Here is a 71,083-nt window from a genome sequence, read left to right on the forward strand (position 1 = left end):
ATCAACAATGATCTCTACAAAACCATATGACGTGATGGTATCATTGAACTTTAGATACCATTGTCTAGAAGCTTGTTTTAGTCCATATATTGACTTTCTCGGCTTACATATCAGATGTTCTTTTCCTGTGGCCACAAACCCTTCAAGTTGGTCCATATATATTTCTTCCTCAAGCTCTCCATTCAGAAAGGCGGTTTTCTCATCCATTTGGTGAAGCTCGAGATCTTACTGAGCCACCAAAGCCAAACAATTCTTAGAGAATCCTTCTTTAAAACTGGAGAGAAGGACTCTTTAAAGTTGATGCCGTCCTTTTGGTTGAAACCTTTAGCAACAAGGCAAGCCTTGTACCTGTCAATGTTACTTTTCGATTCGCGTTTAGTCTTAAAAACCCACTTAGAACCAACAGTCTTGAAAACGTTAGGCAACTCTACTAAGTCTCATACTTTGTTATCATCCATAGGCTTTATTTCTTCTTTCGAAGCAATCAACCACCTTTCAGAATTGTCACTTTCCATGGCTTTTTGGAATGAGTTTGGGTCTTCATCAATGATTAAATGACATTCACTTTCAATACCATATACCACATAGTCATTGAAATGACAGATCTTTTTTTCCTTTCAGATCTCCTTAATGGTTCTTGTGGTGCACTACTCTCTTCTTGAATTGTGACTAGTTCATTAATTGTACTTTCAGCTAGTGGAGTTTGCACATCATCATGTTCTATTGCGCCATTTAACTGTGATGCAATAATATGAACATCTACCTTAGCTGCAATACCGAGAGAAGGGACTTCAACATGTATTTCTTGAATGTCAACCTCTCTTAGTTTACCATTCCCACTAGTTTCACCATTCTCATACTATTGCTAGAACAGTAAAAAGTATACCCCTTTGTTTTTTCAGGATAGCCAATGAAAATCCACTGACGGTCCTAGAATCAAGCTTCTTTTCATGTTGGTTATATAGCCTTACTTCTGCTGGACAACCCTAAACACGTAAATGTCTTAAACTAGGTTTCTTTCCCGTCCATAGTTCGTAAGGGGTCTTAGGAACTGCCTTACTAGGAACCCGGTTAAGAACGTATGTTGCAGTCCTTAATGCATATACCCACAAAGAAAGAGGTAAAGAATAATTACTTAACATGCTCCTAACCATATCCATTAAAGTATGATTCCGCCTCTCAACTATACCATTCTGCTAAGGTGTACAAGGCATTGTATATTGTGCACAAATGCCTTTCTTTTCAAGTAACTTTGGAAATGGACCTGGACATTGTCCACTTTCATCGAATTTTCCATAAAACTCACCACCTCTATCATATCTCACAACTTTTACTTTTCATCTAACTGCATTTCCACTTCATCAATGAACACCTCTAGGACATTCACCGACTTAGAATTTTCATGCAGTAGATATGTATAACCATAACATGAGTAATCATCGATAAAGGTGATAAAATACTTTTCGCCACTACAATAAGGAGCATCAAAAGGGCCACATATATCTGCATGTATTAACTCAAGAAGCTGAGTGATTCTAGTGGCTGGTTTCTTTACAATATTGATGTGGATACAGTGGGCAACACACGTTTTACCCTAGACAAGCTGCAAGTGCACAGAAAACGCAGTAGTACTTAGGGATTGAATCCATAGGGATTTGTGTGTTGAGGACTTCTAACTGATGCTAAAAAAAATCGTAGAGCTAATCTAATAAAAAAGGGTTTTGGTTTGTCACTAAATTAATTATGAAGAGAATTAAAAAGTTGGAAGTAAAAATCGGTTGAAAACTTCTATAAAAAACGGCGCTGGGTTCAAGGTTCATTTTTAGGGTTCATGTTCTAAAACACAAAGAATTTAGGTAAGGATTTTCTGTGACTCTGAAACTAGGATAGACACTTGTAAGATTAGCCAACTCTCGTCACCCAATCACTCATTCATGGCAATTAACTCTCGCTCTCATGCCAGAACAAGATCATGCATTGTAGATCGGAATCCATCTCGGCTTACGTATCCTTTGTAGGTATCTTTCTTCTCCTACGACGGTGACGTCCATAAGATCCAGTTCAGGCAACCCAGATACAACACTCTCGTGGCTCGGATTTAACCTAGGATCAGATTCTGGGTGATCAATCCAGAATTACTGCTTTGAGATTTGGATGAATGGGAGAATCATGTAAAAATCGAAATCCTTTTTCCTAAAAACCTAGATGTCATTTGAACATGGGATCCCTTAGGATTTCTTCTTCACCCAACTAGGTGACTACTCAGACATGGCTGAGATAGACATCATCATCGGTTTAAGAACTAGAAAGAAGAAAAGTAAAGAAACAAAAGTTGCAGAAAAACTTCTCTTATTGAAGACAGAGTGGCGATGAAGAGCTTCTACAGATGCATAAAAATAAAACCTAAAACTACAAATGAGTTCTTTCTCAAAGAGAAGAAAGAGATTCTCTTACAAAAGACCTAAAAATGAGTATTTATAGTGTTTCTACAAGTTTGGGCGTCTAGGGCTTGTAAAATAGGTGCAGGAAATGTCTTGGGCCTTAGTTGGGCTCCTGAGGTTAGGACATAGGTCCACCGGGGGTGAAACCTCTTGAGCTGCGGTGGGAACAAGTCTGGCCACGGGTGAAAGCTCATGTACTTGACTGACTTGTGTTGATTCGCCTTCAGTGCATTGATGATATCTGGAGATCTAATCGTTGGATTTCTTTGATTCGAAGTGTGTTGGAAATTTGGTTGTCTCCTTTATAATTTCTCCAAATTTGGGGATGATCAGACGGTGAGAAGATATTCATTGGTTGCAAAACTTCTGATGTCCTGAATTTATCCAAAAATGTATTTTTGCTCCAAAATGCACTCCAAAACTCCAAGTTTCCTGAAAAGCCTTTTAGAACTCCAAAACATGGAAAAAACTTATAAAACCTTTAAAACTGAGTGAAAAAACCTGCATAAGATACTGAAAGTGATCCATAAAAATGGTCAAAATCAGGTGTTATCAACTCCCCGAAACTAAACTTTTGTTTGTCCTCAAACAAAACCAAAGATCTGAACTTGGAAAAGAGGTTTGAAAATCGTAAGAACTAACAAAATCTTAGAGACCATGCTTCTAAACCAAAGTTAATCATTATACTCAGATCATGAATAGTCTAGAAAATTCTCACCAAAATACAGGCATAACTAGTCCATTGATCCGTCATGCAAAAGTCTAGACACTTAAACCTATCTTCCAGTCAACTAGCTCTTAACATTCATTTATAAGTTCTAGTGGTTCTCACCAAGGGGACTTTAGTAGGGCAATCAAGGCTAGGTATTCAAAATGGCTGTTTAAGGGGTGAGGTTCTTAGTGTTTAGGTTTACCTTTTTCTGGAGAGACAAGACATTATGCAAAACAGCAAGAGAGGGTGGAGTTGTTGATATCCACAGTTTCCAGTCACATTCTTCTTGCCTTAAGATTCTTGATTTCTTTCTTCAGATTTTCTCCATAGCTCCGCTAGACTTAGATTTTTGTCCAGGTTTTAAAACCAATTTCCACAGATGAATACTTGTAGCCCTTGCTTTAAATAATTTCGGCCATCCTAGACTCTTTTAGGCTTTTTTTTTCCTTTCTTTTCACTTTTTCGATTTTTTTCCTGTGACAATGACATAAATTTCACCGTTCACCGACATAAATTTAACACCGTATTAGGCACGCAACACCGTAAAACTTTCAGTTTTTTTTTAATTTTTATAAGGGGAAAATGCCTTTGGATGTAGAGTCTTAGAAGGCACGAAATTTACCTTTGAGTTCAAGATTTTTGAGGCACCATTAAGCTTTGATAGATTCTTGATACTCCACTTTCCCTAATTTCTTCAGTCTTTCTCTTGAGTGACTGAAAACTATGTTGTTCCTCCCTCTCTCGCGTTTTTGCACATATCTGCCAAAAGAACTAGAGAGAGAATGCATGAAGTTTGAAATGATGGTTTGGGTAAAAGGTGTGGTACCAGCTAAAGATGAACTGGCCATCTAGGACAACAAATAGTGGTAACAATAGGGTGAAGATGTCCTAGATGTGTATCATGATGTCTGCTAAAACCAATGATGAGAAAATTAGATGTCAAGATTATGTTCAAGTGTAATGAGCTAGTGTATCTTAGCAGAAAAGATCTCCATGAATAGAAGTCCTCTGGTGGGAGTTCGTAGTGCAAGTACTCTAGCTACCGCCTAGTCTAGTACTAATAAAAAAAGAAACTAGCATGTAAAGCTTAGAAGCACATGGGTCTTACTCATCATAGTTTTGTGTCAAACATTCCTGAAAAATACTCAAGGTCTTTTTAATAAGCATAGAAAATTTAAAAAACAAATTGCAGGAAAAAGATAAGAAACACAGAAAAACAGATTAGTATGGATAAATATCATCCCCCAAACTTAAATCACACTGTCCCCAGTATGAAAAATTTGGTGAGAAGATGGTAAATAAAAATAAAAGAGTCTAAAATGAAAGAAAAAAAATAGTGATAGAACCGTGGGTATGATGAGGTGATGGATGAACGCCTATGTCTCCTAGCTGTCGTCTGTCTCTGTGGCAGAAGAGTCATCATCAAACATGGGGTTCTTCTTCAGTAACCTCTTCATGCGCCTGTTGATCTTTTCTTGCTGGTCGAGCTTCTTCTTCAAAGCTGCAAAGTCTGCATCACTCCTAGTGGATGCTCTAATCTGAGAAGAACTGGCTCAGGATGAAGATGGTGCAGGCTGAAGTCTCCTGCTGTTTGCAGCTACCTCTCTCTTGGCTTTTGCAACCAGAAATTGTTTCATAGTCAGAGGTAATAGTTGCAAAGATGGTAGGAAGTCGCTAGTCTCTGGTTTCCATCCTGGGTCTACTCCATCTCGGAGACGGGGCATTGAATCCGAAGGTAGAAGGACCCTGTACTCGGTGGTATTAGTGCAGAACTTGTAAGCAAATCCAATTGGGTCCATCTTGGCCCTGGTGATAGTCCTGTCTCTAGAGAACTGAGAGAGATCGAACCAATCCTATCTAAGAGGTGTCTCAGCTGAAAAATCAACTCCTGCTGCTACCATAAGCAAAGTAATGATGCTTCCAACAGCTGGTGAATAGTCCTGACACTCAGATGTAAGCATCTCATGCTTAACCTTCACTAGGTTCCTTGCAATGATGCAAGCAAAGCAAGGGATCCTTGGGTAGTTGTAGTTTCACCAATTCTGGCTTGAGGACATTCGCCTGGTTAGCTCGAGAAAACACAGTGTGTGCTAGTAGCTTATGCACATATCGAATAGCAGGGTGAGGAAGCAGTGATGCCTTGGACCTTCCTTTGTCATAAACTCCATAACCCATCAATTTCCAAAGATCCTCATCTGGATCTTTCTCCAATGCAATCTCATCACAATATGGTAACTTCAAAGCATCACACATCTCTAAAATGGTAAGAGAGTAGAGATGACCTCCAATAGAGAAGGAGAGTGTGCCACCTAGAGCTCTAGGAGTAGCTCTCTTCTTGTAGCACAAAGTCGCTGATGCAAGGAACTCCTTGATGTGGCTCTCATGGGTTGGAAAACTCTGCTCCATCAATGATCTCATTCCAAGCCTATCAAGATACCATATCACATCTTCTCTGATTCCAAGCATCTCAAGTGTTGAGTAGTCAATTGCTGGAGTTGGCTTGATCTTCAGCTTCTCAAGCTGTTCCAAGTAGTTGATGTCTGTATCAATGGCTTTACTAACAAACTTCACCTTCGGTCTAGAGGAAGACTTAGCTTTCCGAGGTACAGATATTCGAGTGGAAGCTCTCTCAATCTTTCCTGAAAAGATTCTCCTCTGTGCAGATATGAAGGTGGAAAAGGTTTCATCATCACTCAGCTGTGTCTCGTTTAACGCGTCATATGTCTCATGCGAATGGGGCTTTTTTGCATGAGGGCTCTTCTTGGTTCGAATGAGTCGTACCTTAAAGAGATCCATTACCAGCAAAACGAAATTGTCGAGACAAAGAGTAAATGAAGCTGCTTTTGTATCGATTTTTATGAGCAAGGTGTTTATAGAGCTATCACAAACACATTCACATGACAAACAAGCTGTAAATGCATCAAACATTGCAAAATCTGAGAGTTCCTGGTCAAGTTTGATATATTGATGTTCAACACATGAGATTTCTAAATCATGATGATGTTAATGCTCACTTATATGTAATCTAATCTGGGTATCTATCAACAAGAACCAAACAATCAGATTTGCAAAGCTGAATTAAACAGATCTTCAAATTTTGAATTGCTAAAGGTCTCAAATCTCAGATTTTGGAAAATTTCAAATCTTATGGTCTAAGTGTTTAATCATGCAATTAAACTACCCAGAAGTCTAATCTTAAGTCCAAAGACAATCTCCAATCATCCTAAGATGAATTTCTACTTATGCTAAGAAAACCCTAAATCTGAGTTCTTAAGAAAAAGTGAGAAATTTGGATCCATACCTTGATGAAAGTGTTATGTGATGACAGATTTGGAATCTCCTTTGAAAAAGAGTGAGACAGGTTTGAAAAATTGAAAGAGATTTGTCAAGTTTGAAATCTGATATTTTTCTCAAAATCTCCAAGCTTGTTTGGGAAGATGAAGAGAAAGACTTTTTTGATCTTTTAAATCTTTTTTTTTCTTTTAAAAAGGTGTTTTTCCTTAAACAAAAATATTTTTAAATTTTTAGAAGACTTATCTTGGCGTGTTTAACACGGAAGTTATGTTTCGGGAACTTTCCGGTTCAATCCCGGAATAAATCGGGATTTTGAAGTTCCAGTTCGTGGGAAATCGGGAAAACAAGCCTTGGAGACGAACAGGGGCCGGCCGTGGGCCAGGCACGCGCGAGGAGCATTTGGCCGCGGGCGAGAGATGCGGGCTGCGGTAAATGACGGTCTGGTCACCGCTGAATTGATCGCAGCCGCAGCAAATTCTCCCGGAAACTCTCGGTTTCTCCCGTTCTCCTGTTTCCTCCTCCTATCTTTTTGTATTTTCGGGCTTTTTGAATGTTTCTGGTTTTTCTGGGTTTTATGAAAACCTGAAATGCATAAAAAAAAGATCAAATAGAAAAGAGAAAAGAAAATCATACCAAATGGATTGCCTCCCATCAAACACTTTTTTTTAAAGCCTTTTAGCTAGACTCTTGGTAGGATTAGGATTGAGAAGAAGAGGTAGGATCTCTTGAAGTAAGAGTCCTTGGGATCCTCCTTAGCCTGAAATTTGGATCTACTTCATCTTGAATTACAATCTCCTTTCCTTTCTTAAAGATTTTTGCATCTTTGAAGACATGTTTTGTCTTCTTAACAATTTCTTTAAGGTTTTTCTCATTCTCCTTTCTGATGTCTGGTGGCACTACTATCTTGATCTTTTCAAATTGCCTGGATGCTTTTAGTTTCTTTTCGTGCTCCAACATCTTTTATTTGCTCTTTTCTTTTCGGTTTGGAGCATGATCAGGTGTGGTCTTGTAGAACTTTTTCCTGTCCACATATAAGAAACTAAACAGCGATTTGCATGGTCAATAATAGCACCTACAGTAGCTAAGAATGGGCGACCAAATATCAGGGGTCTCTCTTTGTCTTGGTCCATCTCTAAGACTTGGAAATCGGCTGGGAAAATTTTATTTCCAATGACCAGTGGCAAGTCCTGGATCATTCCTTCTGTCCTTTTTTGAGATGAATCACCAAAGATTATCCTGACTGGAGATGGGACAAATGTTCCTATACCAAATCTCTCAGCAACAGATTTTGACATAACATTCACATTAGCACAAGAATTACATAAACAATTTGAAAATTCAATTCTAGAAATTGAAAAAGTGAAAGAAAAACGCCATGGATCCTTAGACTTTTTGAGTCTTTGGTCAGGCAAGCGTTTTGGTACCTTAACCGGAATGATTGGGCTTCTCTCATGCTCAGTTTTAGAGTCCTTTATGAGAGGTTCAGGTGTCGACTTTTCCTTAGAGTCTGCGACAGGTTCTTCTTCCAAAACTACTGTCATAACACTGCAGAACTTCTTTGGATTATCTTCCACTCTTCCTGGTAAGACTCTTGGTTGTCTCTTCATTGAATCTGCAGTCTGACCTATCTGATGTTCCAACTTCTTGACATGGGTTGCAAGAGATTCAAACTTTCCATTCAAGTCATTGTACATACAATCGATCCTCACTCCCATTTCCCTGATTGACTTTTCATTGCCTTGAGATATATGCATCATAGTTTGTTCAAGCGATTTTACCTGGTTGCTTAGCTGGGAAAGGGTTGATTCTAATGAGCTGGTCTGTGCTTGTTGAGGATTGAAAGGTGGTCTTTGCTGAAAATTTCCTCCTCCATAGTCCCCATTTTGGAACTTGTTTGGAAAATTCCTTTGTTGCTGCGGATAAGGCTGGTTCTAGGAGTTCTCGGCTCCTTGACTCCTGTATGAGAGATTGTTGAAGTTGGCATTCCTGAAATTTTGGTTGAAAGCTGGGTTGAATCGGTTCTGGTATGCTTGAGCTCCCATGAAATTGATTTCTTCTTCTTGGTATATGCCATCATCTTCATATCTTCCATCTTCTTCATTTCCTGCAGTAGTATCACAAGTATGTACATTCTTATTTTGAGATTTAAGAAGTTGACTTACCATGCTTTTTAGCTCAGCAATTTACCTTGATTCATGACTAATGATAATCTTCTTTGATCTGTCATACTCAGGGTTGTTGTTGCTGTTAGCTACAGCTAGATTTTCGATGAGTGCTCTCCCTTGTGGTATAGTTTTTTGAACGGAAATCTCCATTGCTGGCAGTGTCAAGAGAAATTTGATACTTCTGCTGAAGTCCTCTGTAGAAGGTGCTTAGCAGGTTTGCTCCAGAGAAACCATGATGAGGGCAGTCTCTCTCATACTCTTTAAATCGCTCCAAGGCTTCATAGAATGATTTAATTGGGACTTGTTGGAAACTTTGTATCTTGTTTCTCTGCTGGTTCGATCTTGACTTGGTGTAGAAGTGGTTCAGGAAAGCTGACTTGCATTCTTCCCATGAAGTAATAGAACCAGATGGCATATATTTTAACCATCTAAAAGCTTTATCACTTAGAGAGAAAGGGAAAAGCTTACACTTCACATAGTCCACAGTTTCTGGAGTAGTTCTCACCATTCCACATATTTCTTCAAAAAGATCAATGTGGTCCATTGGATGCTCAGTAGAGATTCCATGGAATTAATTTTGCTTCACCAAATAGACAATCTGAGGTTTTATCTCGTGATCTTCTCTTGCTGGAATTGGAACTTGAATAGCTGATCTGTTCTGAAAGTGTTGGTGAGGTGCATCAAAATCGGCAATGAGTCTATTTCGGGGTTGTCTTCTCGCAGGATTGACAAGTTGTATGGGTCGATTGGCTTCTCTACCATTCGGTGGAACAGTGTTTTCATCATTCCTTCTTTCTTCAGAATCGACTTGGTCTTGTCTCCTTCGGTTATCAGCAGCTTAAGCAGCATTTATAGGGACTCGGTTTCCCTCTTCATCGAGTTGTGGATGTCCCTCTCCTTCATGGGCAGCATCTAGGTCATCACCATGAATAGAATCATGGTCATCATCTCCAATGTGATCTTCTTGATCACGGTTTAAAAGATCTTCCCGATGGGCATTCGGATTGGCCATCTTGAGTGTTCTTCGTCTGAGTTTCCTAAGTGCTCTTTCGTGTTTGTCAATCTAGTCTAAGGTTGGTACAATGTTGTCAGGATTTCTCCTAGTTTTCATGCACCTGAGAGCAAAGAAAGCAAAGGTAAAAAGAGAAGTTAGAAAATCTCCAGCAGAACTTGAAAATTTTGAGGTCTAGGATTGAAATTAGATCTAAGAAATCAAGTCGACAGCGACAAATCTCTGGAAACGGCGCGAAAAACTTGATGTGGGTGCAGTGGGCAACACAAGTTTTACCCTAGACAAGCTGCAAGTGCACAGCAAACGCAGTAGTACTTAGGGATCGAATACACAGAGATTTGTGTGTTGAGGACTTCTAACTAATGCTAAAAACAATCGTAGACCTAATCTAATAAAAAGGGGTTTTGATTTGTCACTAAATATAATTATGCAGAGAATTAAAAAGTTGGAAGTAAAAATCGGTTGAAAACTTCTATAAAAAACGGCGCTGGGTTCAAGGTTTATTTTTAGGGTTCATGTTCTAAAACACAAAGAATTTAGGTAAGGATTTTCTGTGACTCTGAAACTAGGATAGACACTTGTAAGATTAGCCAACTCTCGTCACCCAAATCATCTAATCACTTATTCATGGCAATTAACTCTCGCTCTCATGCCATAACAAGATCATGCATTGTAGATCGGAATCTATCTCGGCTTACGTATCATCCGTTGGTAGCTTTTGTCTCCTACAACGATGACGTCCATAAGATCCAGTTCAGGCAACCCAGATACAATACTCTCGTGGCTCGGATTTAACCTAGGATAGGATTCTGGGTGATCAATCCAGAATTGCCGCTTTGAGATTTGGATGAATGGGAGAATCATGTAAAAATCGAAATCCTTTTTCCTAAAAAACTAGATGTCATTTGAACATGGGATCCCTTAGGATTTCCCATTCACCCAACTAGGTGACTACTCAGACATGGTTGAGATAGACATCATCATCGGTTTAAGAACTAGAAAGAAGAAAAGTAAAGAAACAAAAGTTGCAGAAAAACTTCTCTTATTGAAGACAGAGTGGCGATGAAGAGCTTCTACAGATGCATAAAAATAAAACCTAAAACTACAAATGAGTTCTCTCTCAAAGAGAAGAAAGAGATTCTCTTACAAAAGACCTAAAAATGAGTATTTATAGTGTTTCTCCAAGTCTGGGCGTATAGGGCTTGTAAAATAGGTGCAGGAAGTGTCTTGGACCTTAATTGGGCTCCTGAAGTTCGGACATAGGTCCACCGGGGGTGAAACCTCTTGAGCCGAGGTGGGAACAAGTCTGGCCGCGGGTGAAAGCTCCTGTCCTTGACTGGACTTATGCTCATTTGCCTTCAGTGAATTGATGATATCTAGAGATCTAACCGTTGGATTGCTTTGATTTCAATTGTGTTGGAAAGCTGGTTGTCTCTTCTATAATTTCATTAAATTTGGGGATGATCAGACGGTAAGAAGATCTTCATTGGTTGCCAAACTTCTGACGGCCTGAATTTATCCAAAAATGTACTTTTGCTCCAAAATGCACTACAAAGCTCCAAGTTTCCTGAAAAGCCTTTTAAAACTCCAAAGCATGGAAAACACTTATAAAAACTTTAAAACTTAGTGAAAACACATGCATAAGATACTGAAAGTGATCCATAAAAATAGTCAAAATAAGGTGTTATAAAATATGCTTAGTTTTCTTTCCTTTAATGCAATCTATGCATACATTTAGGTAACTGAAATCCAATTGAGGAAGAATGACATTCTTTACCAACCTCATCAGCCTTTTTTTGGGAAATGTGACTTAATCTTTGATGCCACAAGAAAGCATAACTTTCATCAGATGCTCTACGCTTAATTCCTCGACATCCAATATTAAATAGGTATTTAGAGAACTTTGATTCAAGATTGATCTTGTAAAGTGAATCAAACAAAGTACTACTGCCAGAAAAGTAATCATTCCGGTACAATGAGAAAACACCATGTCCAACACTAAAGTCAAAACCTAAAATGTCCAATTTACTTACGAAAACAAGATTTCTAGCACATTCAGATACATAAAGACACCTTTCAAGATCCAAATGACACTTAGTGTCCATAATCAATCTATATGTCCCAATGCCTTATATTCTTGCCTTTATCATGTTTCCAATGAACAATATTGTTCAGGTCCTCTTATGGGCTGGATCGAACTGAATCCATATTCAATATGAGACACATGAGTAGTGGCACCAGAATCTAACCACCAAGTATTATTAGGCACCTCTATAAGGTTCAATTCAGAGCAAACATAAACCTGATGTTTACCTTTCTTATCGAACCATGCCTTTCTTTTCGGACAATCTTTTTTGAAGTGTCCCATTTGCTTGCAAAAGAAACACTTCTTTTCCTTATGGATTTTACTTTCAGGTCCTTTCATGAAAGCCTTTCCTTTGTCCTTTCTACATGGTTTTCCTTTATTGCTGCTGGCACTTCCATGACCTATGAGGTTTGCAACTTGATCCTTCATCTTCTTTAATCTCCCTTCCTCTTGGACAAGCATAGCCTTTAATTCCTGAAAGTTCCATTTATCCTTAATGGTGTTGTAATTCACCTAGAACTGGCTAAACTCAAAAGGTAGAGAGTTGATGATGCATTGGACTAAGAACTGTTCATGGACCTCCATTTCCAAGGTCGTTAACTTTGCTGCCAAGTTAGACATGTTCATCACATGATCATGAATTGGCTGAGACCAGTCAAACTTTCTTGTAGTAAGATCGTTCATTAAGCTTCCTACAATTGTATATTCGTATGTGTGTAACATGATCACATGATCATTATATATTCGTAGATATCAAAATTGTAAATTTAAAAAGTTTCATAATTCTAATATTATGGTTAAGAAAATAAATAAAAAAATAAAAATATATATATTAACAACAACCAAAAAAGCAACATAATATTAAAATCTTCATTATCACTGTTTAAGTTATAAATTTAATTTATTATCTATAAAAGTATATGTTACTTATACAAGTTTAAGTTACTTGAATTTAAGGCTTTTCACGTGGAATTTTAAATAACTAATAATTATAATTTATATTCACCTAAATTTTTTTCACATATGCAAAACATATTTTCACATAATCTCATGTAATATATTATGCAAAAATGATCGAAAAAATACATTTTGAATATTCGACTTGGAATTGTAATATATTAATGTAGAACTTCTTAGTTTTGAGTTGTTCAATTTGTTATTTCATTTTTCTAATTTTGTATGTATTAAATTGTACCGACTTTGCCAACTTAAATTATAATTATAAAAAGTGAGAATCTATATGATGAAACTGAATATAATCATTCAAAAATTATTAGTATAAATAAATATGATATATTCATTGAAATAACAGATATAACGAGAATAAAAATTGACATGATGAAAAACAATTTCATTCTTATTACAAGAGATGATGTATAATCATTGAAAATTTATTTAAAAGTTTACACAACCAATTGACAAAATATATTTAATTCACAAATTTATATCTTAATAATATAATTGATTGCATATAATTTTTATCAACAAAATATTCACGCGTAGTATGGACACAAAATCTAGTTAATTATCAAAATCGAGCAAAAAATGTGATTTTTGATGTGGTGAAAGGTATTTTTTAAATAGGAAAAAATGCGTGGAGTAGTTTTGATTTTTTTTTTCTTTCAAATAGCAGGGTTGTTTTTATAAAAAAAAATCAATTGAGAAACAATATTTTTCTATTTGTTATCTGATTCTTTTTAGACTTATATTACTCTCTCCGTTTTTTAAATTTTCATTTTCTAGATTTTTATATTGTTCTACAAAAATATATTTTTGGGGTACAAATGTATATTTGAGTCTACATTTTATTTGTTAATGGTAATAAATAATAAACTTTAAGAGATATTAAGTGAGAATATTTGAATTTGTTGAGTTATTATTAGTTCATAGTATGGGAAAGTGTTAAGTGAGAAAAAAATAATATATTTATGACTAAATATTAATTTTTGGTTTCTTGATGTATGTGTACAAAATCCACAAAATCAAATTTTCAAAAACAAAAGAGTATTAAAATTTTTTTTTAAATATATATATATATATATATATATTAGTTGATTATTGGTTGGAAAAATTATATAAAATGAGTACAAATGAGATTTTTTAATATGGAGAAAAGATTATCATATGCCAGCAGTATTAAGTTCCAAAAGATAGTATCAAAGGAACACACAGGAACAAGAACAATTTTTCGTTCACCCCTAATTCACCTCTAAGGGTGAATCCTTTCATTCACCCCCTCTTAACTTAATCAATGAAAAAATGCCATGTAATAAAATCAAAAAAGGCAATTTATCAAAACTGCACGTTTTTAAAACTCTTTTTTAGTTGAACAAAACTAAACCTTAATTTGAAAATAGTGAACCCAAGCATAATATTAAATTTTATTTATAATATATTTTGGATAAACATATATTTTTACATAATTATTTGTTCTATTTTTGAAATTTTAAACATTAATCCCTAAAACTTAAACTTTAAACCCTAAACCCTAAACTTTAATATTTGTATAAATCATAATCTGTAAACCTTTAAAAAAAATAAAAATAAAGGTAAACACTAATCCCTGAATCTTAATTTGTAATTCTTACAAAAAATTAGAAGAAATTCTCAACCATAAATTTTAATCCCTAAACCCTAATCTTTAATTTGTTAACCCTAAAAAAAATATTAGTATTTATATACATTATATATATATATTACATTCTTATTGGCTTAAATATATAAATATATATATATATATTAAAGATTTGAGTAAGTGTTTTCATTATTTAATTTTTGTTTTGTATTTTTATTTAAAAATAATATTACATATCACATTCTTATTGGCTTAAATAAGATAGGGTGAATAACCCAATAATTTTTCCACATACAATAAGACATTGTGGAAATTATAGGGCTGACAAAACTAGTAATAATGCATCCATTAGAAATTAAACCTCCAATAGAAACCTTGCTGTTATGTTACTACTTTTAAACTAAATCTCGTAATCAGCTTAAAAGCAAGTATACTCAAGCACACTGTTTATAAATAAATTTTATTCTATACCATCTAGAAATAACGTTCTAAAATTCACAAAACTCTAATGTAACTTCTTTTGATCTATAGCATATTGGAGGTGGGCTTAGCACCCTCCAATTAGTTAGGTCCATCTTGGTAATTAAGGTCCATTGACCAAGTAATAGAGGAGTAAAACTAAAGTCAACGAATCCAGTCAGCATGGCCCCACATAATTGTCATCATCACGGTGCAATCTACAGTGGACAGACCGAACAGGAGCCGACAAGTGTAGGGGCAGTTCGTCCACAGTGACTTATCTGCGCGGATAGCTCGGCGACGACTCATCATCATTTGCCGGAGAGTGGTTTGATTGCGCGGCTCGAGATGCTATACCCGCGGAATACGCTGAAGCTGCCACGTCGCCCTGTTTAGATGAAGAACTGCTTCCCAACCCTCGCTATAAATACTCCCCAAGGATCATTTATGAGCGGATACAAAATTTATTACACACTCTCTCTATTTGTAGCTCTCTCTCTCTAAACCGAGCTCTTTGTAACCAAGTGTTTAGAACGCCGAACTGATCTAAAGACTTAGTTCGAAATTCAAAATGTTTGCTTTATCATTACAGAGGATACGGTCCCCGACCTGCCTGTTTATTCTATCAACCTTCTTGTCATTTCTAATCATTTCTATATTACGAAAAATCTCACCCCCCCCCTTTTATATCCTTATCATCTTTATTACCCCTTAAACATACTTAGTGATCTCTTGGATCAACAATTGGCGCTAGAAGGAAAAAGGGGAGGGCGGGGGGGGGGGGGTTTGAGATTTTCTACACACAAAGAAAATTTTCAAAATGACAGGAGTACCGACCTCAGGAGTACCGACCTCAGGAGTCCCAAAACCATCACCAGTCACCGAGCAACCAGAGACAGCATAGGCCGCAACGCCTGTGATGCCCCATTGTCCGCACCGGCCACAAAACAGAAAGATATCTCCAGACCAAAAGATTTCAGGGCGCCACCTGCCCAGAGCCCGCACTGACCAACAGCTTAACTCACCAGACGCCAGACCTAATGGCACCGGCCTCGTGTCCCCGCGGCAACACTCCTCGTACACTGGAAGTGCAGCATGCTCCAGCGGAGGGAGAGCATGCCCTGACCCCTCCGCTCCACACCTTGCTAGACAGAATGGACGAAATGACCCATCACACCAACCAGCGATTCGCCGAGCTAGCGGTAGAGCAAGGAAACAATCAGAATCATCCGGACAATCCTAGATCCTCGGCCGATCAAAACCAGGAGCAGGCACACATATCAGAGATATTACGCCTACAAAGGAATCTGTTCGGAGTCTCTCCAGCGGAGTCAGAAGTGCCAAGCAGGCGGTTCGTCCAAGCAGCCAACGGATCAGCGGAACACGAGGCACACCCCTAAGATGACAGATCGGAGGCCTTGCGACAGATGGCCACAGAGCGAGAGCGAGACGAGGAGATTGAATCCATCAAAGGAAAGATTCGTGAGATGAACTCTAAGGTCTATCAGGCTACAAGCTTGGCCCCCGAAATAGACCGTGTCTTGCAGGAGACGCAAAACACGCATTTTACCCATGAAATCGTAGACTTCGGCGCATTCGACATCTTCTAATACACCAAACAGGGGGGGCTATTGTTGGAGGTGGGCTTAACACCTCCAATTAGCTAGGCCTATCTTGGTAGTTAAGGTCCATTGACCAAGTCAATAGAGGAGTCTAACTGAAGTCAATGAATCCAGTCAGCATGCCCCCACATAATTGTCATCATCACGGTGCTGATCTATAGTGGGCAGAACTGAACAGGAGCTGACACGTGTAGGGGCAGTTCGCCCACAGTGACCTATCTGCGCGGATAGCTCGGCAACGAGCTCATCATCATTCACTGTGGAGTGGTTCGAATGCGCGACTCGAGATGCCATATCCGCGGAATGCGGTGAAGCTGCCACGTCGCCCCGTTTAGGTGAAGACCTGCTTCCCAACGCTTGCTATAAATACTCCCCAAGGATCATTTATGAGCGGATCCAAAATTTATTACACTCTCTTTCTAATTGTAGCTCTCTCTCTCTAAAACGAGCTCTTTTTGTAACCAAGTGTTTAGAACGCCAACTGACTTCTCTCAAGACTTAGTTCAAAATTCAAAATGTTTGCTTTATCAATACAGAGGATACGGTCTCTGACCTGCCTTTTTATTCTATCAACCTTCTTGTCAGTTCAAATCATTTCTATATTACGAAAATCTCATCCCCATTACATCCTAATCATCTTTATTACGTCTTAAACATATTTAATGATCTCTTGGATCAACATAGCATTGATATGTTCATAATTTGCATCATTTAGGTTGTATATTTCACTCCAAAGCATATCTTATTCCATGCATTTTAGGTCCTTAGGGTTTGTTTTAGGACTTAGAAGATGCATTAGGTCTCAATGAGTCTTTGCATGTTTTGAGTGTTTATCAGGTGCATTTGGAGCTATTTGGAGTTGAAGAGGTGAATCCAGGAAGACAAATGGTGATCAAAGCTTGAAAGGAGGTTCTCGGCCATTCTCGCTGACCAGGAAGGATTTTATCAGCCAAAACACGTACCGCGGGTGGAGCTTATCGGCCAAAACGCGTACCGGCTAAAGGATTTCTCGGCCAAAATCTCCGGGTGCAGATACGTTTCCGAAATCGCCTGTCCGGGGAACCTTCCGGTCCGATTCAGATGTCGGGTGCATCTTCAAGTTGGAGAGGGTTGGATCACAGTTCCATAGCAAGTGAAATCACTCAATTCGGACGCGTGAGCAGAAAGTTAAGCTCGGCGGAAGAAACTCATGTCTCGCGCCGTTTTGGACCAAATCGATGAGCTCCGAAGAATGCGAAGGACGGTGCACTTCCAGGCCGATTCAGTTTCCGGGGCCTTCATGAGAGTCAGAGATATTTGAGTCATGTTTCCAGAACATCCGACATAATTCAATTCGGAGCTATGCGCAGGAAGATAACGTCTCCGGAATGGACACATGTCTAGACGCCTCTCTTTGATCGTGTAAAGGCACTTCAAAGACGAGCCCTTCAGGAAGCCTTCCACTTCCCAAGCACCGAAGCTTCCTTCACCAAAGTTGGAGATATATGAGTCTTCTGTCCTCGGAAACCGGAATCGCACAATTCGGACCAATATCCTGGAAGTTACGCCTCCGGAATGCAAAGTGGTCCAAGCTGCTCTGAATGCTGCGAGATAGTCTTGCGACTTGGTTAACTCGCAGGCCTGAAGACGAATGCCTGGAAATTGATGCTGCGAGTTGAGAAGTGCGGGTAAGCTATAAATGGATGAGGTCTGAGGCTCCCGCACGGTTTGTACATTCCCCAGAAACCGCCTTGGTCCTGCGAGTTGAAGAAGAAGAAGATTAAGCCGCAGCAAGACTCGCAAAACACTCCTACTTGGGCGTGCGGCTAAGACAAAGCGATTTAAGTCTCACAAGACAAGTTCTTCATCTACTATGACTTAGGCATGCTACCTGGGAGACACTGGACCAACCCGCAGGATTTCCACTTTACCCACTAAAGCCGGGTCAGGACCCGGTTTGTTCCGGGCTGACCCGGTTCGTTTTTAGAGAGATATAAATACTTTTTAGGGTTTTTTCCTAGAGAACTAAGCTTTATTCCCTTTGTCTCTTGCCTCTTTTGTGAAAAGACTCCACTAAGAAGAGAACTATCGATTATTGAGTGTTTAATCAAAAGAGTTTAAGAGATTTTTGTGTTTAAAGCTGCTTTCTTCTAAATCTATCATCTATCTCTTCATCTATACACTTCTAATCATGATTAACAACACATCTTGCAAAGGATCTAGTGTGTTGATCATGATTAGTGAGTAATCTCCATATTAAGGTCTTAGATATGTAGATTAGGGTGCTTAAGTGGTAGATTAGTGAGCTTAGAGGTTAGATCATGCATATTCCATTCTCTACAACTTGTTCTCTATGCTATCCATACAAATCATATGTGGTCTAGATTCTAAAACTAGGGCATTTCATGCACCAAAAGTGTTTGATGAAATGCCTGAACCAAGGTTGTTAGAGGTTTAAGTGTTATTCATCATGGGAATGATTGTCTATATGCTTAAATGACAGATTAAACTGATTCTTAATGCTTGTTAACTCATGTTTCACTAATGATGATTGGGTTAGAAACTGTTTTAGCATAGGAGTTAATACCTTCATGAGAGGATTAACTTAATTAAAGATGTTTATGTTTGATTGGTTTGCTTGATCATATGATTCATTAGCTCATTTGTTTATCACTGAAGGCACCCTAATCCACTATCATGTCTAAGACCTTTCTCATCATCATTCATACATTCTCATCATTTGTCATTGTTTAGTTCTTGTTTAATCATTTCATTAGTCTTTAATCCTGTTTAAGTTTGTAGTTGTCTTTAGATAATCAAAACCACTCTTGTTTGCTTGAATTAAGAACCTGATCACATAGTTTAGTATCTAACACCACATCTGGATTGATAAACCCCTTGTACTACAAGACAGGAGATTGATAACCTCTATAAAGAGCCTTGAAAACTCTTAGTTATCAATTGGCGCCGTTGCCAAATTGTGGTTGTTTAGCATTAAGCTTTGATCTGTTCTTGAGATCAAGTGCTTACTTTCTTGATTTTACTGATTACTTTCAAGTTCTGTTTGTGATTTCAGGTGTATAAACACCAGGTCTAGATCAAGAAGCTGTGGTACACCTTTCCCTCTCAACGACAACATCAATCTTTTGGTACCAAGGAGGAGAAGGGACAGACGTGGAAGACAGGTTGATCAGGCTGATATGGAAGAACAAAGAGAGCACGTGGTAGACATAGAACAACCGGTTCAGGATCAACAGGCTCAGGGTAATGGAGCTGGTAATGGAGTGTGTCAAGGGTTAAATCAGGGTAATGTTCATCAGGAACAGGTGCATCACCAACAAGCTTATGTCCACCAGGGACAAGCTCCAGCTCATCAACAGAGGCATTAGGCCAATGTACAGCAAAGACAACAGGTGCACCACCAACACCAACCCTTCCAACACCAGCAAAGAAGATATGAGCAACCACAAGTCTATGATGGAGAGAATGACAGGGCCAATGCTCATCAGTATGGAGCTGGAATTCAGGCACCACCTGTGCAAAACAACAACTTTGAAGTGAAGGCATCATTGTTGAATATGGTCTAGAACTCAAAGTTCCATGGATTAGCAATGGAAGATCCCTTGGAACACTTGGATCAATTTGATAAGGTGTGTGTCCTGACCAAGATTAATGGAGTTTCAGAAGACAGCTTCAAGCTAAGACTATTCCCATTCAGTCTTGGTGACAAAGCTCACCAATGGGAAAAGAATCTTCCAAGAGGCTCCATTCAAACCTGGGAGCAATGCAAGCAAGCTTTCCTGTCTAAGTTCTTCTCCACCTCAAGAACTGCAAAACTGAGGAACCAAATCTCTAGCTTCACTCAGCACAGAAATGAGAGTTTTGGTGAAGCATATGAGAGATTCAGGAGCTACACAAACCAATGCCCACACCATGGATTTAGTGAAGCTTCCCTTCTCAGCACACTATATAGAGGAGCTCTTCCCAAGATTAGAAACCAGCTGGATACTGCTTCCAATGGGAACTTTCTGGGAAAAGAGATACATGCTGCTTTAGAGCTAGTGGAGAACTTAGCACTGAGCAATGATACTTATGGTGAAGACTATGACAGATCAAATAGGTCTGAAGGTTCAAGCTCAGAAAAGAGGCTCACTAGGGAAGTTAAGGAGTTGAGAAGTGAATTGGACAAGCTGAAATTCACCACTCAGAAACCAATGCATTTTGTTGGAGAATATGAAGAACCTTTTCAAATCTTTGAGAACATAAGTGAAGAAGGTCTTACCCAAGAGGAGCTTAACTACATTGGGAATCAGAGGTTCCAGAGATATCAGTATGGTAATGCCAATCCAAACCTTTCTTACAGGAACACCAATGTAGCTAACCCACAAGACCAGGTGTATCCCAATTCTCAAGCTCCAAAGAACTTTGTTCCCAAGAACAACTTTCAAGGGTCATTCCAACCCAAGAATCAGTTTGCTCATAATCAGAGTTTTGGTCAGCAACAGCAACCTTTTCAAGGTCCTAGTTTCAGTACACAGCAGCAAAAGGCACCACCAGGGTTTGGTCCACCACAGTTCCAGCAGCAAGCGCCGGTTCAACAACAGTTTCAGCCACCAATGGTTCAGCAGCAGCCACAGATGGGGACAGATATGGTTGGTATTCTGCAACAACTACTTCAGGGTCAACAGATCTTTGCAAGCCAGAATGCAGCCATGCAGCAGGAAATCAAGGAACTAAAGCAAAACCAGGCATCAAGCTCAAGGAACCAAAGTCACCTACCTGGAAAACCAGAACCTAACCCCAAGGAATATGCCAAGGCCATTACACTGAAGAGTGGAAAGGAGTTACCTGGTATTGAGAACAACAATGTGATCATTGAGGACAATGATCAAACTGAGGGGGAGGCAGCCTTAAAAGATGATCAAGTTGCTGAGAGACCAAGGAAAGAAAAGGGTAAAGAGGTAGCAAAGGAACCTGAACCAGAAAAGGTATATGTGCCACCACCTCCATACCAACCCAAGCTCCCATTTCCAAGGAGATTTAAGAAGCAACTAGTGGACAAGGCAAGAGCTGTATTTGAGAAGGCACTCAATGAGACACCACTCACTATGCCTCTCATTGATGCATTCTTAATGATGCCAAAGATGGGGAAGTTCTTGAAGGATGCCATTCTGAACAAAACTAAAGAACTTCAAGGCATGGTGGTACTAAGTCATGAATGCAGTGCTATCATTCAGAAGAAGTCCATTCCAAGGAAGTTAACTGATCCAGGGAGTTTCACTCTCCCTTGTGCCATTGGACCTCTTCTATTCTCTGGATGTCTTTGTGATCTAGGAGCATCAGTCAGCTTGATGCTATTCTCCATAGCAAAGAAGCTGGGCTTTAGAGTCTTCAAACCTGCAAGGATCTCTCTTATCCTTGCAGATAGATCAGTTAGATTGCATGTTGGTATGTTGGAAGATCTACCTGTCAAGATTGGTGGTTTTGAGGTTCCAACAGATTTTGTTGTGCTGGAAATGAATGAGGAACCAGTTGATCCTCTTATCTTGGGCAGGCCATTCCTAGCAACTGCACGAGCCATAATTGATGTGAGAGGTGGGATAATAGAGCTTCAACTTGGGTCTGAAAAGCTCAAGTTTGATGTGAACGAGATGATGAAGAAACCCACCATTGAAGGTCAATGTTTCTATGTGGAGACAATGGATCAGTTGGCTGATGAGTTGCTTGAGGAGCTGAACACTGAGGATCCTCTTCAAGCTGCTCTAACTCAAGAACAAGGAGACAATGGGCTCTTAGCTGAAGCAAGTGAAGGGTACAAGTTGTATTTGGACAATGCTAGAGATCTGGGTCCTGAGACAAGGTTTTTTGAGCTGGAACAAAGTGGCTCTGAGGTTTTTGCTATCAAAGGATCAGACACCAGCCAAAGCAGCTTGGACCAGGATTGGAATGAGGCTGATGCACCCCCTGTTGAGCTCAAGCCTCTACCAACAGGGCTCAGGTATGCTTTCTTGGGCTTAAACTCCACATATCCAGTAATCATCAATGATAGCCTATTAGAGGATCAAGAGAGTGCATTGCTTAGTGAGATAAGAAAGTTCAGGAGAGCCATAGGGTATTCTTTGGCTGATATTAGTGGGATCTCTCCTGACATTTGCACCCACAGGATCCACCTAGAGGACCAATCTATGTCCTCTATTGAGCATCAACGACGACTTAACCCCAACCTTAAGGAAGTGGTTAAGAAGGAGATAATAAAACTTCTTGAGACAGGGATAATTTACCCAATCTCTGACTCAAGATGGGTGTCTCCTGTTCATGTTGTGCCCAAGAAGGGTGGGATCACAGTGGTTAAAAACGAGAAGGATGAGCTGATAGCTACTAGGACTGTCACAGGACACAGAATGTGTATAGACTATAGAAAGCTCAATGCAGCCTCTAGGAAGGATCATTTTCCTTTACCTTTCATTGATCAGATGTTAGAGAGGCTTGCAAACCACCCCTTCTTTTGTTTTCTCGATGGGTACTCGGGGTTCTTCCAAATTCCCATAGATCCCCGAGATCAAGAGAAAACAACATTCACATGCCCTTATGGCACCTTTGCATACAGGCGAATGCCTTTTGGTCTCTGTAATGCCCCTGCCACATTTCAACGTTGCATGATGCATATATTCTCTGACATTATTGAAGAGAAGGTGGAGGTGTTCATGGATGCCTTTAGTGTCTATGGCTCCTCCTTCTCGGATTGTCTCTCTAATTTGTCACAGGTCTTGGAGAGATGTGAGCAGCATAACTTGGTGTTGAACTGGGAGAAATGCCACTTCATGGTGCAGGAAGGAATAGTTCTTGGGCACAAGATATCTGAGAAGGGCATAGAGGTTGACAGGGCAAAAGTGGAAGTAATGGTGAACCTGCAAACCCCCACTTCAGTCAATGGGATAAGGAGTTTCCTTGGGCATGCAGGGTTTTACAGAAGATTTATCAAAGACTTCTCAAGAATAGCCAGACCCTTGACAAGGCTGTTGTGTAAAGAAGTTGATTTCATCTTTGATGCTGAATGTGAAGAGGCCTTCAAGATGATCAAGGATGCATTAGTCAGTGCACCAATAGTCCAGGCACCAGATTGGTCCCTTCCTTTTGAGGTTATGACAGATGCATCTGATTTTGCAGTTGGAGCTGTACTTGGCCAGAAGAAAGATAAGAAGCTTCATGTCATCTACTATGCTAGTAGAACACTTGACTCTGCACAAGAGAAGTATGCTACTACTGAGAAGGAAATGTTGGCAATAGTCTTTGCCTTTGATAAATTCAGAAGCTACCTGGTGGGATCAAAAGTCATTGTATATACTGATCATGCAGCCCTCAGGTATCTGATGACCAAGAAAGATGCTAAGCCAAGACTATTGAGATGGGTTCTTCTACTTCAGGAGTTTGATATGGAAGTACAGGACAAAAAGGGTATAGAGAATGGAGCTGCAGACCATCTCTCTAGGCTGAGAATTGGCTCTAAAGTGCCTCTCAATGACAGTCTTCCTCAGGAATCATTGATGGTGCTCCATTCTTATTTGGAGTTTGAAGAAGTGGACAGCATTCAAGAGAGGAGGATGCCCTGGTTTGCAGACATAATGAACTATCTTGCTTGTGGAGTGGAACCACCTGAATTAGATGCTTACCACAGGAAGAATTTCTTCAGAGAAGTTCAAAGATACCATTGGGATGAGCCCTACCTCTATGTCCTGAACAAAGATCAGCTGTATAGAAGGTGTCTTGCTGAGGAGGAGATGCAACCTGTGTTGCAAGAGTGTCATGGTTCAGCTTTTGGAGGTCACATGGGAGCATTCAAGACTGTGGCCAAGGTTCTTCAGAGTGGGTTTTGGTGGTCCACAATGTTCAAAGATGCTCAGTTGGTTTTTTCAGCATGTGATGCCTGTCAGAGGTATGGGAACATATCAAAGAGGAGTGAAATGCCTCAAAATCCAATTCTAGAAGTTGAAATCTTTGATTGCTGGGGAGTTGACTTCATGGGGCCCTTCATTTCATCCTATGGGAATCAGTATATACTTGTTGCTGTGGACTATGTGTTCAAATGGGTTGAGGCCATTGCTTCCCCTACCAATGATTCCAAGGTTGTAGTGAAGCTGTTCAAGAGCATTATCTTCCCAAGATTTTGAGTTCCAAGGGTTGTTATCTCTGATGGAGGATCTCATTTTGTGAACAAGACTTTGGAGGGTTTGTTCAGAAAGCATGGAGTGAAACACAAGGTAGCTACTCCTTATCATCCTCAAACTAGTGGCCAGGTTGAGGTGTCTAATAGACAGATCAAGGCCATTCTTGAGAGGACTGTTAGCTCAAGCGGAAAAGATTGGAGCAAAAGGCTAGATGATGCATTGTGGGCCTATAGGACTGCCTTTAAAACTCCTATTGGGACATCACCTTTCAATCTGCTATATGGGAAGAGCTGCCACCTTCCTGTTGAGTTGGAGTACAAGGTTTTGTGGGCTGTAAAGTTGCTGAACTTTGATATCAAGACAGCTCAAGAGAAAAGGGTCATGCAACTCCATGAACTTGAGGAGATTAGGCTTGAGGCTTTTGAGAGCTCAAAGATCTATAAGGAGAAGACCAAGGTTCTGCATGACCAAAAGATTCTGAAAAGGGAGTTCAAGAATGGTGATTTGATGTTGCTGTTCAACTCTAGACTTAAGTTGTTTCCAGGAAAACTTAAGTCTAGATGGTCTGGACCTTTTAAAGTTCTTGAAGTGAGACCATATGGTGCTATTGTCTTAGAAGGGAAGAATGGTCAAGAATTTGTGGTAAATGGAAAAAGAATCAAGCATTACTTAGTTTCACAAGGGAAGGAGGAAGCTACATCAGTTCCCCTTCTTGACCCACCTCCAGCCTGCTAAACAGGTTTCCAAAGTCAAAGTTAGAGACTTTAAACAAAGTGCTCTTGGGAGACACCCCAAGCTTATCCTTGTACATAGTTCTTTCGATTTTTTCTCTTTTCTTTTATGTTTTAGAACTTTTTGATGGGTTTTGTGAGTTGGTCTTAGGTTCTAGGTGATTTTTGGAAGACATAGCTCAGTGATGAATGGAATGGAGCATGTGAAAGGGCTTAGAGAAGTGTTTAAGGTTTGAAAAGCTTGGAGGGCGCCTGAGTGCTACCTAGATGTGCGGCTTGGTGCAAGAAGAGCCCAGGTCGCAGCCCAACTCGCAATTTACTCCTGCCTGGGCGTGCTACCTGGTGTAAGAAGACCAAGCCGCACAAAACCATGAAGAGGCCTGAAGTGTTTAAGTCCCAAATACTGCGGCTTGAGAGTGCGGGTCAGAAGAGATGAAGCTAGGCCGCACGTCCATTCACAAATTACTCCGAGTTGGGAATGCTGGCTGGGAGAAAGAAGACCAGGCTGCACCAAACAGAACCAGTCCAAAATGGCTAAGTCCGAGGTTGTGCTAGTTGGTGCTGCGGGTAAGAAGAGAGGAGTCCAGGCCGCATGAAGACTCGCAAATCACTCCGGGTTAGACGTGCTGGCTGGGAAAAGACAAACCAGGTCGCAGCATAATAAGATTGGCCGATGTGTTTAAGTGCTAAACTCTGCGAGGAAGGAATGCGGCCTGGAAACAAGGGAGTTAAGCCGCACATCCACTCGCAATTCACTCCGGGTTGGGCGTGCTGGCTGGGAATCATAGAGACCAGGCCGCACGAAATCAAGAAGAGCCAAACGCCTAAGTGTGAAGATGAGCGAGGTGGGCGTGCTGGCTGGGAGCAATGAGACTAGGTCGCAGCAAAAGAGGAATGGCCGAGACATCTTAAGTCCAAATACCTGCGACCTAGTCATGCTACCTGGGAACAAAGAAGCTAGGCCGCACGTATGATCGCATTTTACTCCGAGGTGGGCGTGCTAGCTGGGAAGCATGAAGACCAGGTCGCAGCAGGAAAAGAAAGGCCAAATTGTTTAAGTCCAAAAACCTGCAACCTAGTCATGCTACCTGGGAACAAAGAAGCTAACCCGCATGAAGACTCACAAATTACTCCGAGTTGGGCATGCTACCTGGGAAGTATGGAGGCCAGGCCGCACCAGAAGAGGAACCCCAAGGTTTTTAAGTCCCAAACCCTGCGAGATAGTCATGCTACCTGGGAACAAAGGAGTCTAACCCGCACACATGTTCGCAAATTACTCCGAGTTGGGCGTGCTAGCTGGGAAGCAAGGGTTCCAGGCAGCAGCAATGAGGAAAGATAAATCCGAGCTGAAGGACTTTTACTGCGACTTGGTCATGCGGGGTAGGCACAGAAGATCCCAGGTATCACCAAAAACATTTCCGGTTCTACACCGAGACGGTCATGCGGCTCGATCCCGACGGTTCCCAGTCGCACAAAGGAGAGAAATGAGGCCGGTCAACGAGAAAAGGACGGGTCAAAGCCTTGACTGGTCAAAATAGATCTATTGACCACCAGTCCAAAGGCTTGACCCTGTCCCACACTCTCTCTTCCCCACCATAAACCCGAGTTTGCAACTCTTTCTCTCATTTCTCTCCATTGTTTTCATCGTATCTCTCTCATTTCTCCACCAAATTTGTTGATTCAAAGTGCTCTGAACTCGTTTTTGAGTTGTTAACATCATCCTGATTGCATTTCGAACTCGTTGCATCTTAATCCCAAGGTATTTCACTCTGTTAAAATTCACCTTTTTCCATGTTCTTCAATGGTGATTTTTGAACTTCAAGGTGTGGAATCGATTTTAATAGGTTGTTTTAGACCTTGGGATTATTTTTATAAATGCTAGGGTGCTAGATAGTCTTGGAAAACAGAGCACTTTGTTGGTAATTCCTTGTTCTTGAGTTTTAAAAATTGTTGCAAGAAATTCATGAGAAAAATCGATTTTTTTTTTTTAAAAAAAGAAAAGAATTAGTTTCTTGCTGAGTCCTTGCTTTGCACTCTTGTTTTTGCATTGCTATGAACTTATTAGATTGATGCTTGGCTTGAGAAACCTGTTCATGTGGTTTTAAAATCGATTCTTGCAACAAATTTTTTCAAAATTTTGGAAAATTTTGTGAAGTTTATTCTTGTACTAACATTGTTTTTGAGAATCTCTTGGCAGATGGCTGAAAGAACCAACTCTTTGGCCAAGAAGAAGGGTACTGCATCAAAGGGCAAAGGTTTGGTCTCAGGGTCTTCACAGCCAAGAGAAAAAGGTCAAGGAGCAAAGAATACCACAAAGCAAAGGAAGTGTGATCCAGCGCCAAAAAGGACAAGGCATGAAGGAAAAGCTTTGGTGGTTGCTTCTGGTTCCAAGAAGAAGGGGAAACAGTTGGCTGTGGTATCTGAAAGTGAACAGAATGAACGTGACTCAAGCAGCTCAGCTGGTGGTTCACAAGGCACCATTGAAGAGGGATCAAAGAGGTTCAAGAAAACTGAACCAGAAACACTTGATTATCTGGCTAAGTTTCAACAGATAGAGATCCAGCAAGGGAGGTTCCCTGATGTATACTTTCTGAAGAAGATTGGCATCTATGAAGATGTCAAAACTTTGCTTGGGAACATGGGTGTTGAGTCACTTTTGGAGATGAGAGAGATCGCTTATGAGGAGGAGTCTCAAAAGTTATTGGCTTCCTTTGAAGCTTTCATTTACTACCCAAGGGATTCAAGAATTATTCAACGAGATGGACTTGGACATGTGGAGTTTACTGTGAAAGGGAAGGACTATTCAGTGTCATTCAGAGAATTGAATGAGATTTTTGGGTTTTCAACACCTAGAAATGAACTTCTCTCGAACCAGGTCAATCTCAGAAAAGATGAGGTCCAACTTCTATGGAGATCAATTGCTTCTGGGAAGTACACAGCTGGAACAGCTAAGTCCTCTTGGATAATGAATCCAGTGCTGAGATATGTTCACAAGATTCTCTCTCACAGCTTCTACTTCAAAATCGATGTTGGAAGAGTTCACAAAGGCGATCTGATGGTTCTTGGTGTGGGGCTGAAACAGCTGATGCCAACTCATGAAGATGGGGAACCCTATGAAGGGTATGAATACCCACTTTTCCTTGCCTCTCAATTAGCAAGGTCTTTGATGTTCTACAAAAAGTGCATTTGGGGTTCTACAAAGCAAGATGCAAAGCTGGCCCATGGATGGGTGGTAACAAAGATTTTGAAAGCCAAGGGGTACAGATTCAAGGATAACAAGGCAAGGTTTGATCTGATTAATGAAGCACATTTGTGTAAGATTGGTTTCCTTCAAGGAAGAGTAGGTACCAAGGTAGTATACAACTTCAAGACTCTCATCAGTGAGCCAGCACAAACTCTCCTGCCCAATCCCTCCATCACCACAGTTCAAGTTAATAGGAACATTCACTTCTTCTTGCTGAAGGAAGAGCTGTACAATGTCCAAACTGATCCACCAATCTTCACATACAAGCAAGCTTGCAGAGAAGAAGCCTCCAAGGGAAAGAGAGCAACCGCTGAAGATGCTACCACAAGTGCTGCTGGTGCTCAAGATGCTGATCTGCCTCCACCTCAAAAACGTTTTGGTGGAAACAGATAACACTTTGATGATTACAACTGGGAGGAACCAGGCACTTCATGTTAGAATATTTAGAGACTAAGCGGAATAAAGAGATTTGAGAGAGTGTGCAAAAGAGATGAGAGAAAGAGTTCCCAAAGTAGTTTTTTTATTCATTCTCGTCTTTGATACATATATAGAGGAGACAGAATAGAAACTAGGTTTAGCTAAGCTACAATACAAAAGAAAGTGGTTAGAGACATAAGGAAACATGTGAGTCTTGAGCATGGATCCCGAGAGATAGTGACAGCTCCAACGGTCACAAGACCAAGTGTAAACGACGCGCCAAGGGGGGACCATTGTACGGACACCAACTCTCTTCTTCCTTAAACATCACACGTGATCCCTTGAGCCTTCTCTCCTTATTAAAGGCTAACACCGATTCAAGCCCTAAAGCATAGAACCTTTCTTGACCAATACTCCCCCTCAAGCTTAGCCATCGAAGTTGCTTAGATTGCTAAGCTTGAAGACCCATGAGCATCACCTCATTAAAAACCTTAACAAGGAAAACCTCATGGGACAAAACCTTGTTAAGGGAAAAAGAGTGTGATGTCCATGAATCAAGGACTATGATCAAGGGCGACTAAGGTCCACAAGTCCTAGCTTGCTAAAGAGATTGTTGCAAACTTTAAGACTTGCGGCCTTAGTGAAAATATCAGCCAACTGGTCTTCACTTCTTGTGTAGCACGGTAACACCACACCTTCCTCAATGTTCTCACGGACCTTGTGGCAATCTATTTCAATAGACTTTGTTCTCTCATGAAACACCGAGTTTGTTGCAATGTGTATAGCAGCTTGGTTATCACAATGCATTGTAATCGGACCTTCTTGCTCAATGCCAAGGTCTTTAAGGAGCGCCTTAAGCCAGGTTAATTCACTTGTAAGCTTCCTCATTGCCCTATATTCAGCTTCTGCGGTTGAGCATGAGACCACCTTTTGCTTCTTAGTCTTCCAGGTTACAAGATTTCCACCAATGAAAGTACAATACCCACTTGTTGACTTTCTATCAACACGATCACCAGCCCAATCTGAGTCACAATATCCCACAATCTCTGTATTATTGTTCTTTCCCATCCAAATGCCTTGTCCTGGACTCCCTTTGAGGTATCTGAGAATTCTTTCCACCATACCCCAATGATACACTGTCGGAGCTTGCATATGTTGGCTTACTTGATTCACGGCGAAGCAGAGATCTGGCCTTGTGAGAGTCAGATAGATCAATTTGCCAACAAGTCGTCGATACCTAAATACATCCTTGAAGGCTTCATCTGATTTCTCCCCCTTTCGATTGACTTTGTAGCCCTCTTCAAGCGGCGTTTTGGCTGGTTTAGCTCCAAGTTTTCCTGTCTCTTTGAGAAGATCAACTGTGTATTTCCTCTGAGACAGAAAGAGACCCTCAGGAGACCTACACACCTCAATGCCAAGGAAATACTTGAGCTCGCCGAGGTCTTTAATGTCGAATACCGAGTTAAGAAAGGCTTTTGTAAACTGAATTCCCTCCTTGTCATCTCCAGAAATGATAAGATCGTCTACATAAACAAGAACAACCACCAGACCTTGAGAACTTTGGAGGGTAAACAAAGTATAATCCGAGTGAGACTTCTTGAACCCCTTTTCCATCAGAGTGGTACTAAGCTTGTTATACCAGGCTCTTGGAGATTGTTTCAATCCATATATAGCTTTCCTCAATCTCAAAACGTTACCGGGTGCAACAATATCCTCTAAGCCTGGAGGAGGGGTCATATACACTTCTTCCTGAAGTTCCCCTTGAAGGAATGCATTTTTCACATCCATTTGCCACAGATCCCATGAGAGATTAGTAGCGAGTGAGAGGACTACTCTTACAGTATGGAGCTTGGCAACCGGAGCAAACGTGTCAGTATAATCTTCTCCAAAGATCTGAGTGAACCCTCTTGCAACCAACCGAGCCTTGTATCTCTCAATTTCACCGTTACTCTTATACTTGATAGTGAAAACCCACTTTGAGCTCACAGCTCGCTTCCCTGGTGGTAACTCGGCTTCATCCCAAGTATGGTTGCGCTCCATAGCTCCTCTCTCGTCACCTATAGCTTCAATCCACTCCTTCTTGTCTTTAGCTTCTTCATAGCTTTGAGGAATTTCGTGTTCCTCAATTTTTCCCATGAACGCTTGATGATCAGAGGGCAACAAGGCAAGAGAACAAACAGCCTGAATTGGATGAGCTACAGCTTGACTATTGTAGTAGACTCTGGTGTTCTTGCTGAGCCTAGTACTTCTTCTTAATGGCTGAACAGGTTCCTCTACAATACAATTAGATGGATCCTTGATGAGCCTAGTACTTCTTCTTAATGGCTGAACAGGTTCCTCTACAACCGCCTCTCCTTGTTCTTGTGGGACTGATTCCTCTGCCTCCACTTCTAAGTCATCTGGAGTTGGCTCTTGACTCTGCTCCTCTTCTTGATTTACTTCTGAACTCAATGGTACCGGCTCAGCTTCTTCTTGAGTACTTGTAGGAACCGGCTTATGCACTTGCTTGGGCAGGACTGGGTTCCCAAGGTGATCCAGCAAGAACCGCAGACTGGTAGCGAGATCTGATGGGGAGCTTGACAGGTCTTTGAGACTCTCCCAATTCTTCATGTCATAGTATCCCTGGTTCTCAAGAAATTTGACCTCCCTGGACACATAAGTGCGGCTATTAACAGGATCATAGCACTTGTACCCCTTCTGAGTTGTTGAATACCCAAGGAATATACACTTTATGCTTTTGGCCTCAAGTTTGTTTCTCTGTTCACCTGGAACAAACACAAAACAAACACACCCAAAAACACGTAAGTGATCTAATGAGGGTTTAGTTTTGTTAAGTACCTCAAATGGTGATGAGTCTTGTAAGACTTTTGTTGGGGTCCGGTTAATGAGATAGCATGCGGCTAAGACAGCATCTCCCCAAAAACGTTTAGGCACATTTGTATGGAACATCATCGACCTGGCCACCTCCATTAAATGTCTATTCTTCCTCTCAGCAACTCCATTTTGTTGTGGAGTGTAAGGGCAACTGGTTTGGTGTAAGATGCCATGCTTTGCTAGATGTTCTTTGAATCTTTGACTTGTATACTCACCGCCATTATCTGATCTAAGAATCTTAATCTTGGCATTAAAATGATTAGTCACATAATTTTGAAAGTTTGTGAATGCTTCAAATACACGATCTTTAGAGGGAAGTAAAGTTATCCAGGTATATTTTGATTTTTCATCAATGAAGGTCACAAAGTATTTATTACTATCCCTAGACATGCAAGGTGAAGTCCACACATCAGAATGAACCAAGTCAAAGCAATGTTCATAAATAGTAGATGATTTAGGGAAAATAACTCGACAATGTTTACCAAAAATACAAGATTCACAACTTGTGTGATCAAAAGCAACATCAGGTAACATTAATTCAAGAGCACGCGAGTGAGGGTGACCTAATCTAGCATGCCAAATAGAGTTCAAACTTGCAGAAAAACATGAATTAAAAGAGAAAGTATTTGAGTCGCTTGGTGAAGAATCCTCGAGAACATATAGATCATCTTTGGTTCCCCCTTTTCCAAGTACCTTCCCATTCTTAATATCCTGAAAGTGAACATCATTAGGACCAAATATCGCATAACAGTCTAAGTCCTTGGTAGCTCTACTAACCGATAATAAGTTAGAAGTGAACTTGGGCACAAACAATGCTTTACTATCTTTATCAAATAACTTTAGGTTACCAGTTCCTTCTATGGGAATTCCATCACCATTAGCTATCACAACATTTCCTAAAGCCGGTTTTATGTTGTTTAACAGTTCAGGGTTACTAATCATATGATGAGATGCACCTGAATCAACAACTAAAGCGGTTTTAGGTTTATTAGAGAAGAAGGTGATACCAGACTGTTTTGCGGCTAAGGCTTTGATAAGAGCCTCAAGGTCTGTCTTTCTCACAAACTCAGTCGAGACATTCATGGCACCATCTCCACCTTGTGTCAATGCACCGGCTCCTTCTTGAGCAAAGCTAGCTCTTGCATCCTTGAACTTGCTCGGCTTCAGGTGGGGATGAAGAATCCAACATTTATCTTTGATGTGGCCCTTCTTCTTGCAATGGTCACAGATCCATGGCTTCCTGTCATCGGGTTTAAAGACACCTTTGTTGGCCAAGATGAGCTCTTGCTTCTTGAAGAGACCAATAAAACCTTGCTCCTTTTGGATCCTTGCACAAACGTCTTCAAGGCTTGGGAGCTTATCCTCTCTCAAAATGTGCTTGATGAGGTCGTTGAAGATGGGGTTTAGCGTGAGAAGAAGTCCAAAGACTTTGTCTTTCTCTCGCCTTTCATTGAGAACTTTAGGATCCAAAGTGCTCGGCCTCAGCATCTCTAGCTCAGCCCACAAAGATCTGAACTTCCCAAAGTGAGCTTTGAACTCCATGTCTTCCTGGCTCAGGTCATTAATCGCCTTCTTGACTTCAAAGACTCTGCTCAGGTTTGTATCATTACCGAACACATTCTTGAGAGTTTCCCACAGAGATTTTGCTGTCTCACAGTAGGAGTAAGCTTCAAGAATCGTCGGCTCAAGGGAGTTTTGAATGATGCCAAGCACGGTCTGGTCTTCTTGGAACCATTTTGCTTCCACAGCTTTGGCTTCTTCATCCTTCTTTCCGTCTTTGGTGGCGTCTTCTTCGGGAATCTGTTCTTCTAAGACGTGATTCCAAAGCCCTCGTCCACACAACGCCGTCTTTGTGGTTCTAGACCACAACAAGTAGTTTCCTCCTTTGAGGATAACAGGAATCACCACCGGTTTTGAGATCTCGGTGTTTGCATCGTTTGAACTCATTTTGTTCTTGAGGGGTTTTGAGAAACAAGAGAATAAGAGATGAGCGAACTAGAGAATGAGAGATTTAGAGAATAAGGTTTGAAGAATAGAGAAAAGAAACTCAGGAAATCGGAACCAATCGCTCTGATACCATGTTAGAATATTTAGAGACTAAGCGGAATAAAGAGATTTGAGAGAGTGTGCAAAAGAGATGAGAGAAAGAGTTCCCAAAGTAGTTTTTTTATTCATTCTCGTCTTTGATACATATATAGAGGAGACAGAATAGAAAGTAGGTTTAGCTAAGCTACAATACAAAAGAAAGTGGTTAGAGACATAAGGAAACATGTGAGTCTTGAGCATGGATCCCGAGAGATAGTGACAGCTCCAACGGTCACAAGACCAAGTGTAAACGACGCGCCAAGGGGGGACCATTGTACGGACACCAACTCTCTTCTTCCTTAAACATCACACGTGATCCCTTGAGCCTTCTCTCCTTATTAAAGGCTAACACCGATTCAAGCCCTAAAGCATAGAACCTTTCTTGACCAATACTTCAGGGTTCAGAGCTCAACAAAAGATTGGTATTCTCCAACAATGGTGCAAGTACCAAGACAAAACCATCCACAAGATGGCCAAGTGCATCAAGGAGATGAAGAATAGGATTAAGAAGCTTGAAAACCCTTGCAAAGGTGGGTCTCCAGCACCAGTTTCACCAAGGAACAGAGAGGAAGTTGGAGAGAGTTCCATGAACTGCACAGCCCTGGTCACATATAGCACAACTTGGGTGGATCTCGACGACGGGTCTGATGAAGCAAGCCATCAATCTTGGGAGACACCATCCGGTCACACTTCAAACCCCTCTTACTCATTGGGGTCTGACTTCAACAGCTCTTAGGTAACACTCTAAACCTTGTAAATATGCATGTAGATTTTCTTTTTCTTTGCATTTTTACTTGTTTGCTTTGCTTTCACTCCTTTCTCATGCTTTTATAACACAAGGGACTGTGTTATTTAAGTGTGGGGGAGGAGTTTCATCTTTTACTAACCATGTTTTCTCTGTTCTTATTTTATACTTTGAGTCTTGAGTCACATTCTAGTTGCATATTCATGTAGTCTCATCTTAGTGCATATAAAAACCAAAAAAGTTGAAAAATCTGAAAAATTTTCACAAAAAAAAATGATCATGTAGTTGCATTCTCATTTTTAGGATTGAGTCTAGATTGCATGTTCATGTAGGTTGCATCTTGCAGGGAGTAATGATAGGTTTTCTAGAGAGTACATCACTTTGAGAACTTGAACTGAATATGCTTGTGAATCTTTTTCTGTGCTTGCAAAGTCTGAAATGATATGAATCTGAGAAGCAAGTTTGAATTGAACTTAACTCTAATTAGGTGGGAACCTTGAACTTGACTTGAAAATATCTTGTGATGCATTGTTTTAAAAAGCTTGTGGATACCGATATACATACTTGAGCTAGAACCATTGTTTTTACCACCTTTTTTCCTTAGCTCAAGTAGCTGAATCCGCAACATGGATCAGTTCCCTCACCTTGAACCCATCCTTCTTTCAAGCCAATGTTTGTGTGTGAATTGAAAGGCCACCTTGGATCAAACTTAGCAGAAAGTGTTAGGTTTAGAGCGACAAGGGCAGGTCTCATTGAGTGCTGTGTTCCAACATCAAGGAACTAAGAGTTTTGGCGAGGAATAAGTGTGGGGGAAAAGACTTGTTGGTGAGTGGAAAAAGGTGAGATGAGTGGAAAAGAGAAAGTGGAAATAGCTAGGGGAATGAAAGAAAAAGAATTCAGTCTTGGAGTTTTGAGTTAAAGAAAGTGAGCTCTGGTGTGTTGAAAAGAAAGAGTCTAGCCTCTAAGTAAAAGGAAAAGAAAAGAAGCCAAAGAGCTCAATGTTTTGAAAAGAAAGAAGAAAAGGAGGCTAGAGGTTGCAAAAGAAAAAGAGTTGTGTAAAGTTTGAACTCCAAGACTTGAGAGTGAAAGTGAAAAGTAAGTCCCCTAGTGAGAGGAAAATAAGTGTGAAAAGTGAGGTTCTTGAGAGAGTGAGCAAGTGAGAAATCTTTGAGTAGAGGGTGGGGTGTGATGAGTCTTTGCCCTTGTATGCATAGGTTGTTTTTTACCTTTAGCATTCTGCCAAAGTTTGATCATTCATAGAGAGATCCCTTTGCTGCATTAAACCCACTTGAACACTAATGAGATCATTTTAATCTCATAGCCTCTCCCTAGCCAAGCCAGCTTGTTTAAACATTGCATCATGAGATTCACCTGATAAAAGCTTAATGAATGTGAAAGAGTTGAGAGAGAGAAGAACTTGTGGAGATTCCTTGCTGAGTTGATATATATCTGAGTATGGCTTTGCATTGCATAATTGAGCATGAACTTGAATTCTCATTGTGATCACTTCTCTCAAAAAGGAAATGTGAACTCCCATGCATTCAGCCTCTCTCTCTCTCATTTGTTCTTGTTTGCTTGAGGACAAGCAAAGGACAAGTGTGGAGGAGTTGATATGTTCATAATTTGCATCGTTTAGGATGTATATTTCACTCCAAAGCATATCTTATTCCATGCATTTTAGGTCCTTAGGGTTTGTTTTAGGACTTAGGAGATGCATTAGGTCCCAATGAGTCTTTGCATGTTTTGAGTGTTTATCAGGTGCATTTGGAGCTATTTGGAGTTGAAGAGGTGAATCCAGGAAGACAAATGGTGATCAAAGCTTGAAAGGAGGTTCTCGGCCATTCTCGCTGACCAGGAAGGATTTTATCAGCCAAAACACGTACCGCGGGTGGAGCTTATCGGCCAAAACGCGTACCGGCTAAAGGATTTCTCGGTCAAAATCTCCGGGTGCAGATACGTTTCCGAAATCGCCTGTCCGGGGAACCTTCCGATCCGATTCAGATGTCGGGTGCATCTTCAAAGTTGGAGAGGGTTGGATCACGGTTCCATAGCAAGTGGAATCACTCAATTCGGACGCGTGAGCAGAAAGTTAAGCTCGGCGGAAGAAACTCCTGTCTCGCGCCGTTTTGGACCAAATCGATGAGCTCCGAAGAATGCGAAGGACGGTGTACTTCCAGGCCGATTCAGTTTCCAAAGCCTTCATGATAGTCAGAGATATTTGAGTCCTGTTTCCAGAACATCCGACATAATTCAATTCGGAGCTATGCGCAGGAAGATAACGTCTCCGGAATGGACACATGTCTAGACGCCTCTCTCTGATCGTGTAAAGGCACTTCAAAGACGAGCCCTCCAGGAAGCCTTCCACTTCCCAAGCACCGAAGCTTCCTTCACCAAAGTTGGAGATATATGAGTCTTCTGTCCTCTGAAACCGGAATCGCACAATTCGGACCAATATCCTGGAAGTTACGCCTCCGGAATGCAAAGTGGTCCAAGCTGCTCTGAATGCTGCGAGATAGTCTTGCGACTTGGTTAACTCGCAGGTCTGAAGACGAATGCCTGGAAATTGATGCTGCGAGTTGAGAAGTGCGGTAAGCTATAAATGGATGAGGTCTGAGGCTCCCGAGCAAGAAAATTGCTAAGTCCACAATCGTGCGACTTAGGCATGCGAGTTGGCCGCGCCTGGAACCAAGCCGCACGATCACTCGCAATCTACTCTGACTTGAGCCTGCGACCTGTGTGTAATGGAGACCAACCCGCACGGTTTGTACATTCCCCAGAAACTGCCTTGGTCCTGCGAGTTGAAGAAGAAGAAGATTAAGCCGCAGCAAGACTCGCAAAACACTCCTACTTGGGCGTGCGGCTAAAACAAAGCGATTTAAGTCTCACAAGACAAATTCTTCATCTACTGCGACTTGGGCATGCTACCTAGGAGACACTGGACCAACCCGCAGGATTTCCACTTTACCCACTAAAGCCGGGTCAGGACCCGGTTTGTTCCGGGCTGACCCGGTTCGTTTTTAGAGAGATATAAATACTTTTTAGGGTTTTTTCCTAGAGAACTAAGCTTTATTCCCTTTGCTTCTTGCCTCTTTTGTGAAAAGACTCCACTAAGAAGAGAAATATCGATTATTGAGTGTTTAATCAAAAGAGTTTAAGAGATTTTTGTGTTTAAAGCTGCTTTCTTCTAAATCTATCATCTATCTCTTCATCTATACACTTCTAATCATGATTAACAACACATCTTGCAAAGGATCTAGTGTGTTGATCATGATTAGTGAGTAATCTCCATATTAAGGTCTTAGATATGTAGATTAGGGTGCTTAAGTGGTAGATTAGTGAGCTTAGAGGTTAGATCATGCATATTCCATTCTCTACAACTTGTTCTCTATGCTAGATCCATACAAATCATATGTGGTCTAGATTCTAAATCTAGGGCATTTCATGCACCAAAAGTGTTTGATGAAATGACTGAACCAAGGTTGTTAGAGGTTTAAGTGTTATTCATCATGGGAATGATTGTCTATATGCTTAAATGACAGATTAAACTGATTCTTAATGCTTGTTAACTTATGTTTCACTGATGATGATTGGGTTAAAAACTGTTAGCATAGGAGTTAATACCTTCATGAGAGGATTAACTTAATTAAAGATGTTTATGTTGAATGGTTTGCTTGATCATATGATTCATTAGCTCATTAGTTTATCACTGAAGGCACCCTAATCCACTATCATGTCTAAGACCTTTCTCATCATCATTCATACATTCTCATCATTTGTCATTGTTTAGTTCTTGTTTAATCATTTCATTATTCTTTAATCCTGTTTAAGTTTGTAGTTGTCTTTAGATAATCAAAACCACTCTTGTTTGCTTGAGTTAAGAACATGATCACATAGTTTAGTGTCTAACACCACATCTGGATTGATAAACCCCTTGTACTACAAGACAGGGGATTGATAACCTCTATAAAGAGCCTTGAAAACTCTTAGTTATCAAGCATACAATTAATATATTTTACCAACAAGTCTTATTGTTGCAAACTATGAGTTAGATACTAAATGCGCTGAAGTAATAAAACATTACGCATGAGTCACCTTGTCATCTCAGAAAACTTTAATTTTTTTACTAAAGTGTGAGATACCAACAAATAGATAAACAGGGAGAAATTCAACAACTTTCAATAAAAATCTAGAACCTCGCTTACCTAGATTTGCATAATTTTTTTAGTAATTTCTATCATTTAAAATGCAACTTAGTGTTTTGGTACTATTTAGAATATTTCACACACACACAAACAAATGATTGGTAAAATATATGCAAAATCACGGTTAAAACATAATTTTGCATTTTTGCAGCCTACAAATACCAAAACAGTTGATGTCTTGACAAACAAAAAAAACCTTTTTCTTAAATAATAAACCTCTTTGATTTGAGGCTAATGTATTTTCAATAGATTCCTATGCATTTTTATAGGCCTATTTATGACTAGGGAAAACAGCCTTTTCCCCCACGAACTTTATGCCTTCTGAAAATCCATACACAAACTATTGAATCATGCCTATAACTACATGAAATATTGGAATACGGTCAATTTCACCAAAACCATAATCGGTGTTAATTTGTCGTCAATAATTAATGATGTGTCTGACACGTGGCATACCGGTTTACTAGATAATTTGGTTGATTTTTTTTTTTCATGTGGTCAAAACGACGTCGTTTTGATATTTCTTAAAAAATGCATTCCCTAAGACTCGAACACGCAACCTTATAAATAAGGGTTTACAACCATACCAACTGAGCTAGAGACATTTATTAACTTTAATAAACTAAAAATATTTCTATTTATATCGAATTGAGATCAACATCATCCTTGGTTGATAATCCTTGGCACCCAATCCTCCCTTACTTCACTCCGACTTACAGAGTCATCCTACGATTTAGTTTGCGCCGGCTAGGGCTGGAATATTATCCGGTATCCGAGATCTGATTCGGGATCCGCTCTGATCCGTTCTGTTCCGCTCCGATCTACTCCAAAAAATTTAGATATCTGAGAGGACCGGATCCGGATCCAGATAGTAAAATCTTATATCAGTCTAAACCGGATCCGTATTCGGATAGTTAAATTATAAGGTCTGGATATCCGTATCTGAATCTCTAATCTCTAAATATATTTAAAAAATATATATTTTATTAATAATTATGTAATATATTGAGTTTTTATATATAAAATAATTTAAATTAATTTAAAATATTTTTGTAATTAAAAAGTTTATGTTTTACAAAATATTAAATAAAAATTAAGTTTATTATTATTTTAATTTTCTACGTTTGTAATATATTTTTATCTGGATCTGGATATCCGTAAATATCCGCGAATATCTTAATATTTAGGTGAATATTTGAAAGTCCGAATATCCGAACATTCCGGATACGGATCTGAATAATTAAAATTCGGATCTGTCGTATCCGGATAAAGATCCGGATATCTCAAAACTATCCGGATATCTGCTCTGATCCAGGGCTAGCACCGACAACGTTAATTCTGGTGCAAACTAAGTCGTAGAGGACTGTAAGTCGGAGTGAAGTAAGGGAATATTAGGTGCCAAGGATTATCGACCAACGATGATGTTGATCTCAGTTGGATAATAATATAAATATTTTTAGTTTATTAAAATTAATAAATATCTCTAGCTCAGTTGGTACAATTGTAAACCTTTACTTGTAAGGTCATGTGTTCGAATCGCCACGTGTCCCTTCCTCACTTAAATAATTTTTAAAAACCTATTCTCCACAAAATCAACATTTTCTTCGTCTTCCTCCCGAAACTCCCCAAGACTGTTTAAATCGACGGCCATGCACTTCTCCTCACCACTTGTTTCAATGATTTCAACGACGATTTTCAGTAGAGACTTCCACCTGCCTATGAAACTTTCTATGGAGCAGCTGAAGATCCTCGCGCTCTACAACCAAACCTTCCCATTTACGCAGGTGATTTTAATTTCCGCCTCCTTCTGATTGACCATCTTAATTAGTGCTTTCGATCTGTTCCAATAGATTTAGATCTGGGTCTCAATTCGTTTTTAAAAATGGTTTCTCATCTTCAATTTTAAAAAGGGTTTCTCATCTTCAATTGATGCCACTGCGTGGGATAGTCGGAGGATTTTTTCCGAGATGACACTCGCCAGAACCGTTGATGTTGGTGGCCAATGAGAATTCATTATATATTTTTGTTGACGAGGAGGATGTGCCGCTCATGGCTTCTGAGGAAAGCCCCACTCCTAAGGACGAATGTCCTATCAAGAATCTCGGCTGCCTTTGTGCTTGTACTCGCATCCTGAAGGTAAATTGCTTACCGATGGGTCTTAGCAAATTTTGGTAAATGTTTACTGCGTTTGAGCAATAGCTTCGTCCTGCAAAAACTGATGGCAGCCTTTGATATTAGAATTCTTCTACAGTCCGACTCCAGATTCACTCTCCATATAAGTCTGCGCTTAGAAATATCTCTCTCTGTATATTTGCTTAATCACCATTGCCGCCAGAGTTACCTCCTTTTCTTCAGGATCCGGAAAATAGAGTGACCCGAGTTCTGTGTTCGGTACTAAAGCAAGTGGTAAGTTCACGTCTTTATGCTCTTGAGTAAATGTAATGCCAAAATTTACTAATTTTTCAAAGTATGTGCAGGTTAGTAACTCAGACCGTTCTCTAAAGTCTCTTCGTGGGTTTCACTATGAGACATTGGATGATCAAGAGAAGCAACAGGTGACGAGGATGATTGCAAGTGTACAAGCCGGAAACTGTTGATCATTTAGATGAGATGGCTGAGCCAACGGAAATGGAGATTTATCTGGGAAACGGCGATGATTCTGTTGGCGCTCATTTTAGTTACATTGTTTTGGAGCCAATCTCATGGCCTTTAGAGTCCCAACTAACTCTTGAATGGGTTAAGACTTTGCTGGGTTTATTGAACCAGTTCACGTGGAAGAACTCCGTAGTTCCCTTTAATATTACCACATTCTGTAGCTCTTTCCCTGGTGGATTGTGCTTCCCAGAATGTAGACAAAGAAGCTAATTGCGTTAAAATCAATTGCTGTGGTGAGGATTCTAGAGTGATTCTGGTTGGGGATCTCCATGGTCAACTACACGATCTCCTCAAAATCTTTGATCCATCAGGAAGGCCTTCACAAAACCAATGCTTTGTGTTCAACGGTAATTATATTGGTCGAGGTTCTTGGAGCCTAGAATTTTGCTTGGTTCTCTTAGCCTGGAAGGTTCAGATTATAGCTTACTTACTGGTCTCCTTTTTTAAACGCTTGGAATGTCTGTGATGGAACGTTAAAGTGTTAGGTATCTGCCATGTTGTGTTTTTAATTGTAAAGTAACTTTATCGTTGCTCTAGCATTCGCCTTAAGCTTTACTATTGATTGTTAATGTTGAAGGCATCAAATTTGTTTTGGGTGAATTACAAATAGAAAAAACAACATGGGTTTGCGTGAATATTAACATGAAAGCGTTAGAGATTTAAGGCCTTAAATGTGTGTCATTTCGTTCAATCTGCCTTACTGTTTTAGTTCATGTGTTCCCATCTGATCAATACTTGTTGTCTCTAACTCCAGAGTCTGATGCCTCAGAGTGCATGTTTACTTCGACGAAGCTCTGAAACAAGGGTATCCGCAGAAGAGCCTGATTTCTTGAAAGAAACATGTCACAGATATGCTTAGCACGGTCCAGTGCTATACTCCAAGTGTATCGATTGTTTCAAACTATTACCTTTGGCATGTGATATCAGATAGCGTCTTCACAACTCATGGAGGTCTCATTCAAAGCTCTCGGGTACATGAAGATAGCTCCAATCCATCTTTGTTGTTGGGTTCTTTAGAGGAACTTGACAAGATTGAGAGGACACAAGTTGGTGAGAACGATGATGAGAATATCACTCTTAACCATGTTTTATGGTCATCTCCATGGATGGCTGATGATCTGAGCGAAGTGTGAAAAATAGGGTGAAGTCCGAAGTGTGGCGGTATGGTACGTCGAAGGTAATTTAAAAACAATGCGCCAAAAAGACGAGGAAGGAAAATCAGAAGAGTTCCATGATAATCAAGAAGTGAAAATGGTTTACTGGGCAAATATCTTTTCATCAAGCGTAGTTAATATGTGTAAATAGTTACGAATATTAAATATCCGTAAATGCAACAACAGGCATCTCTGCATCTTTAAAAATTATGGAGTTCTATCACTCAAAAAGTCAAAATTACGCTGTGAACGCAGAATAAAAACAATTACCTACACATTTCATATTCAGTTTTCAGTCAACAACAAGTGTATGTGGATTAAGGAAAAGTAACAGTAATGAATATGTTGATAGCTTTTGATACGTAAGGCTGACCCCAAAATAAAAAATATCAGAAGAGTGTTTTTAGACTTCAATTGACTATAAATTAACTTTATTAAAATTAGTGATGTTATTGAAGGAAAAAACAACGACCACAAATATGAAATAATATAAAATATACTTCAAACATGTACACATTAAAATGTATGTATATTAGTTTATTTCACTGATTTGAATAGGAGATGAAAATGAGTAATATTTTAATAGAAACACCGAAGAACTAAAATATCAGAAACAAACTTGGTTATTAAAAATAAAGATTGAAGAAATTGAATAAAAACAAAAAAAAATTCAATACTATGGTAAATAAATTTGGAACATGTCCTATTTATTCAAATAAAAGGTAAACAATTATAATTATAATTAGTTACTCCCGTTCATAAACCACACATTTGCATCGTAGCTTACCCTAAACAAGGATTACTGTCAAACTAAATAAAGAAATAATTACAGATTTAGAAACATTCCTCACACAAAAATAAAAAACAATCCGCGCATAGCGCGGACTCTCATCTAGTTATATAGTAAACTGGTATGCTATGTATCAGCCACATTATTAATTATTGACGGAAAATTAATACTGTTTACGATTTTGGTGAAATTGGCTGTATTTAATATTTTACTAGGTAGTAATCCGCGCCCTGCGCGGAGTGAGATTTATCTATTTTGTTTTTTATAGATTTGTTTTAGAAAAAGTTTATTTTAAAAAAAAAATAATGGGATATAATTATAAATTATATAATAGTTATGAAAAATAGATAAAGAAATAAAACAATTTAACCATAAATTTTAAATAATAACATGAATTGATAAATATTAGCATATGAGGATGGCCCTATCATATATTTATTAAAACTAAAATAGAGAAAAAAAATTAATTTGGCTGAATATTACCGAATATGTCCATTTTTAGAGCAATTTGTATGATTTAAGTAGCCTCATTTAAATGGAATCCTGCAAATGATTAAAGATTTCATTATATATTAGCTAAAACGATTGTCTAACAAATAGTACTAAATAATTACGTTTACATCGATTTGAAAGCTTTTGTTTCTGAAATATCAGGGTCAAAGAGAAGTCGAGATATTTGATTTTATAAACCATTAAAATTCCAAGAAATTCATTATTATGCGTAAGCAACGAAGTAAAGAAGTTGCTTTACATTCTCATCTCCCAAAACCATTAGCGATTTGGATGAATCTAATCCAATTGTTGTACTCCATTTTCTGATGACCTTAACACGGATGAGAGGGATAGTTATGGATGGTTTCAAGTCAATGAGAAGCGTAAAGGTAGACATTGTAATAGATTGGAAATGGTTCTGACGTTGTGTGATAATAGTTTGTACAGGGAGAGTAATGTATTAATAGAACAATTAAATGTTTTTTTTTTGTTTTTACGAAATTGAACAGTTATTTTCAAGGAAAAAAGAACATTTAAACAATATTATGGGAATAAATCATATTACAATTTTAGGCAGTCTAAGACAATCAAAAATCACAAAGATTGACATTCACACAGGAAACTATAATATCTACCTTATTACTTAAATCAATTATAGTAGCTAAAGGAATCAATCTAACAATATATTAAGAAGTCTAAAATCAATAATCAGATTGTAAAGTATCAATCTACTAATCTAATAAGAATACTAAAATCAATTAAGGGTGCCAGTATAAATCGTTGGTGTAATTATTGGTTATTTCTTGAACTTGTATTAATATTGGTTAAACAACAAATTAGAGAGAGCCGAACATAAATTAAATATATTGTAATGGTTAGTGGATCCTTTCCCAAATAAAGAAAATGCATAATGCTTTAAAACAAATACAGTACCTTAAAAGAGTAAAGAACACGAACGTAGTTGGGTTTAACGAACAAAGATCATCTCAAATAGAAGCAAAAACACGAAACGTACATCACAGATGAATGCCGAGATTGTTCAATATATTGAAACTAAGTTTCAATATAAGAATCCAACAAATCTTGGAAAACCTGCTTGTAAACAACATTCATGGTTTTATCTTGTGGCTTCCCATCTTTGTCTATAATAAGAATTTTTAATCCTTTTCTAGATTTCACCCTGGACACAGCAACATACAGCTGCCCATGAGAGAACATAGGTGTAGGTAGATACAAACCCACTTTTGCTAGTGTTTGCCCCTGGGATTTGTTAATGGTCATTGCAAAAGCAACTTTCAGTGGAAACTGCCGACGCCTCATTTTGAAAGGAAGCTTAGTATCTGATGGTGTAATCAACATACGGGGTATGAACACCTTCTCTCCAACTCTAGTCCCTGTGATCACTTTGGCTTCCACAATATGATTGGCCAATTGAGTTATCTGCAATCTTGTGCCGTTGCACAATCCATCAGTCGGGTCAATATTCCTAAGAACCATAACAGGTGTACCAACTTTAAGTCTCAATGAATGGGCTGGTAAACCTGATGCCTTTATACTATTAAGAAACTCTGGTGAGAAAACAGAGTCGTCCTTTGAATTTGTATCTGATGGATCAATACTATCAGAGCTCAAATATACTCTTTCTTCACCTACACAATAACGAACAATAAAACAATGAGAGATTTCTCGAAAACTATTACAATTATGGTATACCATATAACCTACGCCTTATTCACTTATGGTGTACCATATAGCATAAGTAATATGCACTTATGGTATACCAAATAACATAAAAAATATTTATAATTCCATCTCCTAATATAAAAACCTTATGCAAGCGACGTAGGAGAGAAATATTGATTATTAAACAATTCAAAAGAAGCATGCGATTAAGAATTCAGGAAGTAACGAAAGACATTTATCTTTTTTGAAAAAAAAAATTCTTTTTTTTTTTGAAAAAAAATTTTGAAAAAAATTTATATGTAAGCAGATCAAGCATATAGTTGTTGATCATATCAACATCATCATTGGTAGGACACAAGATAGCTCTTTCCTGAAAGAAAATTGGATCTTTTGAATCTTTGAATGTGGTACCATAAACTTCAGAAACTATAGACTCGATAGAATCAGTGCAGTCAGTAATCAGAAGATCTTTGGGAATGTCAATCATGGTTTCTCCAGTATTTGGCTCATTGATCTTCCCATCACCTAAATCAAGTATCCATTCTGAAAATTCCTTTATCTCTTGAGCTTCATGACTATCTTTCTCAGACAGAAGTCTCATATTTTTGGTTAATTGCAAAACTTTGCCATGCTTCCAGAGGTGTGAAGAACTACGAGAAGCCATGACTATTTCAGCTCTACTCCCTTTGGGAATAACAGGCAGAATCTGTCTGAAATCCCCTCCAAACACCACAACTTTACCTCCAAATGGTTTATCTGAATTCTTCATAATGTGGCGTAAAGTACGATCAAGAGATTCAAAACAGAACTTGCTCATCATTGGTGCTTCGTCCCAAATAATAAGTGATGCTTTAGATACCAACTCTTCTTGGTTACTTCCAGGTTCTATATTGCACTGGAGGATTCATGAACATTAATCGAAATGCCAAACCTGGAATGAGCAGTCCTTCCACCAGGCAACAACAATGAAGCTATCCCGCTAGAGGCAACGTTGAGTACAATATCTCCTCGTGAACGGATAGCAGCTGAAAGAATATTCCATAAAATGTTTTGTCTGTTCCTTCAAACCCGTACACAAAGAAGACACCACCTTTTTTGCGAAAAACAGCACCAATTATCTCATCATACGCAGACATTTGCTCGTCAATTAACAGACCAAGCCATTCATCATGTCTATCACGTAATTCAGCTTGCGGATAGTTAAGCTCATCCTGCAGTAGTCGATTCTCACTAATTGATGAAGAGTTATCCACAGGTTTTGGCATTGTCTCCCAATCTTTCAAAGAACAGCTGTTGCTGCACAAAAGACTCTCTATCATCAATAAAGTGCAGTTATAAATCTCTTCTTCGTTCAAAGTGAGACCTAGCAAACAATATAAAAATTACAGTGGTCAATATTAATTGGTTTGTTACGTATAACTGAATAATAAAATGAAGTCAAACTACTTTCTGACCTGGGTTTTGACGGTTTCTACGTTCTATGAAAAGCACATCTTCAGATAGTATGCCAAGTGTTGCCTCCCAAACTAACTTAGGCGATGATAAACTATCAGATTGTAGCATCATTGCAAACAATTTACGAACATAAGCAGTTGAAGCCCAGAAGCTACATTCTTTTAATCCTTCAATGTACTCCTTATCATCATCTAATAACCCAAGCTTATAACATGCCTCTTCAAACGACCCTTGAACCATTTCGTCCACTGTCTTGATTTCATCAAATGACGTTGGACCTTTGATTTTGTTTATCAAAACTCTCAAAAAATAAAGTTCTCCCATACTTGGAGGAACGTGTTGCAGCCTACCGATTGCAAAGCTGCCCTTTTTCTTTCGTGGACTCCAAACTATTTTCTTTTTATCATAAGTGAACTTAGTAGGGAGCTCTGCATAAGTCAACTCCCTTGCTTCAGGATATTCCTCACAACAATCAAACCAAGCTAAGAACATCGTCCTACAAATATCAGGCCGCGACAACACACTGTTCACAGGATCACCCTCCCTGTAGATGACCATATTCTCATTGGGCAGATGGAAAGTAAGCTTCATTACAGGTGTTATCCGGTAATGTGTAGGATAACCGAAAATTCTCCAAATCGATTCAGGCGCTGAGAGATAACTACAGAAATTGTATACTTGAGTTAAATAATAGTTTCTCGGTGGAAAATATATATATGCATATATCATAGATAGCCACAATTACCAACGTCACATACCTTGCATCGAAATATTTTTTAATTTCATCAACAGGTTTCTTAACTCCTTCTTCTACAGCAGCCGTTCCATCTCCAGAATTATCATTTCCTTGTGCTTCTGACTCATTATTTGGGTTTTTAGCTGTCGTCGTCACATGACCTGATACACAGTCTTGGCCTTTATTTATGTACTTAAATAAGTACTTTATAGAACGTGACTGTTGGTTTGGAGACAATCCAACGGTTAGATCTTCAGATACTCCCAATGCAAGAATGACAGAAAATGCAGTTCCGGAAGAGAGCAAGTGTCGGGACCGCGGCAAACACCCATTTTCCCGCGGGTAGAGCCACCGCGACCGCGGACTTTGGTCGTTCACTTTCCCGACGACTTAATTAAAGCCCAGATCAATTTCTTTCGTTATTTTTGAAGCCCTAAGTGTCCAGAACCACCCCAGAAGCTATAAATACCCCATTTAGGTCATTCTAAAGAGGCAGAGACCAATAGACACCGAAACTTAGACAACTTAGAGAGAGAGAGAGAGAGAGAGGGATTTCGGCTGGAACCCTAGAGGAGGCCGCCGCATCAGAAGAAGGAGCCGCCGCTGGAGGAAGACATCGCGCCTCCATCTGCTTCTCCGTCCTTCGTTCTTCTTCCTTCTTTTCTGTAGTTTCCTGCACTTTCAATTTCGTTTATGATGCTTTGTTACAATATGTTTGAGTAGTTACCCAGTTGGGTTTAAAGGGATTTTTCAAAGGGAATTTCATGTGTCTTTGCTTATGAATCGATAGATTTAGGATTATTAATCTTCTAGATGTTCTTCGTTTGCCTTTAATCTTACTGCGTGATTCTTTGCTGACCACTTAGAAGCCGATCTGATATGATATGTTGCGAAAGCTTTCATTGATTGTCTGAACTAGGGTGAAATGAGAAATTCTTCTATAGGAGTGGAAACCTACCTATAGTTGAGTTGTGAATGTTGATGAGTCTTGTTCTGCTATTGCATCTTCTCCCTTCCAGAATCAGAGTGGAAACCTACTGATTAGGGTTGCGAGAGATAGTTGTTTAGTGCTGCGAAAGTAGGCTATTCATACTTCCGTGCCTCGAGTTCTAGAACATACGTAGTTGATTACCTTTATCACTTGTTTAAAATCGACATAGCTTAGTCCATGAAACCCTGCGAATTCCCCTTGAGCCCCAACGTTTGTCTTTAATTGCTTACAACCTTTGCTTCTTATTCGATTTTTCCTGCTTTCAATTTGTCTTTGATTTATTCGCTTATTACCTGCTTTCATTAGCCTTAGTTTAATCGCTTTTTACTTGTTTTAATTGCCTTCAATTGCTTTTGTTTTCTTTGCTTTCTAGTTTAGATTTAGTGACAACCAAAACCAAAACCAAAACATTTTTAGTTCTAATCTGATTTAAGCGTTGCAGTGAATTCGTACTGAAACAACTAAGTCTCTGTGGATCGATACCCTAAGTACTACAGCGCACATCTGTGCACTTGCAGACATTTAGGGGTTATAAATTTAAAACCTGAAGCTTAGTAAAACGAAAAACAAACAAACCCCGCTTTTGCTCGCATCAAATTTTTGGAGCCGTTGTCGGGGACTTTGATTTGTTTCGTTGCGAATCCCAGCTTAAATCCATTAGAACACTTGTTTACTTTTACTTTTTGTTTTGAATTTTTCAGGTTTCTCTGCAATGAGAGACCGGGAACATGTTCCCGGAACTCTTGGTGATCCACCAAATCGTGTGGATGGTGATCCAAGCGATGATGACCTGACTGATGATGAGTTTGAAGAACCGATTTATGGTGACAATGAGCTAATCGGATCGGTCAAACACAAAGATGATGAAGAACTGATTGGAAGTTTCGATTCACTCGAAAAGTTCATGGGAGATCGAAGAGCTATTCAACCAGCCTTACCAAAGGATGGCAAAACCGAAATTAAGGTACCCCATATCCATTTAGTTCAACAAAATCAATTCTCTGGTTATTCATTCGAAAACCCGATAGACCATATCGAGACGTTCGAAGAATTATGTGCAACCATTACAGCAAATGGGGATTACCACAAGTGTAGTCTTTTCCCATTCTCTCTTAGAGATAAGGCCAGCAAATGGCTAAAATCTTTGACACCTGCTTCACTAAAAACGTGGGCAGCGTGTAAAACTGCTTTCCTAAATCGTTTTTACACTAGAAATCGTTCAAATCTCTTAAGAAAGAAGATAAGAACTTTTAAACAAAAAAGAAGATGAAGATCTTTTAGAAACTTGGGAAAGATTTAGGGAATACCAAAGAGATTGTCCACACCATGGATATGCCGAGGAATACCTGCTGGATATCTTCTATCGCGGTATAACTCCAGGGTTGCGACACTCTTTTGATATAGCAAGTAATGGAGATTTCACAACTAGATCTGTAGAAGATGCTCATGTTTTCATTAAAAATTTAGGAAACAGCATCCGAAATCAACTAACCTTTGGTAATTCTGCACTTCCTGAGAAGAAAGAAGAAATCTCGGAAGTTATAAAGTGTCTCCGTCACATAATTAGTCATCTTGGATTGCAACAACGAAATAGGGTACACAATACGTGTAACTTTGATGGTTGGGACAACCCAATGGATTCTTATGGTCAAGGGATGGTGAACACTGCAGAGGTTTATCAAATTCAAGATTTTCCATTCGTTTCTGATCACCGCGGGTCCATTCATCCGGACCGCGGCCAAGCAAGGTTTCACCGCGATCGTAGCTGTTCTGACCGCAGCCAAGACATGATTCACCGCGGTCGTGAGCCACCTGACCGCGGGAAAATGTCTTTCGAGCCTGGTTGGACACCACCTTCCAAACAAATCTCGGCTATTCAATCTAATCCTGTTTCATATCCTAGTTTTCCCTCTTCTGAAACTGAAAACCTAAACAAAAAGAATTTAGAGCTTGAAAAATCTATGTCTCAAGAGATTAGTGATCTTAGATCTGAACTAAAAGGGATGCAGAAGGATTTAGATACCCTCCTTAGCATAATGGTCAAAACCAATTCTAAAAAATTAGATAGACCTGAGGAGGAACCAAGTGAAAATTCTTTCGAAAGCTCAAGTGAAGCAGATCCCTCCGATCATGTGAAAGCTATCACACTTAGGAGTGGATTAGCTTACAAAGAGCCTGAATTTCCTAAAGATCCCGAAGTTGAGGAAAAGGGTAAAGAGAAGGAGAAAGAAAAAGAAAGAATCACGAATTAAGATGTTGAAAAAGAAGTGGTAGGAGAAAAGGATGGAGAAGGAGTAAGAGAAAATACATCCCGGGAAATCCTTGGAGAAGACCCGATTCCACCTCCACCAACTAGTGTCTATAAACCTAAACCTCCATATCCTAGAGCTTTAAAAGCCCCTAAGAAAGAGAAAGAAAAAGCTAAGCTGAAAGAGTTAATCGATCAATTAAATGTGAGATTACCTTTCGTAGAAGCTTGTGCTATGATTCCTGCTTTAAGAAAATACATGAAGGGTATTCTAACAAATTCTTTAACTCTTGAAGAAGGCGTTATGATGATAACCCATGAATGTAGTTCTATCCTGCAAAGCTGAATCCCTGAAAAGAAAAACGATCCTGGAAGCTTTGTACTTTCATGCACCATCAATGATGTAGCTTTTGAGCGTGCTCTCTGTGATTTAGGATCAAGCATAAACATGATGCCTCTTTCTGTAGCAAAACGTTTAGGACATCACACTTTCAAGCCCACTAAAATTTCTTTAGTATTAGCTGATCGTTCTGTTAGACAACCAGTAGGTATCTTAGTAGATGTTCCCGTCGAAATCAAAAAATGTTCCATACCAACTGATTTCGTAGTTCTAGAACTAGAAAAAGAACCTAAGGATCCACTTATTCTTGGAAGACCATTCTTATCTACAGCCGGAGCCATAATCAATGTTCCTGAAGGAAAAATCGACCTTCATCTAGCCGGTTCAGTTATGCAGTTTGACATGAACAAAAGTTTCGATAAACCAACTTTGGATGGAAAAATTTGTTGGGTTGATGAGTTAGACGGAATTATTGAGGAAGTCTATGAAGATCTGCTTCTAGATGACCCTTTAAGTGTCACGCTTTCACCCGCAAAAGATGAACGCAATTTCCTTGAAGGAATTTCGAGTGAATGCGCACGTATGCTTGATAAGTCCGAAACTTATAAGAAACCTCTACACTATCTAGATCTTAAGGACCAAACAAACATTCCTACACCTCCTAAAGACACTGCTGCAGCAATTAATGATCCTTGGAGCGAGCTTAAAGCCCCTAAAGTTGAGCTTAAACCTCTTCCCGTCGGACTTAAGTACGCTTTCCTTGGACCAAATTCAACCTATCCTGTCATTATAAACTCTGGTTTGACGGAAGAAGAAACCACAATGCTGTTGACTGAGCTGAGAAAGCATAGAAAAGCCTTAGGATATTCACTTGATGACATACCTGGAATCTCTCCAGATCTTTGTATGCACAAGATAAATCTAGAGGATAATGCTAAAAACTCAATCGAAAGTCAAAGGAGACTGAACCCTAATCTCATGGATGTTGTCAAGAAGGAGATTATGAAGCTTTTAGAAGCTGCAATAATCTTTCCTATCTCAGATAGCACTTGGGTTAGCCCAGTTCACGTTGTCCCAAAGAAAAGAGGAGTCACTGTCATTAAAAATGATAAAGATGAAATGATCGCTACAAGAACAGTAACTGGACATCGTATGTGTATCGATTACCGGAAACTGAATGCAGCAACTAGGAAAGATCATTTCCCACTTCCCTTCATAGATCAAATGCTAGAAAGATTAGCTAATCACCCTTACTATTGCTTCCTTGATGGATACTCCAGATTTTTCCAAATTCCTATTCGCCCGGAGGATCAAGAAAAAACGACATTCACTTGTCCATATGGCACGTTTGCTTACCGACGTATGCCTTTTGGATTGTGTAATGCACCTGCTACCTTCCAGCGGTGCATGATGTCGATCTTCACAGACTTTATTGAGGATGTCATGGAAGTGTTCATGGACGATTTCTCTGTCTATGGATCTTCTTTTGAAAAATGCTTAGGCAACCTTGGTAAAGTTCTGCAAAGATGTGAAGATAAAGCACTTAGTATTAAATTGGGAAAAATGTCACTTCATGGTACAAGACGGAATCGTGCTTGGGCATAGAATTTCCGGAAAAGGTATTGAATTTGACAAAGCTAAAATCGAGGTCATGACCAGCCTACAACCACCCACAAACGTAAAAGGAATTCGTAGTTTCTTAGGACACGCAGGATTCTATAGGCGCTTCATAAAAGATTTTTCTCAAATAGCTAGACCTCTTACGCGTTTGCTTTGCAAGAAAACGAACTTCGAGTTCGATGATGAGTGCTTAGCCGCATTTCATAAGATCAAACAAGCTCTTGTCTCCGCCCCTGTCGTGCAAGCACCTGATTGGGAACTCCCATTCGAAATCATGTGCGATGCAAGTGACTATGCAGTCGGAGCAGTGCTTGGCCAACGAAAAGATAAGAAACTGCACGTAATCTACTACGCATGCAGAACTCTAGACGAAGCTCAATGCAATTATGCTACAACAGAGAAAGAACTTCTAGCTGTCGTATTTGCATTTGAGAAATTTCGTTCTTATCTCATAGGATCTAAGGTCATAGTTGATCATTCTGCAATCAAGTATTTAATGTCTAAGAAAGACGCTAAACCTTGGTTGATAAGATGGATCCTCCTACTGCAAGAATTCGATATCGAAATTCGAGATCGGAAAGGAGCAGATAATGGAGTTGCAGACCATCTTTCACGAATTCGAGTTGAAGAAAGATTGCCTTTAAATGACAGTTTGCCTGAAGAAAACATCTATGCAATAGATACTACCCCCAATGCCAATACCGCACCACCACGTCCTCTAATGCGACGAGCAGATGCGTTCAACACCCCATGGTTTAGGCACATAGCGAATTACCTAGCAGCTGATGTAGAGCCCCCGCAATTTTTTGGGTATAGGAAGAAAAAATTTCTGAAAGATGTAAGACATTATTTTTGGGATGAACCCTATCTCTATAAGAGATGTGCTGATGGGTTATTCCGAAGATGCGTGGCTGAAGAAGAGATGGAAGGAATTTTATTCGGATGCCATATCTCGTCTTAGGCAGGACACTTTGCAACTTTCAAAACTGCTTCAAAAATCTTACAAGCAGGTTTCTGGTGGCCTACTTTGTTCAAAGATACTCAAGCTTATATATCGCGATGCGATAAATGCCAAAGGATGGGCAACATAAGCAAAAGGAATGAGATGCCTCGAAATTTTATTCTCGAAGTCGAAATTTTCGATGTCTGGGGAATAGATTTTATGGGACCCTTTCCTACTTCTTTTGGAAACCAATACATCTTAGTAGCAGTAGACTACGTCTCTAAGTGGATTGAAGCAGTCGCAAGTCCCACCAATGATGCAAAAGTTGTCATGAAGCTGTTTAAATCTGTTATATTCCCGCGTTTTGGAGTTCCTAGAATTGTGATAAGCGACGGAGGATCGCACTTCATCAACAGAGTTTTCGAGAATCTTCTTAGAAAGAATGGAGTTACACATAAAGTTGCTTCTCCATACCATCCCCAAACCAGCGGTCAAGTAGAAATCTCAAACAGAGAAATCAAGTCGATTTTGCAGAAAACTACTGCAGTTCATCGCAAGGATTGGTCTACCAAGCTTGACGATGCACTATGGGCATATCGAACAGCATTCAAGACACCATTAGGAACAACACCATTCAATCTAGTTTATGGAAAAGCATTTCACCTTCCAGTAGAACTCGAGTATAAGGTGCAATGGGCTATCAAGAAGATGAACATGAATCTGAAAACGGCTGGAGAAAGAAGACTACTTCAACTGCACAAGTTAGAAGAAATCCGACACAATGCTTACGAAAACTTGAAGATCTACAAGGAGAAGACTAAAGCATATCATGATAAGAAGATTATTCATACTTTTGCTCCTAACGATAAGGTACTTCTTTTCAATTCTCGTCTTAAGCTTTTTCCAGGAAAACTACATTCAAGATGGTCAGGACCCATCACGATAAAGGAAGTCAAACCATACGGAGCCATTGTCCTATGGGACAGAACCGGAAACTCATTTACAGTGAATGGACAGCCTAAACTGTGCTATAATATTGTGCTATCATTACCCAAATTTGTTGTAGTGAGCGTGTAAAGCCATATCTGGCTGAAGTAGAGAAGACGAAAGAGAAGTGATGTTTTTAATTGATCCATCATCGGCCAATGATGAGATCAAGGAGTGTCACGACCCCGGTTAAGTCTAATCGAGCAACAATGTCAAGCTAATGACTTGAAACAAGCGCTTAGTGGGAGGCAACCCACTTGGTATTTTATCTATTTCCCTTTGACCTTTATTTTCTATTTCCATTGCTTTGTTTCTGTTTCATTTAATTTCAGATTTATACTAAGGAAGAACAAACACAAAAGACGAGCAGCACTCTCCAACACGATAAGTTCACTTAAGCATTTCAACTTTTCTATTTTCTTTACCATTCTTTCCAAGATTTATCACACTGAGGGCAGTGTGAAATAAGTCTGGGGGAGGATGTTCATCCGTTACTAATGAAATTTTATTTGTTTTGAGTTTGTTTTGGACAAAAAAATTTTCAAAAAGTTTTTCATAAAATTTTTCAAAAATCGTTTTCAAAAATGTTTTTCAAAAAGTTTTCAAACCAGGAACACAATAAACATTACTATGATGAATTAGACCAGTGTGCTTCTACGCTATTTCCTCGTTTTTTGCTCTTTTGTGATTTAGGCCTAGACTAGGCGGTAGCTAAGTACTTGCTTTACGAAATCCCACCAGATGACTTCTATTCATGAAGATTCTTTCTGACGGGATATACTAGCTCATTTTATTTGACCTTAATATTGACATTTAATTTTCTCATCATTGATTTTAGGCAGGCATCGACATACACATCTAGGACGTCTTTTACCCTCACTTTTACCACTCTTTGTCGTCCTTGATGACCAGTTTATTTTTATCTGGTACCATACCCTAAACCCAAAACCCTTGTTTTCAATCCTCGTGCATTCTCTCTTTAGTTTATATCAGCAGATATGTGCAAAAACGTCGGAGAGAAGAGGAGCGACGCAGTTTTTAGTCACTCACAAAGGAGACTGAATGGAATTGGGAAGGAAGAGTATCAGAAACATCAAGAAGCTTTACAAGACAAATCTTAACTGGTAATTTCGTGCTCTCTAAGACTCTATATCTAAAGGTGTTCCCTCTCTTTCAAAAAAAAAAAAAAAAATTGAAAAGAGAGAGGGAAACAAAAAGCCTAATGAGTCCTAGATTGTCGAAATTTGTGGAGCAAGAAGAATCTACTAAGCGTTTCTAGAGCTATGTTTTTGAAAGATTTACAAAAATCTATGTCTGGGGTAGTTAGGAGAGAACCTGAGGAAGAAGGCCAGTAATCTATGGCAACAAGAAAGTGACTGAAAACTGTGGATACCAACAGCTTCACTCTCTCTTGCGGTTTTGCATAATATCTTGCATTCTCCAGATCTTCAGGTAACCCGCAAACACTTTAAGCCTTACCCCTAGAATAACCCTTTTTACACCTAGCCTAGATTGCCTTGCCTAGACTTTCTTTGATGAGAACCACTGAGATTTCTAATGAATGTTAAGAGCTAGTTGAATGGAAGTCAGATCTAAGTGTGTAGATTTTCGCATGACGGATTAACGGACTAGTTTGCTTGTATTTTGGTGAGAATTTTCTAGACTAGATCCAAATAGATGTTTCACGATAAGTTATGGTTTAGAAGGACGGTCACTGAGATATTTTTTAGTTCCTGCGATTTTCAAAAATTTCTTTCCTGACTTAGATTTGTTTGAGGACAAACAAAAAGGTAAGTCTAGGGGAGTTGATAACACCGTATTTTGACCACTTTTATAGATCATAATTGTATCTTATGCAGGTGTTTTAACTCTGTTTTCAATGTTTTTAAAGTGTTTTCAATGTTTTAGAGTTTCAAAAGACTTTACAGGAAACTTGGGCAAAAGATATGCAATTTGGAACAAATGAGCAATTTTGGATAAATGCAGACCGTCAGAAGTATGACAAGCGATGAAGACCTTCTCACCGTCTGATCACCCCCAAAATTTTAGACAACATAGAGGATCCAACCAGCTCTATAATGCACTTGGTTTGGAGACAATCCAACGGTTAGATCTTCAGATACTCCCGATGCAAGAATGACAGAAAATGCAGTTCCGGAAGAGAGCAAGTGCCGGGACCGCGGCAAACACCCATTTTCCCACGGGTAGAGCCACCGCGACCGCGGACTTTGGTCGTTCACTTTCCCGAAGACTTAAAGCCCAGATCAATTTCTTTCGTTATTTTTGAAGCCCTAAGTGTCCAGAACCACCCCAGAAGCTATAAATACCCCATTTAGGTCATTCTAAAGAGGCAGAGACCAATAGACACCGAAACTTAGACAACTTAGAGAGAGAGAGAGAGAGAGGGATTTCGGCTGGAACCCTAGAGGAGGCCGCCGCATCAGAAGAAGGAGCCGCCGCTGGAGGAAGACATCGCGCCTCCATCTGCTTCTCCGTCCTTCGTTCTTCTTCCTTCTTTTCTGTAGTTTCCTGCACTTTCAATTTCGTTTATGATGCTTTGTTACAATATGTTTGAGTAGTTACCCAGTTGGGTTTAAAGGGATTTTTCAAAGGGAATTTCATGTGTCTTTGCTTATGAATCGATAGATTTAGGATTATTAATCTTCTAGATGTTCTTCGTTTGCCTTTAATCTTACTGCGTGATTCTTTGCTGACCACTTAGAAGCCGATCTGATATGATATGTTGCGAAAGCTTTCATTGATTGTCTGAACTAGGGTGAAATGAGAAATTCTTCTATAGGAGTGGAAACCTACCTATAGTTGAGTTGTGAATGTTGATGAGTCTTGTTCTGCTATTGCATCTTCTCCCTTCCAGAATCAGAGTGGAAACCTACTGATTAGGGTTGCGAGAGATAGTTGTTTAGTGCTGCGAAAGTAGCCTATTCATACTTCCGTGCCTCGAGTTCTAGAACATACGTAGTTGATTACCTTTATCACTTGTTTAAAATCGACATAGCTTAGTCCATGAACCCCTGCGAATTCCCCTTGAGCCCCAACGTTTGTCTTTAATTGCTTACAACCTTTGCTTCTTATTCGATTTTTCCTGCTTTCAATTTGTTTTTGATTTATTCGCTTATTACCTGCTTTCATTAGCCTTAGTTTAATCGTTTTTTACTTGTTTTAATTGCCTTCAATTGCTTTTGTTTTCTTTGCTTTCTAGTTTAGATTTAGTGACAACCAAAACCAAAACCAAAACCTTTTTAGTTTTAATCTGATTTAAGCGTTGCAGTGAATTCGTACTGAAACAACTAAGTCTCTGTGGATCGATACCCTAAGTACTACAGCGCACATCTGTGCACTTGCAGACATTTAGGTTTTATAAATTTAAAACCTGAAGCTTAGTAAAACGAAAAACAAACAAACCCCGCTTTTGCTCGCATCACTCAACATACTTTCGTGGAAAAAACTTGCTACATTTTCCATCTTGCATACACGGTGAATCTTTGTTAGCTCCACCACATGGGCCATGAATCATACAATCCTTCACAACTTCATACAATTTTGGCTCTTTATCTTTATCAGGTATTTCAGCCGAAATGATGCCATCAATATCCTCAGAAGTTGGAAACTTGCATTTAGAATCCATGAACAGCAGAATGTGAGCATGTCGAAATCTTCTTTTCTGGAACTCAATGGTGTATATTGCTGACATATGTAATATAAACTTAGTTAGACTGAATTATTAAATAAATGTAGTAATAACATAAAGGGAATCATAGTGATAAAGAGCAAATATAATATATAAATATAAATATAAATAACCATGCTGAAGAGAAAAAATATAAATAACCAACGAAATGATACGTCAACGAAACGAAGAAACAAAGTACAACGAAATATATCAGATACTGTCTTCCCAAATATATCAGTTACTGTCTTCCCAAACAACGAAATTTAAAAAATGAAGAAACGTCAACGAAATGAAGAATCGCTTACCAGATACTGTCTTCCCAAACAGCTGATTTTTGGTAATGTCATTCATCAAGCAATCAAGCTTAACCTTGAAAAGTCTGCAAGTCAAATCTGGTCTGGCCTCTGGCCTGAGATTATATTTCTGGAGATATCTTGTTAGCTCCGGCCATTTTGGGTTGCATGTGAAGGTAATAAAGAGATCTGGAAACCTATAGTATTTGCAAATACTCATCGCATCCAAGTACATTTGATGCATATATCTCGGTCCACCGGTGAAAGAAGCTGGGATAAAAATCTTTTGACCATCAATTGTCTGAGTATCATCCCCATCATTTGCAGCTTCCAAAAACTTACTATAGTTCTGAGACCTCAAATTTGACTGATTTTTTCTGATGTACCGAAGACGATGCGACTCGATCATTGTATAAGCATCTACTACAAACTGCTGAATAAACGTCTTGAAAGGAGAATGACCTGAGAACCCATAGTCCGGATCTGAAGGCGATAGGCAAAGAATTCCCTCATTGTAATATTTTCCTTTTTCTTTTTTTTCACTCCTACATATCCGGTTTTGATGCCTAACCGAAAACCATCTTCTCCATAAGGAAACAGAAGTGGGTATTGGAGCGGTAGATAGCAAGGATGTAGCTCATCAATCCTTTTGAGTTTCCCTGACTCCTTTATCACGTTTATCCATATTATGCTGAAAATCGCCAACTACCAAAGCAGCCACTTCTGAAGCGGTGGGTAGGTTGTAAATGCGGCCATCTTTGAGCCGATTGTGGATTAGAACCAGACGTACTTCTTCTGTCTGATCTTCGTCATTAAACCTGTCCTTAACACTCCTGAATGTACCCACATGAACGTTACTTTGCCGCAACATATTCATTATAGACTCAACCAAATCAGCCCTTATGTCACATTTACCGCCACTACCACTGCTTTGTCAAAAAAAAAAAATGATTCGTAAATACAATATATATATGTGTACTTACATAACAAAAAAGTCAACCGTTTTACCTTATTGCCGACCTTCTATTCTGAATCTCGTTGTCAGTATCATGAATATACAACTGTGAGAACTTAGCTTCACTGTTTGCTTTTGGCTTCATACTACCGATCATATGGTAGTTCTCACCGTGTAGTTTAAAGATTTTTGGACCACGACCTTGGTTGATTGAATTGTCAATCTTTCCTCCAAGTGATGTAAATGAAAACATCATGTTTATTGGACTAATATTAACCTGATAATGTTTGCTGATATCATCATCGTGGGTGAGTAAATACTGTAGGAATTCGGGTGGTTCCTTTAGCACTGGAAGCTGTACCTTCCCTCGCAAGCAACACAGGGTGAAAACTGGAATTTTGTTCCTCTTGCCCTTTTCAACTCTCTCATTATACCAAAATAGAGCTTTACATTTTGAACATTCATGTGATAGATCTCCGTCATCCCTGTAGTCTTCAGGAACATTTAGCAATGAAAAATATTCAAAACAAAACGTTAGATAATCTTATATTGACACAACGTTTCAGATTTTGGAACAAATATTATGTAGTGGGAAATAAATATAAATACCTTCTTCTGTTGTGGGTGCACCCCCCGAAGATATAGTAGTTGCTTGGTTCGTTGTTGGTAAATCACTAAACAATTGTTGAAAACAATTAGCTAGTTTTTTTGTGTATAGCTGAAGTCGTAAGCTTTCTGTATTATCATGCTCAACATTATCAGAATCGGACGTCTTATCATCTCCTTCAATGCTTGTGCAATCCCAATAGTCATCACCATCATCTATTATTACACCAGTTTAATTAATAAAGATCATGATATCTCAAAAAATGTGTAATTGTAAAGAGCAATAGTAATCTTCTATTATTTCCATAATACGTAGAGGTCATATTTAATATTGACATACCTGATGAATCAGAATCAGACAATGTCAATAAACTTGTAGTAGATTTAGTTTGTTGACTATGACTGGAACTTGGAATGCAGTAGTTAGAATTTGCAAATCTAACAGATAGTAATGAACCTTGGTTTTGAGTAAGAGTGCTACCCAAATCTGCAATTATTAAATACGTATGTAAGACTATAGTGGACGGGCAAAACAAAATTCCAAGATGGTGAATACGGGCAATTGATCTAACCAGATGATGATTGAATATAGTTGCTTGAAGATGAAACATGGGGAGTTGGTATGACGTTTTTGATATTCTGACTTCTTGACTCGCACACAAAATTTTTTGAGATGCTACTTTCTCCACTTTCCCATTGATTACATGCATTATTCTCAGAAGCCAAACTCTCAGGCCTCAATGTTCCACTTTTAACAACTGTACAGAGAACAGGTTATCAGATTAAAGGGCAAGGGCAATGTAAAATAAGTATATAAGTAAACTAAGGCATAAGTGTCATTCACTGGAAAAACACTCCTGAAAATTGATATGATAACTATCTAACCAGTTCTTGATTGTCTTGCGTTTCTGACTGATGAATATATGGTTGCTGGTACTCCACAACTGATTATTGGGGTTATCAACTCAGCTCCCGTCTTGTCTGAGATGGTAAGTGTACCGCTTTCAGACTCAGTATGAGCCTTCTTCCGAGGTGGCAAACCGAAAGGTTTTTTTGTTTCTAGTGTCGTGACTACGAAGAAAAGAAAACAAATTAGTTATCATAAGGGCATTCAACCTCATATATAAATCTATAACCGAACCTTTTGTTTGCTTGGTGGATTTTGGATTTGCTCTGGTTGGTGTGATAGAGGTTTCTGCCAATGTATTGTCAACACCATATATACTTCCGTCGCCTTTTCTTTTCCCGCACAAAATCCGGCGTCTCTCAAATCTTGCTTGTCTTTGCATTTGTTCTTGTGAATTGGTTAAGTCGTTCAGAACATTACTCCTTTGGGTCAATAATGGTGTATTCATAATGATATGGACATCGTTTTCTCCAACATGTTGGGTAGTGTACAAATTTTCAGTATCTACGGAAAAGTATAATAGAACTTTCAGTATGTACATGTGAATTGAAGATACTAACACATAAGTACATGAACATACCTTGTTTCCTTCTTTTCGGAGGATTTATAACTGCAGAAACTTCTTTTGTATTTTTCTGTTTTTTGTTCATGATGCTGGATCTGCGGTCACAAGGAAACAGCTGAAATAAGAAGAGGAACAATAAACGTGAACAATAGATGTGAACAACGTAGATATGTCCTTTTTGATATGATAATTGTTATGATATATGTGTAGTTATAGTTTACGCTTGATTATCTCCTAATTTACTGAAATTATGACCATAGATTGGTATAAATATGATATTAGCCGACGACTAAGGAAAGTGTAATATACGCTCCTAACTACAGGGAAGCAATATTTTGCTTTAAAATCTTGACAGTTTATGAAAGAACTTTTTATATATATTAAAAATACATGTATTCAATATTGTTTCCCAACTAAACGAATTAATAATACTTGAAGAACACATCTCTAATTTATTTACAAATTTGTAATCCGATATTCAGAGACTAAAAGTGGATTTGTGAATATTACTTAAGCGAATAGTACTTATATGACTATCCCTACTGTGCAATTCTTTTATTTGAATATGCAAATATAATATATATATATATATATATATATATAAATACAGCTATAAAAATGTTAGCTGATATTTATAATTGCAAATATATATGGTGATTGTACAATTATAAATAATAATCAAAGTTATATTTATTTTATAATACAATTGCATAGATGTTAAATAATTATTGATTTTATAATTAATTTTAATAGTATTTTTATATGAATAAAATTACACATTAAATATATTAAATTAAATTAATATGTTTTATCTAACCGGTCTAACATTAGACTAAGATACTTTGTTTTGATATAAAAAAATGTGAATTATAGTATAAATGAAAAAATTTAGATTTTATTATTATTAAATATATAATATGATTATTTTTTAACAAAATTAAGATTAAAGAAAGATGACATAAGAAAATAATGTTTAATAACATAAATAATATTATGTATTAAATTTTTATAAATATGTTGATAAGAAATAGAAAGAAAGAGAGAAAATATCTTTACAAATTAAATGTTTGAATATTAAATATAAATTTGATATAAACTAATCTTTAACCAAATTAATGTTAATGACATATGATGTAGTTAATCTAGTAAGTTGAGTCTAATTTCAAAAAATTCTTGAGAAGTTCTTTGAGATTGACACATCAGCATGGCAAAGTTGTTAATAACACATGACATTAAGGTTCTTCTTTAAGTGTTCTTCTCAAATAATAATACAATTTGAATATAAGTTTAGTACCACCCAATGTTAATACTGAGAAGAAAAATATGAACACAAATAAGTACCTGAGGGGAGTTATTAGCAGGGGAACCATACTCGTTAAAATCAGAAATCATATTCTTATCAGTGATAATCTTCAGAACTTTGTAAGTATCGTGCTTGTAGACACAATTTTCACACTCTATACTGATCTTGAAGAGAAAAGTTTTTCCAACCAAATCGGTCAGAGCAGGTGGCAAGACGTCAATTTCTTGAAACTATATCAACCGAAAACGTTATATTAAATATCAGGTAATTAGTAAGCACGAATCAGTTGAACAGGAAACGTATATTCTTAACAAACCTCATCGAAATCAGGTCCAGTAAGCTGAAGACACGGCTGATGAATCAGTTGAACAGCAAGAGGATCAAAGAGGAGAAACTTTGTGTTACTTGTGCTGTCAAGCACAACCAAATGTAACTTGTACCTGAAAATAGGCAAAGAAAATACATGTTTTGGTATAATACAAATGTAAAATGTATCTGCAAATAAATGTAATCATATCACGACATACGAACTAATGGTATAATGTAATTGGGCAAAAATTTTGGATTATCAATTTTGCATTTTGAACAATGGTAATAATATGTCACAACATCATTGGGATTTTCCTCATCAACATCATCCTTAGGCATAGGTAACACCTTCTTATCACATGTTTTGCAGCCCACATAGTACCAACCCATATCAGCATCAATTGCAGCTATTGTGCCCATGACAATACACCGCTCAACCTGAACTAAAGTTCCATTAAGTTTAGTACACCAGAAAGATGATTTTGCAGCTAAATGTTATATTACAATATATTAAATTTCGAGATTTTAAACTTGCTTAGAGTCCAAAACTTCACGGATGGTCTTTCTTGGTGTGTGAACAAAGAAATCATCCTTGTCAGACACACCATTGACCAGAGCAAGTGGGTTTGCATTCACAATTGCTAATGGAAGCTCATCCTTGGGCAACCTAAAAAGTAAAATAAAAAGGTTTAGATGCAATTGAATATAAATGTGAAGCATAATAATCATAATTTTTTTGTTAGTACGTAAACATACAGAGAAGCGAAACTCTCAACCGCAAGCATTTTAGGATTCACGGTTACAACAGATACATTGTAGGCGTTGGAGACACTACGATCCTCTACACAAATAGGCAAAAAAAAATACACGTTTTGGTATAATACAAATGTAAAATGCATCTGCAAATAATTGTACTCATATCACGACATACGAACTAATGGTATAATGTTACATACTTGGGCAAAAATTTCGGATTATCAATTTTGAATTTTGAACAATGGTAATAATATGGCACAACATCATTGGGATTTTCCTCATCAACATCATCCTTAGGCACAGGTAACACCTTCTTATCACATGTTTTGCAGCCCACATAGTACCAACCCATATCAGCATCAATTGCAGCTACTGTACCCATGACAATACACCGCTCAACCTGAAGTAAAGTTCCAATAAGTTTAGTACACCAGAAAGATGATTTTGCAGCTAAAAGTTATATTACAATATATTAAATTTCGAGATTTTAAACTTGCTTAGAGTCCAAAACTTCACGGATGGTCTTTCTTGGTGTGTGAACAAAGAAATCATCCTTGTCAGACACACCATTGACCAGAGCAAGTGGGTTTACATTCACAATTGCTAATGGAAGCTCATCCTTGGGCAACCTAAAAAGTAAAATAAAAAGGTTTAGATGCAATTGAATATAAATGTGAAGCATAATAAGCATAATTTTTTTGTTAGTACGTAAACATACAGAGAAGCGAAACTCTCAACCGCAAGCATTTTAGGATTCACGGTTACAACAGATACATTGTAGGCGTTGGAGACACTACGATCCTCTACACAAATAGGCAAAAAAAAATACACGTTTTGGTATAATACAAATGTAAAATACATCTGCAAATAAATGTAATCATATCACGACATACGAACTAATGGTATAATGTTACATACTTGGGCAAAAATTTCGGATTATCAATTTTGAATTTTGAACAATGGTAATAATATGGCACAACATCATTGGGATTTTCCTCATCAACATCATCCTTAGGCACAGGTAACACCTTCTTATCACATGTTTTCCAGCCCACATAGTACCAACCCATATCAGCATCAATTGCAGCTACTGTACCCATGACAATACACCGCTCAACCTGAAGTAAAGTTCCAATAAGTTTAGTACACCAGAAAGATGATTTTGCAGCTAAAAGTTATATTACAATATATTAAATTTCGAGATTTTAAACTTGCTTAGAGTCCAAAACTTCACGGATGGTCTTTCTTGGTGTGTGAACAAAGAAATCATCCTTGTCAGACACACCATTGACCAGAGCAAGTGGGTTTACATTCACAATTGCTAATGGAAGCTCATCCTTGGGCAACCTAAAAAGTAAAATAAAAAGGTTTAGATGCAATTGAATATAAATGTGAAGCATAATAAGCATAATTTTTTTGTTAGTACGTAAACATACAGAGAAGCAAAACTCTCAACCACAAGCATTTTAGGATTCACGGTTACAACAGATACATTGTAGGCATTGGAGACACTACGATCAAAAAATACACGTTTTGGTATAATACAAATGTAAAATGCATCTGCAAATAAATGTAATCATATCACGACATACGAACTAATGGTATAATGTTACATACTTGGGCAAAAATTTCGGATTATCAACTTTGAATTTTGAACAATGGTAATAATATGGCACAACATCATTGGGATTTTCCTCATCAACAGCATCCTTAGGCACAGGTAACACCTTCTTATCACATGTTTTGCAGCCCACATAGTACCAACCCATATCAGCATCAATTGCAGCTACTGTGCCCATGACAATACACCGCTCAACCTGAAGTAAAGTTCCAATAAGTTTAGTACACCAGAAAGATGATTTTGCAGCTAAAAGTTATATTACAATATATTAAATTTCGAGATTTTAAACTTGCTTAGAGTCCAAAACTTCACGGATGGTCTTTCTTGGTGTGTGAACAAAGAAATCATCCTTGTCAGACACACCATTGACCAGAGCAAGTGGGTTTGCATTCACAATTGCTAATGGAAGCTCATCCTTGGGCAACCTAAAAAGTAAAATAAAAAGGTTTAGATGCAATTGAATATAAATGTGAAGCATAATAAGCATAATTTTTTTGTTAGTACGTAAACATACAGAGAAGCGAAACTCTCAACCACAAGCATTTTAGGATTCACGGTTACAACAGATACATTGTAGGCATTGGAGACACTACGATCCTCTACACAAACGATCAATGGTTATTATGCATATGTTATAATTATGTAAAAAAATCTTTATTATAATGACCTATTCATATTATAGAGTACCTTTCCAGACTTTGATCTTTGCAAACCTTAACACAATTATCAAAGATTCCTCACGATGACTCTGAACAGCCTACTTGACATCATTAGCAAACGAACCCCATAGCACAATAGGAAGACGAACATTCCTGATATAGACAAAGTTTTTTGATCAAGATCAAGAGTTTTAGATTGAAAGGATGGAAAGCAAAAATTTTATATATTTACTCTGTATTGCGTAGTTCACACGTGAGTTTGGATGTATCTTTTCCATTGACGGGAACAACTTCAAGGTGTGTCACCTCTTGATTTTAACTTTTATCTTCCACATACTCTTGAATGGTTTCAAATCAGAGACTGAATTAAAAGAGGCCATAAGAGATAAAGGTTATGTTGCTGAGGAAACTTTAATGGTGACGTGAATGTGGTGAGTGCAATGATGTTTCACCAAAGTGCATTATATATAGGTTAATATTCAGTTTGTTTATTAAAAAATTATAAATCATATAAATCAGCAGATTTAATTTGTTTCCATAGTTTTTGCATGGAAATATGCAATTCCTAATAAAGACGATGATTAGCGTAATCAAAGGCTGTCTAAAATATCGTTTCCATTACTATAGCTCAATATTTGTTTTGGTTGGTTTGAAAAATTAGCAATCATATAAATTACAAATTTATTTGGTTTCCATAGTTGTCTCTCGAGATTTTGAAATCAAGCATATAAATCAAGCATATACTCTTAAACTGTGTAAGATTAATTGACATTAAAAATTATTAAAAAGGGAAACTGAATGCAAGAGTAATTAATTAGATATTGGAGAACCTTCTCAATAAAATTCGATATATAGGTCGTATCCATTTTGTTTGTAATAAAAGGCTGTCTAAAATATCGTTTCCATATATATAGCTCAATATTTATTTTGATTGTTTGATTTCAATATTATCAATTATATAAATTACAAATTTATTTGGTTTCCATAGTTGTCTCTCGAGATTTGAAATCAAGCATACAATCTTAGACTGTGTAAAATTACTTAACATTAAAATTAAAATATATTAAAAAAGGAATTATTTCATAACATAATACTCAGCTGCTTGAAACCATTATTGTGATGTTCACTTCAAAAGCCCATGTAATTAATTAAATATTGGAGAAACAGCACAATAACGTAATCCATATGTCTAGCAGCTGCGTTTTATTATTTCAATTCGAAGCCGCAAGATAAAACCAGATTTAATCGGTAATCCATATTATTTCACTTCAATGGCCCATAATTTTTACTGATATAATCGGTTCTTCATATTAGTCATAATTTAGATATTAGATAGATTATATATGAACCTCTCAAATAAATATATATATAATCATTGTAAAATAAAGTTTTTGTGGTTTTTTTTGGACAAATATTCTTGTGACTTGTTTAATGCATATAAATTAGAAGGTTAAAATACATACTAAAAATGCAGTTATGACAATAAAAACATGCCTCAAAATATAGTTATAATATCATAATACTTTACACTAAGCATATATATTAAATTTGTGAATTATGCAAATAAATAAATATAGTAGTATAAGAGAAAATATTTTAAAATAGAAGATAAGATAATATCAATGATTGTTATGTTGTTGAAGAAACTTTACATTATACATATATATTAAATTTGTGAATTATGCAAATATATAAATATAGTAGTATAAGATAATATATTAAAATAGAAGATAAGTTAATGTTAATGGTTGTTATGGTCTAAAATAGTATAACTGTAATTATTCTAGTAATATAAGACCACTTTTAAAAAAACTCTGTTAAGTTCTCTGGTGATGACACTTCAGCATAGCAAACCTGTAAATCACATATAAACCAAAGGTCATTTTTAAATTGTCTTTGTAAAATAATAATAGAAGATGTAGTTATAGGTATGGTTCAATTGATTGTGTATAAACTTTCAGGAGAAGACATAAAGTTCGTGGGGAATATGCCATTTTCCCTAAATGATTACAATCATCAAATTAGGATGATGAAACGACCAATGATCTTATCATTTTATGAACAAAACAGGATCTTGAGACAAAGAAAAAATAAATAAAAAGATATATTCTCGTCAAGTCACAGAGAAATGCGCTAGATACTAAAAAAAAATTTGGGACGTGTTTAACTTTTTAGAATACAAACTAAAAATATCGTTATCAAGCCAAATTACGCTACAATCTAAAATATACGCATTTAGACATGTGCGTGTTTATATAAGTTATTGATTTAACCATTTGTGGATATTATATGAAGGGGGAATCAAAACTAAAATACAAAATAGAGCAACAAGCTTTATAAAATATATGATAATGCATAATAACATAATAACAACTTTTCTATATAGTAAAATCACGTGGCTAAATGAATATACAGCTGACAGCTCGGTTCGGCCGGTGGTCAAGACTTTTAATAGATCTCATAAAAACTGTGTGGTCGGAAATGGAATCTTCCCTGCACTCCACCAATACAAAATTTCAACTTCTTTTTTTTTTGTTGTCTTTTCTTCGTTTGTCTTCTTTATAAATTAACTAGAGGTTATTCCGCGCTACGCGCAGAGCGTATATTTCTTTTTATATCGTTGGTCCTTTCTTATTAATCACGATTGATTACATACCTTGAATTATGAAACAAATATTTCCGGTTGTTTCCCACTCTCAGTTAAAACATTGGTATTTGATTAGGCTTGAACACCTGCGTTAGAAGTAGTTGTAGCTACTGATTAGAGAGAGTCACTCTGTTTTGTAGTAACAAAAAGTTCTGTGATATCTCTTTTTTTTGGTTGAGCATTCTATAATATTATTTTCCTACCATATATTATATGAAAATGTAATGCTTTAAGGATTAATAAGCCAAATCATATAAATCTTTCGCAAGTTTGTGTCAAACATTTGTTAGAAATATACATTATTCACAAATTGCTATTAATAAAACGCTGAATTACAGTACCTCAACGCGTTAAATCATTGAAAATAACATATCGTATTAACTATAAAAATCTCTAACAAAGAAGGTATTAGTTAAGGTTGGTCTTCAAGTCCTCTCAGGATTTCCATGCATCCTTCTCCTCCTTAAGCCGTAGGCAGACACGCTCCATAAAGTAAAGTTGCTTCTCCTCATCTGAAGTGTGGTTTCATTGTGTTGGAGAGTTTCGATTATTGATATCCTTTAGTGTCTTTCAATTCCTTGTTTTTTGCTATCTTTTAGTCTTTGATTCTGCTAAGAGTTGTTCTTATTTGAATTTTTCTTTTTGTTTGAATACCCTTTTGTCAAGATTTTTTAAAAAAGGTTTTAATTGCACACTAACTTTAAGAGGATTGCCCTTTCCTTTCACTGCTAATTTTTTAAACGCTTTTGCTTCAAGGTATTAAGCTCATATTCCTGCTCCGTCGTCAGACCATGTTGCTTAAAATTCATGGGTTTTATTTGGATATTTTTGCAAGAAAACATAAACTTATGGATTGAAAAAACCAATAAAAAAGAGAAGCAGTTTTCTCATCAGCAAGCCATGATAACAATCTGTCCTTGCCTTGAGCCACACTACATACGATAAAATATGTCAACTTGTTAGAAATTGCACCTTCAAATCCTAAGATTAAAATTTTCGAACATATATGGAGCTCCATAGTTGAGTTGAGTGCACAACTTATCCAAGAGAACCGCAAGTCAGATAAGTTCCTCTGGCCTTTTCTATAACAGTAGATCAGGCAATCTAGGAGGAGGGAAAAAGGAAATCATTTTCCCTCAAATGAAGCAAACACGTGAGTTTTACCTCATCATGCGTGAACAAAAGAAGTTATTTTCCACCAGTTAAGAAAAGCATATATAAATGGTACGATTTCTGCATGATGAAATAGTACAAGGGCGGAACGAAATCCATCAAGCTAGAATCCTCAAGAAAAGCAAGATTTGAAGATTCTTAGTATCTTGCATTCGGAAATAGTCAAGAGAATTAACTTAAAGGTTTCTATGTCTTTTTTTTTTTAAGTTCTTTTTATTGGTTCCCATATATAAAAGATGAAGATCTATAACTCAATAGAGCCCGTAGGCATTTGGAACCTTCAAATTCACTCAGCGTCTCAGCCTACTAACAAAACAGTAAAACACAGAGACTTCTAAATGTCGTGTGAGACAACTGAGGGGTGAAAGTATAATTATGTCCATTAAAAAATAATCATACGAGCCCATCTATATGTTAACAAATAAAACTCCCGCCTAATGAAACGAATGATCTTTCAATGGTCTTGGAACACAAAACTTTGGTTTTGAGCATTGTTGCCTCACCATGAATCTATGTCGGGCAAATACCTGCATGTGAACAACCATATATCTGCGGATCCCAAAGTATGTAGCTACAATCTTAATATTGCGTAAAATTTGATCAGAAGAGCAGAGAGATAAAACTTGCATCGCAGTCAAACTGGATGTTATTGCCATTTTCAGGAGTCAACAACACTTGCCATTGGTTGTGACATGG

General features: G+C 38.2%; 1 protein-coding gene, 3 non-coding genes and 1 pseudogene across 7 annotated transcripts; 2 read left to right on the top strand and 3 right to left on the bottom strand.

The window, feature by feature from the left end:
- Positions 1 to 8,839: 8,839 nt before the first annotated feature.
- Positions 8,840 to 8,945, top strand: LOC112087625. The gene has a single exon (XR_002900173.1). It is a non-coding gene; the product is annotated as a small nucleolar RNA R71 (small nucleolar RNA).
- Positions 8,946 to 20,178: 11,233 nt separating this feature from the next.
- On the bottom strand, positions 20,179 to 20,285 carry LOC112087630. Its single transcript, XR_002900178.1, has one exon. It is a non-coding gene; the product is annotated as a small nucleolar RNA R71 (small nucleolar RNA).
- A 20,139-nt stretch (positions 20,286 to 40,424) lies between these two features.
- LOC18020632 (serine/threonine-protein phosphatase 7 inactive homolog) lies at positions 40,425 to 42,833 on the top strand. 4 transcript variants are annotated; one of them, XR_002900170.1, is made up of 5 exons: positions 40,425 to 40,592; positions 40,719 to 40,944; positions 41,047 to 41,214; positions 41,286 to 41,810; positions 42,218 to 42,833. XR_002900170.1 is itself a non-coding variant. In XM_006403303.2 (4 exons), exons 2-4 carry the CDS (start codon positions 40,798 to 40,800, stop codon positions 41,403 to 41,405), a joined length of 318 nt encoding a protein of 105 aa, XP_006403366.2. In that variant the 5' UTR covers positions 40,425 to 40,592; positions 40,719 to 40,797; the 3' UTR covers positions 41,406 to 42,173. The 4 variants fall into 4 exon arrangements, 1 of the variants encoding a protein (XP_006403366.2); XR_002900171.1 differs by having other exon boundaries at positions 41,060 to 41,214; XR_002900169.1 differs by having other exon boundaries at positions 40,719 to 41,214.
- Positions 42,834 to 44,952: 2,119 nt separating this feature from the next.
- LOC112087529 lies at positions 44,953 to 47,595 on the bottom strand (annotated as a pseudogene).
- A 2,393-nt stretch (positions 47,596 to 49,988) lies between these two features.
- On the bottom strand, positions 49,989 to 50,097 carry LOC112087641. Its single transcript, XR_002900187.1, has one exon. It is a non-coding gene; the product is annotated as a small nucleolar RNA R71 (small nucleolar RNA).
- Positions 50,098 to 71,083: the final 20,986 nt, after the last annotated feature.

This window comes from Eutrema salsugineum, unplaced genomic scaffold, assembly GCF_000478725.1.
Source record: "Eutrema salsugineum unplaced genomic scaffold, Eutsalg1_0 scaffold_17, whole genome shotgun sequence".
NCBI lineage: Eukaryota > Viridiplantae > Streptophyta > Magnoliopsida > Brassicales > Brassicaceae > Eutrema > Eutrema salsugineum.

Excerpts from the sequence above, each read along its gene's own strand:
- LOC18020632 (XM_006403303.2), top strand. The coding sequence starts at position 40,798 with ATGTTGGTGGCCAATGAGAATTCATTATATATTTTTGTTGACGAGGAG. Across the intron at positions 40,945-41,163 it reads CTTGTACTCGCATCCTGAAG|GATCCGGAAAATAGAGTGAC; the intron begins GTAAATTGCTTA and ends CCTTTTCTTCAG. Across the intron at positions 41,215-41,285 it reads GTTCGGTACTAAAGCAAGTG|GTTAGTAACTCAGACCGTTC; the intron begins GTAAGTTCACGT and ends AAGTATGTGCAG.